Below are 72089 nucleotides of genomic sequence, written 5' to 3'. Positions count from 1 at the left end.
CTAGTGTTTCCTGCCTAGAGAAGTTCCTTTAGCATTTGTTGTAAAGCTGGTTTTGCTGAATTCTATTAACTTTTGCTTATCTGTAAAGATTTTTATTTCTCCATAGAATCTGAATGAGATCCTTGCTGCATAGAGTAATCTTGGTTGTAGGTTTTTCCCTCTCATCACTTTAAATATGTCCTGCCACACCCTTCTGGCTTGCAGAGTTTCTGCTGAAAAATCAGCTGTTAACCTTATGGGGATTCCCTTATATGTTATTTGTTGCTTTTCCCTTGCTGCTTGTAATATTTGTTCTTTGTATTTAATTTTTGATAGTTTGATTAATATATGTCTTGCTGTGTTTCTCTTTGGGTTTATCCTGTATGGGTCTCTGTGCTTCCTGGATTTGATTGACTATTTCCTTTCCCACGTTAGGGAAGTTTCAACTATAATCTCTTCAAACATTTTCTCAGACCCTTTCTTTTTCTCTTCTTTTTCTGGGACCCCTATAATTCGGTCTGTTTAATGTTGTCCCAGAGGTCTCTGAGACTGTCCTCAATTCTTTTCATTCTTTTTTCTTTATTCTGTTCTGTGGCAGTTATTTTCACCATTTTATCTTCCAGCTCACTTATCCATTCTTCTGCCTCAGTTATTCTGTTATTGATTCCTTCTAGAGTATTTGTAATTTCAGTAATTGTGTTGTTCATCAGTGTTTGTTTGCTCTTTAGTTCTTCTAGATCCTTGCTATATGTTTCTTGTATTTTCTCCATTCTGTTTCCCAGATTTTGGATCATCTTTACTATCATTACTCTGAATTCTTTTCAGGTAGGTTGCCTATTTCATCTTCATTTATTTGGTCTTGTAGGTTTTTACCTTGCTCCTTTGTCTGTGACATATTTTTTTGTCGTTTCTTGTGTGTGTGTGTGTGTGTGTGTGTGTGTGTGTGGTTTTGTATTCATGTCTTACAGGTTGTTTGTCCTGAGTCGTCCAGCACTGGAGTTTGCAGGTACTTGGATAGAGCTGGGTCTTGGTGCTGAGATGAGGACTTCTGGGAGGCCTCACTCCGATTGATATTCCCTGGGCTCTGAGGTTGTCTGTTAGTCCAGCAGTTTGGACTCGGAGCTCCCACCACTGGAGCTCGGGCCTGACCTCCAGCCTGGGAACCAAGATCCCCCAAGCTTTGTGGCACAGTAAAAAAAAAAAAGGAAGAAAGAAAGAAAAAAAGGAGCAGTACAATATAAAAGAATAAAAAACAAAATAAAATTAGAAAGATAAAAAATATATTAGGATAAATAAAACTATAATTGAAACAATTGCAACAAGGTAAAATAGATACACAACAGAAAAAGGAAAAAAAAAAATTGGGGGGGAACAAGCCAAAAGGAGAGATCACTAACAAAGTATAAAGAATAAAATAAAATTAGAAAAATAAAAGGTTTATTACGAAAAATAAAAATATAAAAGAATCAACAATAATGAATCAACAAGGTAAAACATAACCCCAATCTAATGGAGCAAAAAGGAAAAGAAAAAAATAAAAGAAAAACAGCCTTGGCTATGTGGGTGGAGTTTGGGGGGGAACTCTAGGAGGGGGCGGTGTTTAGTGTCGGGGGGGGTGACATTTGAGTGTGGGGTGGGACCTAGGTGGGGTGATGTCCAAGCATGGGGCAGGGCCTAGGCAGGCGGGGGGGTGACTTTCAAGTGTGGGGCGGGGCCTCTGCTTAGGACCTGAGCAGAAGGGGAGAGGCAGCATGTGGAAAGGAGGGCCTCTGGATTGTGGGCTTCCGGAGTTTGGAGGTAGGCCCCTGAATGAGGGTGTGTGGGTGGGGTTTAGGCCCAGCTCATTGGAGGAGGTCTCTGAGTGTAGAGGTATGGCCCTGGGTGGGGGTGTATGGGCGGGGCTTGGGCTCTGCGCCGCAGGAGGGAGGCTCCGAAGGCAGAGGATTAGGCCTGGGAGCCCAACAGGCTTCCTGGTGCTTAAGTGTACAGGGAAAGCACCAGCTGAGTTCCCTTCCCTTCCTTCGTGCCCCTTCCCCATTGTCTCCCCCAGGGTCTCCCCCCATCATTGCTGGACCCTTAACTGTGAGTGGGTCCCGCTGTGTGTAGGAACTCCTCCCCTCCCCCAGCCACCACTCAGGGGTGCCGGTCCCAGAGGTCTGGCCTTTACTTTTGCTCCCCCTTCCCTCCTTCCCACTACCTCAGGACCTGGAGGGGCCCAGGCGGTGGACAGGGGAAAACTGGCCATGCTCTCTTTTGATCTTCTTCCCTCCCAATGGTCCTCCAATGTCCCCCTTCGAGCATGGGATCCCTTCCCCTCCCCCAGCCACCCCTCAGGGGCGCCAGTCCTGACTCGCTTCCACTTCTCCTCCTCCCTCACTGCCCCCATGCCCCACATCCTACCCGGTCACTGGGGGTTCCTCCCATCCCCTTAGGTGTCCGTGGCCCCCACCGGTGCCTGGTAGGTGCCCTAGTTGTGAGGAGACGCGAATTTTGTGTCCTCCTAGTACACCATCTTGACTCCGCCCTTCTCTCATATCTACTTGATCAATCTGTCCTGCATGAAAAAAAATCACAACTCCATAAAAATCAAACTAACAGAAGAAGAAATTTATTAATATTGAATTAGAATAAAATGGCTGAAACACCAGCTCCAGTTCCAGGTGTCAGGGATCGCCAAGGCACGTGATGCTCTGGTGGGGAGACCACGTGTGCATTTACTTGACAACCAACAGCTTTCAAGATCTTTCTGAACATCCCTTCTGCACCGCTCACCCCTAAGTCTACCAAACAACCAATTCCACTGCCCTGCATGGGGCCAAAACTGTCTCTTCACACATTACATTTTAAGGCACAAATTATTCATCATAAACTGGAAGCCACTTTAAGAAATCTATCAAAAGATGGATTTTATGGTTGAAAATATGTCTGTGAATTTATATCAGGTCTCCAAAGTAATCAAAAAGAAAGAGGAGGTCAAATGAGTTCTCAAAGAAACAATTTTTCTTGTCATTCAAATTTTCAAAATTCATGTGTGTGTTCTTCTGAGCCAGTAAAATAGGTAAAATGAATTCTCCTGTTTCATTTGTGATATCTCTTCCTCAAATTTTGACATAATGAATTAATTTAATTCATCCTCAAGGCAATTTCAAGGTTTTCACTGTAAATTCCTTAAAGCAGAACTCAAATGTAAAAATTTCATGGATTTCTATAAAACAAGGACTTTTTTGGATCAAAATACTCCTAGAGCTATATACTAGTACAAAGCATTACACATTATTTGTTTATATACACCTTCTATACAGTGTCACTAAAGAACTTTGAAATCATGGTTTCCAGATTTCCCATTTTATTTAATTTTTCCACACAGTTTCACGTTTGATTTTTTCCTGAGTGTGAATTTTACATAAATTTTATTGAAAAGTTATATAAAAAGGAATTTAGAAAGAATTCATTCATGCATCTCCCACTCCCAATTGTACAGGAAAAAATTTTTTTCTCTTCATTTGATTCTAAGAAAGGGAATGATAATTTTAAACTTTTCCTTTCAAATCCAGTCCTTGTGCAAATTCAAGCTCAATATATTTACAACATGAAGCAAGATATGAACTAACTTCACATTTTCAAAACAGATACTCTTTTCTGCATGGTTTTTTTCTCTGTAAGGATTTAGAGTTAGTACCCATGATCATTAAAAATATATATATATGAAACTCAGCGTTCTTATTCAAAAAAAGTGTTCATACAAAAACCTGCCACTCAACTAGATGACAGTTTTATAAGTCGCTTCTTTATTTTTTTGACAACCTATTTATCCTACTATATAAAATCCTTGAATGAAGGCTTGCCATAAATGATAGTGTATTTCACAGGTCATGTAATTTGCAATTTGTCATTCTTCATTTTGCAGGAAATGGTTCATGATGTAAACAACACATGAACAATATATTAACATGTTTTGCTGTCTTTCAGTGTGAATAGATTTTTCTCTTAATTTTGATGACAGTCAAGGCAAACTATACATTGTTCTGGTCAACTATGGGTTGTAAAAAAAGAAGATATGTGTTAAATTGTATATGTTGTTACGCTGTGGTATCTCTAATTGTTGTGCCTTGCTTGTTTGGTAGAGGTAGATTCTAAACTTCTAGAAAGAAGCATACTCTTGATTATTCATTTATTCATTCATTTAAATACTCATCAATTCTGTCAAAGTGCTTATATTAAATGCCTAATAAATTCAAGAAAGAAATGATTTAGGTAACAGATGATGAAAACTGTGGAATAGTTTCCACTTTTGTGAAACTCATGGAGAAGCAAGAGAAGCAAATAAGCAATCATGTGAATGTGAGCTTTATTTTGTATGTGTGCTGTCAGGATGGCCTGCTTGTCAGACACTCCTCTATTACCCTGTTTGTGGTGCTGACAGAGGAGGATTCCCATGCCCATTATATATTTCTCACCTTAGTGCCTCATATGAAGTAGAGAGGGCAGCTCCTTCTTTGCGGGCTATGGTCAGACATGTGACTCAAGCTTAACCAATTGCACATTCACCCTTTCTATGTGGCTTTTCAAAGTGGGACATTTGGCTCAAGAATTGGGAGAGTTTTGTTTTGTTGTGTCATTACTATCATGACAGCAGTACTTGCCCTGGTAGCTCTAGCATGGCAGCTGTGATCTTGGCAGAGGGACTGCTGGTGACATTGAATAGTATAAAGCTGTTGTGTGTCCTTACCCTTAATTTCTGCTTTCCAGCATCCATGGACATTGTTATAATTCCAGTATTGCTGTCTCTCATTGATTCTATGAGGCTTTAATTTATATCTACTCCTAATGTACCTCCCTCTCCCACCTGCCAAAACACAAACAAACAAACAAACAAACACAACTAGGGTCAGAAAGAACAGCTCAAATGTCCTTCACAGGTTAAAATAAAACTTATTGAACAATAGTTTATGTCCCCAAAGAGTGAAATTAAGATAAAAAGAACAATTTCTGTCCATGTGGGTACAGCATAACAGTCCAATGCACTTTGATTTCATTTTTTTTTGACCTATTTTGTCTTTCATTAAAACATGTAAAACACTCAGAGTAGGGCTTGGTGAGTAGTAATCATATGTCAGTATGAGCTATTTTATTATAAAAAGGGGTGGAGCATAGAGGTTAAGAGCCCAGGTTAGGGTTCTACATTGACTTTATTCATAAACTAGCTCTTCCATTTAAACATCTGTGTGACCTTGGGCAATTTACTTAACATCTCTGTGCCTGAGTTTCTTCATAGGTGAAATGAGGCTCATAGTAGTATCATTAAAGACAGAGATTGATAATTCCAGCAATATTTATAGAAAAGCCTTGTCATATAATAAGCTCTCATGGAGTGTTATCTATTTCTAGCTTCATCTAATTTCATGTCCATTTTTCCAATAAATGCATTGAAATTTAATAATTATGTTATATATATATATATATATATACATATATACTCTCTCTTCTTAATAATGAAAGGATTTATAGCTTTTCATGTTCTCTTTGAGTAAAGGTTTAGTATATTTTATATACTTTGTTATGTTTGGTTCTGCAAGTCCTTAATTTCTAAATAGGCATTGTAATTTTGCTTTCTTTCAGAGTAATTAGAGCTATTTAGATGAGTTCTATATTATAATTTCCTACTTGTTATTGTGTTATTAAGCTTATTAATTTCTCAAGTTATTGCACTGAGGCCAGAAACTGTGGTTTTTTTCTATTTTTAATAACTGATTAAAGTTTATTTATTGCTTTGAGAACATAAATTTTGAACGTTTTTCAGATATTTGCGAGCTCTTTGCATGTCTATTTAGTCTAATTTTAAATTTCAGTATAAACCTGTTAACTCAGACTTGTACCTATATTCTTCAACCTCTATATCATTTTTTAAATTTTCCATGGACTTGCTTAAAATCATTTTGAGAGATGAGTCAAAGATTTCCTACATTATAAGACCAATATTAATCATCTTCTCATTATTCTAAAAGTGTTTGCTATTCACATTATTATATATTCTTTGTGGATCATGAATTTGTCCATTTTAATATTGATATTGCCCATCCTCCTTTTTTTTGGTTATTGATGGTATTTATTTGTTTGCTTTTATCAAGTAAAGAAGGGTCTCTTCACCATTTGCCAGTCAAAATCTCTTCAGCCCAGACAAGCTGTACTGGAAAGGAATAAAACCCAAGGTCATAGGCTTATTCCAAGTTTCAGAGAATAGTCATGTTCTCTCCAAGTATTCTTTTCTTTAATTGAAGTATATTTGATTTACAATATTGTGTTAGTTTCAGGTGTACAGCAAAGTGATTCGGTTATACATTTGTATGAGTAAATTAATATATATTCTTTTTTCTCAGTTCTTTTCCATTATAGGTTATTATATGATACTGAATATATTTCCCTGTGCTAGGCAGTAAATCCTTGTTGTTTATCTATTTTATATATGGTCTCTCCAAGTATTCATTTAAGCACATGCCTGGCAGCCATGCCCAGTCAGTCTCTCCTTGACCCAGATAGGAGTTTTCCAGATTGACATCACCAACAGGTTTGACTTTATTTATGGCTATGCATACTCAGTGCTAAATGAAAATGCAGTGCTCCTTATTCAAAAATTCTTCAGAATTTCAATATGGCAACAATAGAGCATTAAACCAAGTGTGTAGTCCTTCTGTCTGGGTCTGAGTGACTGCACTAGGTGCATGCCAATAAAGCTGGCTCTTCTTGTACCTTCTTTTTCAATGGTAATGTTTCCATCTCCTACTTCAGCCACTTTGGGAGAAACATGGGCAAAAAAAATGGGAATTAATGCTTTTCTTGCAATCACTGATTTTCAATTTTAACATACAATGGAGTAAAATCCATGGAGCTAAAGACACAGTTGAAGTTCAACAGTCATAATAAACCACTAAGGTATTATATACTTCTGATTTTATAGTGTATACAGGATTATTTTTTGTAACGCATCTCTAGATTAAGGAATTTAAATAATTTAATAGTCAAAATTATGTTTGGGATTTAAAGAATATATTTAAGAATGCATAAAATATGCCTTTTATCCTTATCTGTAATTTTATTCTATTTTTACTCTCAGTATTATCTTACAAGGTTTTTTCTTAGTTATATAATTTTTTACATTTTAGTAATGTGATATTCCTTATTGTTATTCATTTGAGTTTTATTCCAAAAACTCTGTTGTATCAATGACAATGATGATGATTGATGATGGGGGAATAAAATGTACATTATCCATGAATTATTTGTCTTAAGATTATCTATATGTAAACATCGATGACTCTAAGAGTTAGTTATGAAGTTCATAAATTAACCATTTACCATTTACTCATTATGTTATTTTTGTTGATAGAATTTTATTGATAAATGAATCTGTTGCAATTTCAAAGCTAGAAAAAATGTATTGCCACTTCTTCTCAATATAAGTGTATTACTTAATTTTTAAATCCAAATGCATCATAATTCAAAGTTAATTGCAGAGACTTTTTGTTAAATTATCCCATCTTATCTTGCTCTTTGTATTTATAAGCTCTTTAACGTTGCATGTATTCAAGATATCAAAGTAACCTTAAAAGCTTATTACAAATGATAGCTTTTTTACTTAGATTAATCTGCTACTATGATACAAAGAGTGTTTTATTAAATATTCATTTTCTTCTATCAGCACTGATATTAGTAATTTAAGTTTGGCCATAGAGTAATCAATTAAAGTAAAGCATGCTGTGTGAACACTAAACCTAACACATTAATTTAGTCTATTTTGACTACTCCTGCTGTCTTGCAAATCATCTCTATGGTTACAACACATTTATCAAAGTTTCTAATAGAAAAACATTCCACGATGGCAAGGCCTATACTAAATAAATATAAGATTTATAGATAATAAATATATTTAGATTTAATTTCCGTAAATTGACATTTTCCTAATATCACAGAACACATACAATAAAAATGAGCTAAATACACTAAAATTTTGTTTAAATTATTGTGGAAAAATGACTGTGTAAGGTTAATCATAGAAGGTGCACAAATGATTATACAAGAAGAGCATAAAATTTAATTAACTCTGTGATAAATTAAGGATAGTGAACAGGCAAGTGACATCTTAGAGCGGGCATATAAGTGAAATTGTGGCCAAGTGTCACCTTGGTTGGAGCTTTTTTCATATTCCTAGTAAGCAGGTGTCATTATTTCAACAGAATAAAACAAGAGACTTTACAAACAATGTTGTCTGAACTTTGGAATCACTATTGCAGATCCTTAAAATGATAGCATAAATGTGACTTTGGGAAATGTACTTGTATTGTAGGGAATTTAACTTTACCCTAAAGAGGTCTGGCCTTTGCCTTTGCTCTCAGGGAGATATATCCTTTGGAAGGTCATGCCTGACAGGAGCATCTTCGAATAGGGGTCTGACCACACCAGATTAAGGTAGGGGTTGACCAGGATAGAAAGGCCAACAATGTGATACAGAGTAGGACTTTGGATCATACAGTATCACTTGAAATGGAGACTGAGATCAACCAGGGGGCAAGTGGAACCCCAGTAGCTACTGAATACTGAAGCTGAATACTTCAGTGATCTTCAGGGGTAAGCTTCCCTGGTTCATAATGCTGAAACCTTAGGGTACTGTCGCACATGGATACCAGGAAAGCAACACCTCCTGATTCCACGGAACGAGGATTTTGGAAGCTCTGCATTTAGTACTTCTCCAGACGCTGCCCTATGTGATTTTTCCCTTGGCTGATTTTAATCTGTATCCATTCTTTGTGATAAACCATAAGTAGCCTCTAGTGAGTTCTGAGTCCTTCCAGGAAATCCTGAACTTGCAATTAGTGTCAGAAGGAAGTATAGTCTTGTTTTATTTAGGACTGTGTTTCCTCTAACTTAGTAGTTTGCCTAATACAAGAATTAATTTTTAAAATTGGTTAAAAAAAGGTATAATATGTTAGTTTTCTGACCCTTGACAAAAAAGAAACTTAAATCTATTAATATAAAATGGTCCATGAAAAATTGGACAAAGAATCATATGCATAAAAATAGGTGGTATATTAAATGTGACAGATATTTCAAGTGGTTTTAATCGTGTCATCTAAACCTATTTAAACCTGAATATTCACCTCTGGAAAACTAGGAGGTTGGGTTTTAAAACTCTTGTTATCTTATTAAAGAATTTAATGTCTCTATGTATAACAATTGTAATGCTCTCAGCTCCTAGTTCTTGGTTTCTTTTATATCTATATCATTAAATTTTTGTAACTTTAGCTGAACTCTCCATGGCCAAGTCATAAATCAGAATTTCTATTAATATTTCACTTTCAACTGTAGTCAAAGTCTTTCAATTGTACTGTACTTTCACTGGATTTTGAAAGAACTTAGTGTCTTTGAGCAGCTGACAGCAAGTTTTGTTTCCTGCCATGATTACCTTGTATATATAGTAAATAATTTAGTTCACCTTTTCATTAACATTCTTAATTCTCTCTCCCCTTCATCCTTTGCCCCAGCATAAAAATCTCTTATAACTAAATGTATATTTCCAGAAATCTCCTTCTGCTTTTTTAATTCAAGCCTATTGTTCTTTAAACTATAAAGCATAATTGTTCATGTCCTTTGGTTTGAGTGTTTTGGTGGGCACAATGCTAACCACAATGGACATAAACTCTGTCTTCTGCAGAAGTCTTTTTGGGGGAAAAATTAGCAAAAAATTAGAGGCTTGTAATAAGTTCTATGATGGGTTAAATAGAGAGAACATGTCAGGATGATCTAGCTAAATCAAGGACAATGGAAAGGTCAGTAACTACTTCCCAGAAAAAAATGCCATCTAAGCAACATTCATTGGCAGCCTGTAAAACAAGTTGTAAAACACAGCCCTAGTCAATTAGGTAAGCTTTGAGTAATATTTGCCTTTGATTTTACACCTATGGTTTCCTTATTCTATATTTCTATTCTAAGAGTTTCCATAATAGACTATATTCTTTTCTAACCCCCATTCACTTCCCAAACAATTACATCTTTATTTCCCTTTCTAGTTCACCACTAAAACTATTTTGACAAAGATAATTTTCTATTTTCAATATTCTGACTATATTAGTTCTTGGAAATATTTTAGGTATGCATTTATTCTTTCATGGTTTGCATATCTAGAGATAAATATATAGTCTTTCAATAAAAAGAATTTGAAGTTGACCCCTGAGTCCTACTATTCTTGAAAACATATTCATTATTACCTTTTTTTAAAATTGGGGTATAGTTGTTTTACAATGTTGTGTTAGTTTCTACTGTACAGTGAAGTAAACTTCTTAATAACACATTTAATATTGATTTCCACAATATCACTTTCCTAATTCTTCTATTTCTGTTGAAGAGTTTCTTATTTTTAATAATGGTAAAATACAAATAAAATTTACCATTTTAACCATTAAGTGTCCAGTTCAGTAGTGTTAGGTATATTCACATATGTCACCAATCTTCAGAATTCTTTCCATTTCAAAAAATTGAAACTCTGTAACCATTAAGCAACGACTCCCCATTCCAACCTCTCCCGGCCTCTGGCAACCACCATTCTTCCTTCTGTCTATATGAACTTGATTAGTCTAATTACTTCATGTAAGTGAAATAACACAGTATTTGTCTTTTAGGGACTGGCTTATTTCACTTATCATAATGTTTTCAATGATCATCCAAGCTGTACCATGAGTCAGAATTCCCTTCCTTTCTAAGGCTGAATAATATTCCATTATATGTACAACGTTTAGTTTATCCACTCATCAATTGTGGACAGTTGGGTTGTTTCTACTTTTTAGCAATTGTGAAGAATGCTGCTATGAACATGGTTATACATGCCTGAGTCCCTGCTTTCAATTACTTTGGATATATATCCAGAGTGGGATTGCTGAATTATATGGTAAAGCTATTTTCATTTTTTTGAGAAACCACCATACTATTTTCCATACCAGCTGCACCACTTTATATTCCCATCAGCAGCATAAAGGGGTTCCAGTTTCTACACATTCTCAATAACACTTGTTATTTTTTGTTTTTATGATAGTAGCAATCCTAATGGGTATGAGGTAACAACTCATTGTGTGTTTAGTTTGCATTTCCTTAATGATTAGTGATGTTGAGCACCTTTTCACCTGCTTCTTGGACACTTGTACATCTTATTTGGAGAAATATTTATTCAAGTCCTTTGCTCATTTTTTAACTGGATTGTTTTTTCATCTTTTAGTTTTAGTCTCAACTTTTTAGGAGTTCTTTACATATTCTTGATATTAACCTCTTATTATATATGATTTGAAAATATTTTCTCCCAGTCCATTGGCAGCCTTTTCATTCTGCTGATTGTATCCTTTGATGTGCAGTTTTAAATTTTGATATAGTTCAATTTATCTGTTATTATTTTTATTGCCAGTGCTTCTGGTGTCCAGTCCATGAAATCACTGCCAAATCCAATATCAAGAAACTTTCATCCATGTTTTCGTCTAAGGTTTTTGTAGTTTTAGCTTTTACATTTAGACGTTTGATCCATTTTGAATTAGTATTTTTTATATGGTTTAAAGTAAGGTTCCAACCTTTTTTTTTTTTTTTTTCATGTGGATATATAGTTTTCCCAACACTATTTGTTGAAAAGACTGTCCTTTTCCTTGTAAATGGTCTTGGTCAAAAATCACTTGGCCACGCATGTGAGGGTTTACTTCTGGGTTCTTTATTCTATTTCATTAGTCTATATGCTTGTCTTTATGCCAATACCACATTGTTTTGATTACTGTAGCTTTGTAATTACTTGAAATTAGGAAGTGTAAAACTTCCAACTTTGTTCTTCTTTTTCAAAGTTTTGATTCTTTGGGGTCCATTGAGATTCTATATAAATTTTAGGATTTTTTTCTATTTCTACAAAAAATGTCATTGGAATTTTGAGAAGGATTGTATTGAATCTGTAGATTGATTACTTTGGGTGATATTGATATCTAATAACATTAAGTTTTACAATCCATAAACATGGAATATTTGTCTATTAATTTGTCTTCTTTAATTTCTTTCAGCAAGGTTCTGTAGTTTTCAGTGCACAATTCTTCTGCCACCTTGGTTAAGTTTATTCTTAAGTATTTTATTCTCTTTTATGCTATTGTAAATGGAATTATTTTCTTCATTCCTTTTTCAGATTGTTCATTCTTAATGTATAGAAACACAACAATTCTATGTGTTAATTTTTTATCCTGCAACTTTGCTGAATTCATTTATTAGTTCTGACAGATTTTTTTGTGGAATTTTTAATGTTTTCTACAAATAAGACCATGCCATCTGTAAAGAGTTATAATTTTACTTCTTTCTTTCCAATTTGGATGCCTCCCTTAATTCTTTTAATTCACTGATCCATTTAGCTTACTTCCCTTTTCTTTTTTCAAGTATTGCTCTCCCTTACTTCCGACTTTAGTCTTCCATTGTTTTTATTCTAAATAAGCAGTGCTTTCAATTACTTATTTATGATATTGAATCCCTTATCAATGCCTTTAACCCTGACTTTGTTCCAGCAATACATTTCCAACTGACTGCTAGATCTCTCCAAATTGATGTTTACTAGAAATCATATATTTAGCATGATAAAAAATATATATATTGGCTATAGAAACCCTAAGCTCACCACTGGACAGTTAGCTGTGGTTCTAGAAATGTGGTATCTCTACAGATGTGATGTATTTCTATAGGTTTTTCCACAACCTTCCCTTCATCTCCCCACTTCAGCAGGGGGATGGACATGGTTTCCCAGATTCCCCTTCAATTTCTGACTTATCTACCTATACTCTTCTTTCAGGAGTCTTCTTATTGATTTTTTCCCTGATTCTCCACATTTCCCAGATTCTGAAACAGTTATATAAGGTTTTATATTAAATTCCATATCCCATAATACTCATATATGTTCTGCTTCCCTGAATGAACTTTATCTCATACAAAAATCTAAGAAATTTTACATTGCATTGCCTGTGAAGAAACAAAGGATGTTGGAAAGGCAATAAGAATATTGTTTTGGGAGGCTGAAAATAAGGTGGTTTATGTTATGTATGCAGGAATGTTGGCAAGACTATGTCTATTTATTGTGAATGGTAGAAAATGTATATAACCCAGTGTTTGTGATGTTGCAAAATAAAGCTATTTCTCACACTCAGCTTTGCTAGCAGGATAGGAAAATAATTTTCAAAGTAAAGCAAGGCCTTAGGGGGAAAAAAAGATCTAATCCAGGGCACTGCCAGCAAAATATCAAGGTAAAGTTAAGGGTGTTTTAATAAAGCATTTTATTAAAAAATAAAATTAAAGTCTTGCATTATAGACCCACTCAGCTATTTAAAAAGACTGCAAAGATTATAAACAACAAATAACACAGTGCCCTGACCCATAGCCCAAAGTGGCCTGTCTCAGGAGGATTTGTTGGCCTGGTTTTTGTCTAATGGAGAGAATGCCATTAAGATATCCCAGAGTTCTATTTTTAGTTTTTTAAGGAACCTCCATACTGTTCTCCATAGTGGTTGTATCAATTTACACTCCCACCAACAGTGCATGAGGGTTCCCTTTTCTCCACACTTTCTCCAGTATTTATTGTTTGTAGATTTTTTGATGATGGCCATTCTGACTTATGTGAGGTGATACCTCATTGTAGTTTTAATTTGCATTTCTCTAATAATTAGTGATGTTGAACATCTGTTCATATGTTTGTTGGCCATCTGTATGTCTTCTTTGGAGAAATGTCTATTTAGGACTTCCGCCCATTTTTTGATTGGGTTGTTTGTATTTTTGATATTGAGCTGCATGAGCTGCTTGTATATTTTAGAGATTAATCCTTTGTCAGTTGCTTCATTTGCAAATATTTTCTCCCATTCAGAGGGTTGTCTTTTCTACCATATGACTCAGCAATCCCACTGCTGGGCATATACCCAGAGAAAACCATAATTCAAAAAGATACATGCACTCCAATGTTCATAGCATCACTATTTACAATAGCCAGGACATGGAAGCAATCTAAATGCCCATTAACAGAGGAATGGATAAAGAAGATGTGGTACATATATACAATGGAATATTATTCAACGATAAAAAGAAACGAAATTGGGTCATTTGTAGAGACATGGATGGACCTAGAGACTGTCATACAGAGTGAAGTAAGTCAGAAAAAGAAAAACAAATATTGTATATTAATGCATGCATGTGAAATATAGAAAAATGGTATAGATGATCCTATTTGCAAAGCAGAAATAGAGACACAGACATAGAGAACAAATGTATGGATATCAAGGGGGAAAGAGAGGAATGGGAGGAATTGGGAGATTGGGATTGACACATATACACTACTGATACTATGTATAAAATAGATAACTAATGAGAACATACTGTATAGCACAGGGAACTCTACTTAATGCACTGTGGTTACCTGAATGGGAAGGAAGTCCAAAAGGGAGGTGATATATGTATATGTATGGCTGATTCATTTTGCTGTACAGTAGAAACTAACACAATATTGTAAAGTAACTATACTCCAATAAATATTAGTTAAAAAAAATTATAAAACATGCTGAACATATTTTTGAAATAATATATTTATTATAACTACAAAAAGAAAAAAAAAGATATCCATAGGGTTTTTAGGAGAATTGTGTAGACAGAAGTACCATCAGTTTATACTAAAAGAGATAGAGGCAATTTAAAATGAAAAGGAGCCTCAGGGTTTCCAGAGGATGCGAAAACTAATCAGCCCAAAGTATAGGACTTTCTTTGTGGAAAAAAAAATAATAAAAGCAAACAAGAATAGATAATAAGACAGAAGTAAGAGTCCAAGGTTGGTGCAAAGTACCTACAACAACTATTCTGAAGGATCAGAACAGCACCCTAAGCAATGTTCACTACCTTCCTTCAGAGCAGGGGGAATTGGTAGCATGTGCCAGGCTCAATTTCAAAGTTACTATGAAACAATGCCAGTTATATGCCTTCTGTTCCAATTTTTTTTTTTTTTAAATAAGAGTGTTTGCTGCAGCTCTCCTTTTCCTATATGTAGTGGGATGAATGGTCTCCCCCACCCCAAAGATATATCCACATACTAATCCCCAGATTGTGAACATCATCTTATATGGCAAAAGGTAATATTTGTCTTTTTGGGCAAAGGTTTTGAATAAGTTTGGGATCTTGAGAGGGGAAGCTTGTCCTGGGTTATCTGGGTATGCTGTAAATGTCATCACAGGTATTCCCATAAGACAGAGACAGAGGGAGATGAGGGAGAGAGACACATGGAAGGGGGAGGTGATGAAAAAAGTTAGGCAGAAAGAGATATAGACCAAGGCAAGGAATGTCAGCATCCACAAAAAGCTGGGAGAAACAGAGAACAAATTCTCCCTGAGAGACCATAGAAGGACCACAGCCCTGCCAAAATTCAGATTTCCAACATCCACAACTATGAAAGAAAAAATCTCCATTGTTTTAAGCCCCCAAGTTTGTGGAATTTAGGGGTTTTTTTGTTTGTTTTTTTGGTTTTTTAAATTTTTAAATTTAATTATTTATTTTTTATATAGCAGGTTCTTATTAGTTATTTTATACATATTAGTGTATACATGTCAATCTCAAGTGGAATTTGTTACAGCAGCCACAGGATACTGATTTACTATCTCACATTGTATATTGTGTGGGGATGGTTTCAAGATCACTTGGTTTTTTAGGTCACAGATCTCTATTTCTGAAGATTTGTATCAAAAGACCCATTCACGAAGTCTTAATTAGATGATTTGACTTGGTGCCTAAATCCTGAGCTTGTGCCATGGCTGGATGAGATTTTTGAGGTTTAGGTTATAATTTGCACTTGGATTACGTAAGCTTTAGGCAGAGGCCATTCCACAGTGAAATATAGATAGCCCCGAATCTCCGCCACTCCTCCAATCTAGAGTCGGAGTCTATTTCCTCTTGACATTCAACGTTGTCATTGTAATTGCTGGTCTCCCATAAAATTATTCCATTCTGTGCTCCCCAATTTCATGCTGTTTAGGATTGTTTTCTTTGTCACTGTCCCTCCTATTCAACTTCTCTGTTAGGGAAACCACATTAAGGAAAATCAAGTAAAGATCCTGAATTTGCAGTTCAGTTAGGGGACAGTAAGTACATGATCACACACACACACAAACACACACACAGTGAAATGACATATGTGATATGTGAAAGAAGGTATCTGATACTACAAAACCATGAGGAAGATTAAACCTGGTTATGGAGATCAGAAAGGTTTTGTTTGTTTGTTTGTTTGTTTTTTTAACTAATAATGTGACCCTTTGGCTAATGATTCAATTTTATCTTGGTAGAAATAAGAGTAAAGAATTGTCTGAAGAGGGAGCATTATGTAGAAAGGCCAGGGGGTGAATGGATCTAAGAATCTGAAAGAGGACCACTGGAGCTACAATTAAGAAAGCAAGAGGGGCTTCCCTGGTGGCACAGTGGTTGAGAATCTGCCTGCTAATGCAGGGGACACGGGTTCGAGCCCTGGTCTGGGTAGATCCCACATGCCGCGGAGCAACTAGGCCCGTGAGCCACAACTACTGAGCCTGCGCGTCTGGAGCCTGTGCTCCGCAAGAGGAGAGGCCGCGATAGTGAAGAGGCCCGCGCACCGCGACGAAGAGTGGCCCCCACTTGCCGCAACTAGAGAAAGCCCTCGCATAGAAACGAAGACCCAACACAGCCAAAAAAAAATAAATATAAAAATAAATAAATAAATAAATAAGATTACTATTAAAAAAAAAAAATAAGAAAGCAAGAGATAACTTGTTAGAGGAGGAGAAAGAAGTAAGTAGGGCCCAGACACAGGGGTCTTCGGAGAACACGTTAAGATTTTTTTTAAAGCCTAAGAGCAATGAGAAACCGTGAAAGGATTTTAAATTAAAAGTGAAGCACAGGGAGATCAGCTCCGTGCTTTGTGACCAGCTAGAAGGGTGGGATAGGGAGGGTGGGAGGGAGGGGGACGCAAGAGGGAAGAGATATGGGGATATATGTATATGTATAACTGATTCACTTTGTTATAAAGCAGAAACTAACACACTATTGTAAAGCAATTATACTCCAATAAAAATGTTTAAAAAAAAAAGTGAAGCACAGAATATGATTTGTTTTATGGAATGATTTTATTTTTAATTTTGGTAAAAAATTATGTTTAAAACCAACCAAAGTCTGTTGGTTTAGAAAGTTCCTTCTATTAGCTTAGATGAAAGCTGAAGGTAGTTTAGGCTAAAGTGTTGGATACAGTGAGAAGTCCATATTCTAGAAATATTTAAATATTAAGAGGGAATGCTCTATCCATATAATTTTAATAGTTTCAGGAAGATTAAGATCACAGGAATAGTTCTCTCAGTTGGCATGGTTAGTATTGTGACAAAATCAATCCCCCTTAATTGAAATGGCCATAATATATTGCCACAAGTTATGATTTGAATTCCTCTTTTAACTTAGTCAACTCTTAAAGGTGTATCTCCCAAGACACATGCACACGCACACACACACACACCCCCCTAAAATGTAATATTTTAAAAAAAGAAATAATCTAATGATTTGAAAATACACATTAAACATTAAACATTTATTCCAGGGGTAAACAGAAAAATATAACTTATTAAACTGAAAATATTCTTGAATTTGGCTAATATAATGTTATTCCACCAGTAATCAGAATGATTTTAAATAACTAAAATTTTGGAAAATTTTACTGCCTATCTTAACACGAGTATTTGAAAAATGAATGCATTCATGATTACACTATAAAGTCTAGTGATATTTTAAGCATTTTTATCATAATAAGTGATTCAGGCTCAATTTTCTCTTATTTTAGAGGGGATGTAAATTTAGTCTCCTAGGTTTTCTAAGGACAAAATTATTAGAAACACAGAGACACTATTTATATGCCATGTTTACAAATTCTAACCTTTGTAAATTTTGCATATAAAAGACACTTTTCTCTAGTTGTTCAGACATTGAGCTCAAACATTACACATTTTAAAGTTTTTGAAATCTTTCAAAATGACTGAATAGTGATGCCCACATGGAATTGTGTAAATGTTCCTAGAGGTTAAGTTCTGTCTCCATATTGTTGTTTTAGACAAATTACTGAAGAAAAGATTGTGTGACTAAACTTTTTATATTATTAAAAATTGGAAAGCTTAAAAAAAAAACTAGTAATTTGTGCTCTTTTTTAAAGTTTCAACAAATGAGCCCACATAATTGTTGAACTTTAAATAGGACTTTCCTTGAGACTATTTTCAGGCATACCATTTGTGAATCTTATATGAGTGAAAAAGTAATGCCATTTTTTACCACATGAAGAATGAGGGCAAGATTTAGCAAAGATTCATTTATGCCTTTCTTAATATTTAAAAATCAGTAAATGTTTATATTAAACACTAACCATTTACTTTATTCGCAGAGACACAATCACCACAACACATGGACACACATCCGAAACAAACTACTTTTAGGTGGAAGATTTGCTTTTCACATTAAAATATCAATTATTTGACCTGCTTACACACGAGAAAATAGATAATTATGAATTGAGGCATGGAAGATATTAAACATATTAAGTTTAATATGTCTAAAAGGATCATTTATATATAACATATAATTTATAATAATATAAATTGTATAATATATGCAAATTTATTTCATACAGTTATAATATTAATATAAATTAGATATACAATATTTATTATATATATAATTTGGTTGATCAAAATTGTTTTAAATAAAAATGTTAGGATATAATTATGATATCAATTTGACAGCAAAAATAATTCAAATAGTTTTTCCTCTCAAATTATTTTGTATAATAAGAATGTTTTTTGATTGTTAGGTTATGTTTATCAACTATGAGTGAAAAGTTTGAGAAGTTCTTCACAGTATTTTTGTTTCTGCAACATTAAAAAATAAAAAAAACTGATACTATACCATGTTTTAAAATTTAGCCATTGTCATAATAACAAATTCAAAATGTACTGTCACATTCTCCGTAAAAATCAAGTAACTTAAATTTTATGTTAAACAAAATGAAATACTTATATAATGGGCATGTGGCTGTAGCACATTCATGAAAAAATAAACAATAATTATTAAAACATTTATATATAAATACTATATTTTTAGATTGTATTTGTAGAACATTTCAACACGTTTGGTTTTTAATTTCATAAGATATTGCACCAATTTTTAATGAAGGAAATGCAACTCCCTTGGCTTTCCCTTATTTGTGTGTATTAGCATCAACATAAGTCAGATCATTGCAATCAACCTAATTTACCCACAGAAGCAAGCTTCCCACTGGTAGTTATTTCTTCACTGGAAATGTAGCCAGGCATACAGATTGGGTGGCCTATACTTGTCCCCAGTTATGTCCTCTCACTTATTTATCCCACTATTAGAAATTTGGGAGAAAAAAAGGAAATCTTGATAATCTCTTTACTTTCCTGGGAAAATATATATACACTTTATTTAGTCTCAAATAATGCTTTTGCCCTCTTTTCTTGAAATTATGAGTTAATTCTAATTCAGAACAAAAGGAAAGGACTCTCTGGAAGAATTTTAATTATTTCCAAATGCCTCTGTAGCATATAAATGCTAAACTGTGTGACTTTTCCATTTATGGGCTGTGAGAAATAAACAGCTGGGATAAACAGCAGGCATTTCAAGATATTTTATTTATTTCTCAGCAGAAGTTTAAGCATATGTCATAATGATGGCATTTACATCATAATATATGTTGCTTCATACAGCTCTGCAAACCCATTAAAATCTGCACAAATGACTGTGGAATGGTAGAATAAGAAGAGTCTATCAAACATACTTCCATCTGCTTCAATTCCAAAATTTCAACTTTTATTATAAACTAAGCAACCAAAAAGCAAAGTTCTGAAACTTAATTGCTTTCCTTAAATCTTAGTTTTAGTTTAACTTTTAGAATGATCTAATATGCCATTACATAGGCATTTACATTTTCTGTGTATTTTTCCTTTCTTCAAAATCCTGTTACATTGGCTTCCTAATAGTTAATCAATGACGTGTATCAGTTTATGGGAAAAAAAATACTTATGTTTAAGATCAGTCAATACCCTGTTAACTCCATAATAAAATCGTCCTTTTGAGATTTATTAAGAAAAGGAAGAAGAGATTTTTGAATAAATGTAGCTCTTGTTAGCATATGGAGGACAGGTCATATGGATAACTGATCATGTAATAATATTTTATTAGACCATAAGCCAGGGACAACTTAGGGTAGAATGTGACTGTAATCATACTTTGCTAAAGAGGAAGAGAAAATGCAAAGTCTGTTCCTTCCAGTTCAGAGAATTATAGGAAGGAAGAAATTGATAATGATTTTTACAGATATTTGGGTTCTGTGTGACCTGAGTGCCTCATTCCCAAAAAAAATTTAGTAAGGGTTAAGGTAAGATGCTAGGTAGATATGGCTCTAAAAGCAGAGGGGCTTTGCCATGTTCTCTTTGGACCCCTAGAATACTGCCATTTGGGATAGGATGGTCCTGAGACATCATTCAGCCTGCCATGTTAACATTATTTCCATGAATTCTCATGAGAATCTTTTTATAGACTAAACATTTCCCTTTGTCCACAAAGCGGCTACAAGATACAGATGTCAGTTCCAATGCTATAGCACAGGTGATCCTGGAGTAGAGGCGGGTTTGCTACTTGTATATCTTAAATAATCCATAATGTTACAATATTTTTTAGGTAAACTTATCTGCTCAACACTTAAGGGAATTACCTCAGTAGGGCATATTTTTTGCAATTTGTTTTTAATATCATAATGTTCACTGTATGATAGAACAGAGCTTCTCAACTGTGCTGGGCTTAGGAATTCCTTGTTAAAATGAAGAGTCTGATTAAGTGTATCTGCCTGGTTGGAAGCTGAGATTCTGCATTTTTAATAAGATACTAGGTGATACTGAGACTGTTCTGAAGACCACACTTTAAGTGGCAAGATGTAAAACATTATACTAAATACTGAGAAGCTACCATATTTGATAAGACCTGTTGTCCAATTTCAGAAAATTCATAAGCTAGAAGTAAATTATACATAATTAGTCATGGTAATTTCTCTGAAATAAAAGTCACCTGCATATTAAATGTAAAACAATCTCAATGATGAGAAATGCAATCAAAGGCTACTGAAATTAATTCAATTTCTTCACAGCTTAAGAACATGTGCCTTTTCAAATCTCAAAATAATTGTTTAAATAATCTATCTCTATCTGTTTAAATAAAATACCTGCTTATACATCTAACAAGAAACAACAACAAGGACAAAACCCATTCCTTCTTATGGGAGGTAATGGGGAGTGGTAGTGGTTTCATTCATGCAGACGAGGGTCTGCAATCTAGGATCTGCTGGCCAAATCCAGGCAACCATAGTTTTTGAAAGGACTTCAAGCTAAGAATGGTTTTTACATTTTTTAATGATTGAACGCAGTTAAATTTTCCTGACGAGTTGAAATTATATGAAATTCAAAATTAAGTGTCATAAATGTATTATTAGCATACAGCCACACTCATTCATATAGGCACTGTCCCTGGCTACCTTCACGCTCCTGAGGCAGAATTGAATAGTAAAGACAGAAACTATGTGGTCCACAAAACATAAAAGTCGTATCATCTGTAAATTTCATAAAAGTATGGAGAACAACCAGTGAAACAATTTGTGCCTGCATTTATTTTTTTCTAGTGTGGTGTCATGTAAATGTACATCTTCTGTTTCCTAAAAGAAGGTACCTTTGAGTTAGGAAAAGCCAACCGGACTTGGAGCTAGAAGTCATGTCTTTAAGGTCCCAAAGAATCCATCCAGCTTCTCTAGACCAGTGGCTCCAACTCTGTTAAATGAGAAGTTCATATCACATGCTGCTGTGCTCTTTTCCTGGCCAAGCATACATTTACATATTAAGTTTTTATTTCTCTTTCTGCTAATTTGCCAACTCTGTGGTGTTTCCATAAAAAAAGAATACTAGTACTATTTAAACTGCTTTAACATAACTTTCCTTTCTACCAACCTTGAATTTTTTTCCTGTTTAGAAGTGTTTTATTATCTTGGCATTATGAGCTTGCTTCTTTTGCATACTTTGTAAGTTTCAGATAGGTTATTTGTATAGTCATCTGATCAAAGCTAATGAAGTTTTATTGCTATAATAAAATAACATTTAACACAAACTCCAAATTTTAATAAAAACCCCATCTATACACAGATATAAAATGCAGTGTGAAGCTGAGTTATAATTTTTCCCTAAAATATGTGCTAAAGATTCATGAAGGGAACCTAAATAAATGAAGTATTTAAATAGCCACATTAGAGAGAGAATTACTTATGCTTAAGGACATTCTTTCTCTAGGAAAAGTAAAGTAAATGAAAATGTTTAGCAGTTTTGAAAACTGCATTTGGCATTTAATATGAAGAAAGCAAAACAATGTGAATTCAAAGAACAGTAAAAAGGATCCATGTGTTATTGGAAAATTTGTTATATAGAAAGGAATCCACAGTGTATTCCATAATGTATTAAATAAATAATCCAATGAAAAAAGTTCTCCAACAATTCCTAGTCTTTAGGCAAGTGTTGTATACTTTTTCTTAAGTTATAATTCCCAGCACTTACTGGCTGGAAGATTTAGCCTGAAGAATTTATGTCTTTAAGCCTCAGTCTCCATATATATATATTTTTTGGTTAATTATCAAAATATTTTTGTGTGTATTTAATGAAATAATTTATAAAATGTAGTTATGCTTATATCATCAATAATAAATATTTGATAAACATTAACAATTATTATCAATTTTGCAGGCAGGTACTTTCCAGGGAAGGAAGGGATCAGATTTAGGAAAGATTTTCTAATGTATATTTTTAATGAAATTTATAAACATATTTTAGCCATTATAATGCTTGATATTATTTGATAATTTATAAAATGTACCCAAGCATACAGAAATTAACCATCCTGAAAAGAAATAGTCCTGCAAAGGATGTTTCCTATTTTTTACATTTTATTGATATATAATTGTATACCAAAAAATGCACGTTTATTGTATAAAATTTGATGTTTGGATATATATATTTACACACACTTTTAAACCATCACCACAATCAAGGTAATAGATATATCTAACACCTCTCAGAGTTTCCTCGTGCCCCTTTGTATTTATTTTATTTTATTATTTTGTATGAAAATAGTAAGAACAATTAACATGAGATCTACCTTCAAAAAACTTTGAGTGAACAGTATCACACTATTAAGGACAGGCATTGTGCTGTACAATTGATCTCCCGAACTCATTTGTCTTTCATAACTGAAACTTTATTCCCATGGAACAACAAATCCAATCCATTCCAAGGGCCAGGTCTTTACTCAAATAGCCATGTATGTATTCCCATTTATTTAGCTAAAACACATTTATTCTATAAGTACTTTTCCAGGCAACAAAGGACTTCTCAAGTTTTATTTATACCTTTATTTGTTTAACAAAAATTTTCAGAGCTATTGATATGTGACAGTCACTTTTCTAGAAGCTAGTAAATTAGTAGTAATAAAGCAGAAATGTCCCTGCTTTCATGGAACTCATATTCTAGTGGGGGGGAATTAGGAAAATAAACAGGAAATGACAAACTGAGATCATTTTTCACAGTTATAGGTTCTATTAACCTAAAAGAGAGGAAGAGAGTAACTGGAGGAAAGGAAATGATATGAGAACATTGTTTACATGTAGTTGTGTACATGAATTTGGAGGGCAGAAGGAATATCTGACTCCAAGATATCAATGGGAGTATAATTAATACATAAATGATGAAAGCATTAGACTAGTGGACAGAAGAGATCATGGAGAGAGGAGAGAATTAACCATATGAACTTCATGAGTGTTGGAGAAGAAAAACCTGAAAAGGAGACTTGAGGAGGCATAGCCTGTAAGGTAGGAGGAAAACTATTAGTAAGATTTCTAGAAGAAGACATGGTCACTGAGTTACCATTTCTGAGAAGTGGAGAAAGATTTCAAAGGCATGAAAGTTCTGGAGATTTTGTATATGGCAGTTTGAGCAAAGAGGTGGAGTCAGAATCTGAATGTTTTGAGAAGAGAATTAGAAATGAGGATATGAGACAACAAACCTAAAGAACTCTCAAGAAGTTTTACTGTGAAAAGGATAAAGATACGGGCATTGCTGTGAAGAAATGTAGTTTAAGGAGGATACCTTATGATAAGGAAGAAATACCATATTCATCCATATTAATATATTAATGGAGTTGTTGACTAGCAATTGATGATCCAGTAAAAAGACATACTTCCAGTAACAAAGTTCCTGAGAAACTACGAAGAATGAGGTGTTGAATACAAGTTGAGAGATTGACTTTTGGTACAATGTAATAAGACAGAAAATGAGTACGGATTGATATATACTTGGATATATTTGTTTGAGGAAATAATTCCTGTCTGAGTGCTTCTATTTATTTTTATTATTTAAAAAAATTTTCAGACTTATGAGGCAAGAGAGGTAAGAGCAAACACTAGGGTATATTGAAGTATATGAAGAACACCTGATGACAGATACCAGAAAAATGAGAAAACAGTTTTAGGACAGTTGTGAGTATGCATCTGAGATTTTTCATCATGAATTTAATGTTAACCCACCACTGTGCACAGTTGTATGCTCCTCTAGTAAGATTCAGGCAAATGAAATCGGTGAGGATCATACAGCAAAAGTTATATAAAGGTTTTAACTGACACTTTCTGGCACTTCTCTTGTGTTTAAACAGGAGTTAACTCCTGAGTGTAACAATGTTCACATCTTAAAGATGTTCACAGTGTGTGCTTAATTGCTTCTTCTAAAATAAGGGAAAAGTGAAAACCACAATACCAAGTATAATTGTTGACCTCTCGTGAGAAAGTTGAGCACTTATTCCAGGACCTCTTTCACCTTCAAATGAAGCAGCCCTTCAGGAGGAAGTCCATAGCAGAGACTGGGCTTCCTGACCTACAACTGTGTCGATTCAGTAGCGACAATAATGCATCTTGAGTCAATATGGACGCTTTCCTCACCATGACAAAGAAGGATATTATCCTGGTAACAATCTTCTGTCTTTATCTTTCATTGTCATATTGTCTGTGCTTGAAATGTCCTCATGCTGACTCAGTAGCAATTATAATTTAATGAAAAAAAACAGGGTTTGTAGAAAGATTCCAATAAAACTGAGAGAAAACTTATAGGAGTAAATGATTCCACACATATTCTTAGGGAAATTATGCAGTTAGATGTTCTATAATATATTCTTTACTGGAAGTTAAAATGACCTATTATTAATTGTATGAACATACATTCATATATTTGGCTTAAAAAAAGCATATTGATGTGGGAGATTCTGACATTTCTGGTTATGTAAAAACAAAACAAAATGAAATATATTTTCCAGAGAAGGTGGAATAAAAAGCAATTGCTGGGACTTCCCTGGTGGCACAAGGGTTAAGAATCCGCCTGCCACTGCAGGGGACATGGGTTCGAGCCCTTGTCCAGGAAGATCCCACATGCCGTGGAGCAACTAAGCCAGTGCGCCACAACTACGGAGCCCATGTGCCACAACTACTGAGCCCATGCACCACAACTACTGAGCCCATGTGCCACAACTACTGAAGCCCTCATGCCTAGAGCCCGTGCTCTGCAGCAAGAGAAGCCACTGCAATGAGACGCCTGTGCACCATGACGAAGAGTAGCCCCTGCTCTCTGCATCTAGAGAAAGCCCGCGTGCAGCAGCGAAGACCCAATGCAGTCAAAAATAAATAAATAAATAAATTAATTATTAAAAAAAAAAAAAAAAAGCAATTGCCAGGGAACAAATATGCATTAACCAAAATGATAAAAAGACAGGTCATGGATTTATAACACCTAACCAGGAAGAGGTTTAAAAAACAAAACTTTGAATTTTCTATTTGCTCCAGTCATATAATAATATTAGAATGATAAACCAATTTTGTGTCCTCAGATGGTTAGACACTAAGTTGGAATAAGCCCTCTAAAAGAGCTGAATATATGTAAAATTTATTGCAACATTTTATCAATCTGAATTCATTATCTTGTCATATGTTCTCCCAATTTCTTTTACTTGGGTGTCCTAGAATTTATGAATTACTCCACTTTATAAACTAATTCAAACTCAAGTTAAACAGTATTTAAACAGGTTCAGATTTAACTCAGTCAGGATTGCATCATCCTATTTTTTATTCTAAATGCTTTGGAAATAAACAGTTCTAGGAAGTAAACACTAATTTGTACCACTTTTTTTTTAAAATTAATTAATTAATTTATTTATGGCTGTGTTGGGTCTTCGTTTCTGCGTGAGGGCTTTCTCTAGTTGTGCCAAGCGGGGGCCACTCGTCATCGCGGTGCGCGGGCCTCTCACTATCGCGGCCTCTCTTGTTGCGGAGCACAGACTCCAGACGCGCAGGCTCAGTAATTGTGGCTCAGGGGCCTAGTTGCTCCGCGGCATGTGGGATCTTCCCAGACCAGGGCTCGAACCCGTGTCCCCTGCATTGGCAGGCAGATTCTCAACCACTGCGCCACCAGGGAAGCCCTGTACCACTTCTTAATGCAATAATTGCATTGCATCATTGCATAACGTATGTTATGCTTGGTACCGCAATCCAAAGAATGGGATAGATCATTTAATCTGCATTTGGAATCTCAAAACCAACAAATCCTCAGGCAGTTATCCAAGTTACTTTTCCACTTATTGAACTCCCAAATATGACAATTTTTAATTACATGCTTCCTTATTCTACATATCTGCTGACAGAATCCTCTCCTGTTTTGGGTCCCACTACTTTTTATTAAAACATATATTTTACTTGTCAAACGAAACTTTCTTTTCTTCCTTGCTGGGTGGCTTATGCGAGGTCCTGAACCCCTTCCCCTTAATTACTGCATGTCATTATGAGTAGATGACAAGCCTTAGACATATAATGCAGCATTCAGTAATTTCAACAGGTAAGTCCTCTGAACTATCACTCAGGAGAAATGTGCCTTCCTTTAACAATATGCTCTGCATACTAGAGTTATATAAAAATTAGCGAATCATTTTTTTTTTCTAGAAAAGATTAAATTCATTCTAAGTTGCATATCATTCCAAACTATAAGATCTCCCCATACTGTCATCAGCAAAATTGAAATTTGAACGATGATGTGCTTTGACATATTAAAAGCAGAAGTTTGGAAGAAATAAAGTTAAAACAAAACATCATGATGACAATGACATTCTTTCAAAACAAAGATAACAACTTGATTTTTATTCAGCCTCTCACCTGGTCAAGGTCATATGGGACAGGTACCCACAAGTTGGCATTATCTTGGTGAAATTACCTTTAAGGCTGAAAATCCAAGCCTTCAGCTAAAAGTTTGATCTCATCAGGGGCCCAGGATTGAGCAGATTCAGGGTATGCACTTACGTTATTTGGAGAAAATAATTTATAAAATTACAAAAAACAAAACAGTTTGCAATAAAAATATGTGTCCGGCACAGTCAGCATATTGGTGTCTGGCACAGTCAGCAGTTGGTGAATGGGCAATCAAAATATTGACAGTTGCTTCAAGCAAATGTGTGATGGCATCAAGTTGCCATGGTGTTTGTTATCTACCACAAGTTAAGCAACATACCTGCCAGGTGGGCCAACACTGCCCTATCTACTTTGGGTGGTGCTCGGGTAGATACTGCCAAACACCCATCCCTCCCCACTTTTTTTCATACCGATTTGAACCTCTCTCTGGCTATTCACCACTATCCCTCATGTTTAAACCATAAACTCCTTTGTAGTGATATTAACTATTTTTCCTCTGACAAAGGATCTTCTGCCCTGCCTCATTTTCTTCTCAGATTTATTCATATTTATATTTCCAGTTTTTCATGGGCAATTCTCTACATTTGTATCCCCAAAGCAATATTTGGATTAGCCACTGATACAGTTCTGTGACTTGTACATAGCTCATCACGTGGCTTCCAGCTAACTTTTAGAATCTCTCAGTATATATTTTTTATCACATTTAAAGTGTGTTTAAATTTATTTTGCTTTCTCAGCTTTGATGCATTGTTTTCACTTTCAAATAGCACTCCTTTTTTTTCTTCTTTTAAAGTTGTTATAATTTCTCCATGGGCTACTTACAAAATAAAACTTCAATTATTCTAAACTCTACATCTAAGAATTTTCTAACTCTAAATACTAGCTATTATTAATGTATTATGTACAGTCTGATTTTTTTTAATGTATTTTATACTCAGCTTTAAATATGTAGATGTAATGCTTTACTCAGATATATCATGAATGTTTTGGTTGAATCATTTGTTAACTGTGAAATAATTAATACCTATCATTTCATGAACTTCTATATCATTGATACTTTACATATTCAACACAATCATTTGTGATATAAAAATATAAACCTCCAATAATTTTATATTCAACATGCAGAGTTTTAGAAAAGTTTACTTTGGGTTTTTAAAATTCTTTTCAATCCTTCTCTTTTTTATGTTTTAAATACTCAAGAGATTAAATCTGTTAAAATGAAGCTCATCTTCAATTAGCAAGAAGAACATATGTATGCTCTTCATTAAAATCCCCAGGTATCACGAGTAACAGTTCATTTCGTGTTTTCAGATAATTAGAACCTCATACACATTTTCTGATATTCCATCTGGCTTTAGAGTGTATTCAACTATAGACCACTTGAGTTACCAGATAGCTGAAAAGCTTAATAATAAACATTAATATTGGGAACACCTCCTTTTTGATCTTGTACAGATAAGTGCATTATTATAACCTCAAATATCCTCAAACAAGAAAAAAATAAAAGATGGTGGATCTTATCTTCTTTGATAACCTTGCTAGACAGAAACAGAAGTCTCTTGAAAGTTTCAGTTTAAATAGATCTTATATGGCTGCTAAAATGGAAATGCAGATACGAAATAAGGTTTGAATATTTATTTTAATAAATACTGTTTCTATTCCACCCTCCAACTAAAATGCCCCTCACCTTCATAGCCATTGAAATATGTATGTCATAAAAGTAGTGATCTTGTGACACTTGTTCACTGAGTAAAATCTAGTACACAATTTGTGCCCAATAAATATTGGTGAAATATTGTCTATTCTTAAACATTGTGAAATGTAGGACCTTTAGATTATGTGACTCATGTGCTACCCACTGTGCTAAGGAAATTGAAGGTAATTTTGTTTGTTACTTGACCCATTTTCTAATTTGTATTATTAAATACATTATAAAATGTTCCCTATAATTAAAATTGTATTTTATAATTACAAAGTATCCCAGGAAATAGGAATCTTGATTTTCAAGCTGAGTCAGAATTTCCCTTGACGATCAGGTTATTTTCATATAATGGATATCTGTTATCTATTTAAAAAAACAGTAACTTTAAAAAAAAAATCACCTAACATTGAATAATCTTTCATCCAGTGTTATGTACCAAAATCTGATGAATCATCAGAAACCTATGGCTAAAATATCCTTCTCTTTAAGTGGAAGATGAAGAACTTAATAGTAATGAATGTCCAGATAAAGCCTCAAGGGAAAAAATGATAAACTTTTAATGTGCACTTGTCTTAAGACAACAGTCATTTTACTGGATATATTTACATGAGTTAGCTGCATTCACCTCAAAGATTTAGAGGTTCATTCTAGAGCCTGTTTTTGCACTGCAATCAGCAGGTTTCACTGGCTCACTACTGCTCAGCAAGGGTAGGGTTTCAGGGTGGACCTCTTGATATTCTTTCTCCTCCATCATTTTAGTTGGGAAATGTGCACTTGCCATGGGAAATTGAGAAGATCTGAATTACAGAGGGAGAGAGTTAACTGGTTCAATAGTGAAGTGTGACCTAATATGTCAAATGTAATTGCATAAACTGAAGTTTCTACCTGGATCAAAGTCAATACAGTTATTGTAGTTACTATAAGGGTCTGCTGTATTGCTGGTGTTTTGGAAATCAGTGTTTTGAAATATGGAGAAATGAAGGATGTAAACTAACTTCCATGGAAAGTTAGAGTTGGCATTGACCACTGTCATAAAGATGATTAATACTCTGTGGTCCAAAATAGCAGCTCCTACAAATATCATGAATGCAAGTGATGTTTGTTTGTCTATTTAAAAGTGGCTAGATGGTATGTCAGTACAGGGATGTGTGGAGGAGTAAGACAGAATGAGAATAAGATAAAAGTGGAATGATGAAATAAATAGATAACTTGTTTCTTTTTCTACCAGAGTGAACAGGCAAATTGGAAACAGGCAAATACTGGATAACATAGGTGATGTCCAAATATGGTATCAAGGAGTTAATGCAATTGCTACATCAAATTTTCAGGTTAGTCAAGGCAACCTGATCAATGGTATCAATGGGAATAAACAGAATTTAGAATGAAGACTGGAAGGGTAAAATTATCCTCAGGCTCTGTTACAGGTTGAAAGAAATATCAAGAGAGGAGAGATGATTTTGTTCTTAAGAATATGCGTAAGAAATTTAGGGTGATTTTCTTTTCTTTTGGATAATTTTTACTTAAAGTACCAAACAAAATACTACTTCTCTTAACATTAAGCCACTCTTAATTCACAGAGATAAATGTATATGAACATTTTTCATTACTATTGATAATGTATTTTGGTACTACATTTTTCTTGGAAAAGTTGAGACATTTTATATTTCAGAGGAATTTTCAAATTAAACTAGCATTAAAATAAGCAACTGTATATGGAAAGGTTTATACTTAATGCAAAATAAAATTCATGTTTAAAATTTTTATCTGCAAAAAACAACTGCATGGAGTAAAATTAGTTCTGAGTTCTGATTTTTAAGAAGGGTACTTAAAAATTTCAAGTAATGAACTTATGAAAAATTGGTAACAGGAAGAGATCATAACACTATTTAAAATAATCTTTATTTTCTAATAAAGTAGAGACAAATATCTCTTTAAAATATGTAACAAAATATGTGTTTCAATCAGGGATGTTGAATTGAGGTAAAGATGAGATCTGTTCAGTTTTAGTTTAGCTTAAGTGAATTTGTATATTGGGACCCACCAAATGCAGGCTGCTATAGTGGTCTGGCCCAAGTCACAGATCTAAACGTATATCAGCCTGCACTTATGGGAAACAGCACATTGTCAAGGAAACCTAAGAGCAATCACAATCTTTCAACTCAGCTTTAGCTAGTCTACCTTAACCTAGAAAATAGGACCTGTTAGCCTTATAAGAAAATCCCTGACCTCCTAACCAATCATGTCCTGTTTCAGCATTACCTTTTCTAATGCTCTCTATATACTCGCTCTTACCAAAGTCCTTTTGGAAGAGTGCTCCAGTCCTGTAAGGCACTGTGCTCCCTCATCTATGGATTGTTTTCTCTTGAATAAAGGACATCAAACTCTTTCCTAAATTGTATTATTTTTGTCATTTGACAAGCTATATTTGCGTAAGAATACTGATGACATTGATCATTTACCAAATACTTCCAATGAACGAAACACTAACTTAAAAACTATATATTCTATTTCATTATAATTTCACAATCTGTCAAGAAATATGTCATCGTCTTCACTTTTTAGATTAAGGCATAAAGGCTGTGAACTTTTAAAGTGGCAATGGACTGAATAAGGATTTAAACAAAGTTATTTCTGACATTAATGGATGTACATTTAACTACCACTGATACACAGAAGAGAATAGAAAAGGTAGTGTGTGTGTGTGTGTGTGTGTGTGTGTGTGTGTGTGTGTGTGTGTTTTCTGCTGTGCTCCTGGGCTTTTTGATCAGTATGCTTTGCCCAGAAATGTATCACTTATGACATTTTGCTCCTGGAATGAATCAGGCCATGCCTAGCATGCTATAATCCATTTTATCAGCTTCATGTAGACAGGTTTAGAGTGTAATTCTTGTTCTTCCCTCTTTCCCATATGTCTTTAGAACCTCAAGGTCTCCAGCAGTGGAATTTACCTTTCTCTTCTGAAGCAAACCCTGAGGGTTGGTGAAAAATTGGTTCTTTTCCTGTTGCCTGATTGAAAGGGGTATGAATTCAAATCACTTCCAAGTTTAAATTGGCTTTTCATTGATGAAGTTCTTCCTCACATATCTGTCCTGGCTGATGGCTGAGATTTTTCACTGCTAAAGGCTTTGGCTTTCTTCAGAGGAAAAGCACTACCTAAGTGCAAAATGTTACAATTAATATTAAAATGAGATTCCACTGGGTTTAAAAAGACTCAATTTAAAAGAAGCACAAGAAATTGCAGAAGAAAAGCAGCATATGGCTCTTTGTATTTTATAGATAGGCTTTTTTTCACAAAGTGGACATGGTTTTTCAACATATGTAATTTTTAGAAGAGAACTATAAAAAACTACATATGCAAACAGACACAATATTAAACATTCTGAAATATTAAAAAGGAACTCTGTAGTTAAGATATTTTTCATATTACTACTTACATTTAACTTTAAACTGACACAGAAATTTCACTTTGCTCTCTTTTATAGCTTTTATAACTGATCATACATACACTTGACTATAACTATTGCATTAACAGTTTTGAATAGTAAGCAAGTGTCTCATTGTTTCTTTCTTTTTTTTTTTTTAACATCTTTATTGAAGTATAATTGCCTTACAATAGTGTGTTAGCTTCTGCTTTATAACAAAGTGAATCAGTTATACATATACAATATGTTCCCATTTCTCTTCCCTCTTGCATCTCCCTCCCTCCCACCCTCCACATCCCACCCCTCTAGGTGGTCACAAAGCACCGAGCTGATCTCCCTGTGCTGTGCGGCTGCTTCCCACTAGTTATCTATTTTACATTTGGTAGTGTATATATGTCCATGACACTCTCTTACCCTGTCACATCTCACCCCACCCCCTCCCCATATCCTCAAGTCCATTCTCTAGTAGGTCTGTGTCTTTATTCCCGTTTGCCACTAGGTTCTTCATGGCCTTTTTTTTTTTTTTTTTTTTTTCCCTTAGATTCCGTATATATGTGTTAGCATACTGTATTTGTTTTTCTCTTTCTGACTTACTTCACTCTGTATGACAGACTCTAACTCCATCCACCTCATTACAAATACCTCCATTTCATTTCTTTTTATGGCTGAGTAATATTCCATTGTATATATGTGCCACATCTTCTTCATCCATTCATCTGTCGATGGACATTTAGGTTGCTTCCATGTCCTGGCTATTGTAAATAGAGCTGCAATGAACATTTTGGTACATGACTCTTTTTGACCTATGGTTTTCTCAGGGTATATGCCCAGTAGTGGGATTGCTGGGTCATATGGTAGTTCTATTTGTAGTTTTTTAAGGAACCTCCATACTGTTCTCCATAGTGGCTGTATCAATTTACATTCCCACCAACAGTGCAAGAGTGTTCCCTTTCCTCCACACCCTCTCCAGCATTTATTGTTTCTAGATTTTTTGATGATGGCCATTCTGACCGGTGTGAGATGATATCTCATTGTAGTTTTGATTTGCATTTCTCTAATGATTAATGATGTTGAGCATTCTTTCATGTGTCTGTAGGCCATCTGTATATCTTCTTTGGAGAAATGTCTATTTAGATCTTCTGCCCATTTTTGGATTGGGTTGTTCGTTTTTTTGTTATTGAGCTGCATGAGCTGCTTGTAAATCTTGGAGATTAATCCTTTGTCAGTTGCTTCATTTGCAAATATTTTCTCCCATTCTGAGGGTTGTCTTTTGGTCTTGTTTATGGTTTCCTTTGCTGTGCAAAAGCTTTTAAGTTTCATTAGGTCCCATTTGTTTATTTGTGTTCTTATTTCCATTTCTCTGGGAGCTGGGTCAAAAAGAATCTTGCTGTGATGTATGTCATAGAGTGTTCTGCCTATGTTTTCCTCTAAGAGTTTGATAGTGTCTGCCCTTACACTTAGGTCTTTAATCCATTTTGAGTTTATTTTTGAGCATGGTGTCAGGGAGTGTTCTAATTTCATACTTTTACATGTTCCTGTCCAATTTTCCCAGCACCACTTATTGAAGAGGCTGTCTTTTCTCCACTGTATATGCTTGCCTCCTTTATCAAAGATAAGTTGACCATATGTGTGTGGGTTTATCTCTGGGCTTTCTATCCTGTTCCATTGATCTATATTTCTGTTTTTGTGCCAGTACCAAACTGTCTTGATTACTGAAGCTTTGTAATATAGTCTGAAGTCAGGGAGCCTGATTCCCCCAGCTCCATTTTTCGTTCTCAAGATGGCTTTGGCTATTCGGGGTCTTTTGTGTTTCCATACAAATTGTGAAATTTTTTGTTCTAGTTCTGTGAAAAATGCCAGTGGTAGTTTGATAGGGATTGCATTGAATCTGTAGATTGCTTTGGGAAGTAGAGTCATTTTCACAATGTTGATTCTTCCAATCCAGGAACATGGTATATCTGTCCATCTATTTGTATCATCTTTAATTTCTTTCATCAGTGTCTTATAATTTTCTGCATACAGGTCTTTTGTCTCCTTAGGTAGGTTTATTCCTAGATATTTTATTCTTTTTGTTGCAATGGTAAATGGGAGTGTTTTCTTAATTTCACTTTCAGATTTTTCGTCATTAGTGTATAGAAATGCAAGAGATTTCTGTGCATTAATTTTGTATCCTGCTACTTTACCAAATTCATTGATTAGCTCTAGGAGTTTTCTGGTAGCATCTTTAGGATTCTCTATGTATAGTATCATGTCATCTGCAAATAGTGACAGCTTTACTTCTTCTTTTCCGATTTGGATTCCTTTTATTTCTTTGTCTTCTCTGATTGCTGTGGCTAGGACTTCCAGAACTATGTTGAATAATAGTGGTGAGAGTGGGCAACCTTGTCTTGTTCCTGATCTTAGTGGAAATGGTTTCAGTTTTTCACCATTGAGGACAATGTTGGCTGTGGGTTTGTCATATATGGCCTTTATTATGTTGAGGAAAGTTCCCTCTATGCCTACTTTCTGCAGGGCTTTTATCATAAATGGGTGTTGAATTTTGTCGAAAGCTTTCTCTGCATCTATTGAGATGATCATATGGTTTTTCTCCTTCAATTTGTTAATATGGTGTATCACATTGATTGATTTGCGTATATTGAAGAATCCTTGCATTCCTGGGATAAACCCCACTTGATCATGGTGTATGATCCTTTTAATGTGCTGTTGGATTCTGTTTGCTAGTATTTTGTTGAGGATTTTTGCATCTATGTTCATCAGTGATATTGGCCTGTAGTTTTCTTTCTTTGTGACATCTTTGTCTGGTTTTGGTATCAGGGTGATGGTGGCCTCGTAGAATGAGTTTGGGAGTGTTCCTCCTTCTGCAATATTTTGGAAGAGTTTGAGAAGGATAGGTGTTAGCTCTTCTCTAAATGTTTGATAGAATTCACCTGTGAAGCCATCTGGTCCTGGGCTTTTGTTTGTTGGAAGGTTTTTAATCACAGTTTCAATTTCAGTGCTTGTGATTGGTCTGTTCATATTTTCTATTTCTTCCTGGTTCAGTCTTGGCAGTTTGTGCATTTCTAAGAATCTGTCCATTTCTTCCAGGTTGTCCATTTTATTGGCATAGAGTTGCTTGTAGTAATCTCTCATGATCTTTTGTATTTCTGCAGTGTCAGTGGTTACTTCTCCTTTTTCATTTCTAATTCTATTGATCTGGGTCTTCTCCCTTTTTTTCTTGATGAGTCTGGCTAATGGTTTATCAATTTTGTTTATCTTTTCAAAGAACCAGCTTTTAGTTTCATTGATTTTTGCTATTGTTTCCTTCATTTCTTTTTCATTTATTTCTGACCTGATCTTTATAATTTCTTTCCTTCTGCTGGCTTTGGGGTGTTTTTGTTCTTCTTTCTCTAATTGCTTTAGGTGCAAGGTTAGGTTGTTTATTCGAGATGTTTCCTGTTTCTTGAGGTAGGCTTGTATTGCTATAAACTTCCCTCTTAGCACTGCTTTTGCTGCGTCCCATAGGTTTTGGGTCGTCGTGTCTCCGTTGTCATTTGTTTCTAGGTATTTTTTGATTTCCCCTTTGATTTCTTCAGTAATCACTTCGTTATTAAGTAATGTATTGTGTAGCCTCCATGTGTTTGTATTTTTTACAGATCTTTTCCTGTAATTGATATCTAGTCTCATAGCGTTGTGGTCGGAAAAGATACTTGATACGATTTCAATTTTCTTAAATTTACCAAGGCTTGATTTGTGACCCAAGATATGATCTATCCTGGAGAATGTTCCATGAGCACTTGAGAAAAATGTGTATTCTGTTGTTTTTGGGTGGAATGTCCTATAAATATCAATTAAGTCCATATTGTTTAATGTATCATTTAAAGCTTGTGTTTCCTTATTTATTTTCATTTTGGATGATCTGTCCATTGGTGAAAGTGGGGTGTTAAAGTCCCCTACTATGATTGTGTTGCTGTCAATTTCCCCTTTTATGGCTGTTAGTATTTGCCTTATGTATTGAGGTGCTCCTATGTTGGGTGCATAAATATTTACAATTGTTATACCTTCCTCTTGGATCGATCCCTTGATCATTATATAGTGTCCTTCTTTGTCTCTTGTAATAGTCTTTATTTTAAAGTCTATTTTGTCTGATATGAGAATTGCTACTCCAGCTTTCTTTTGATTTCCATTTGCATGGAATATCTTTTTCCATCCCCTCACTTTCAATCTGTATGTGTCTCTAGGTCTGAAGTGGGTCTCTTGTAGACAGCATATATATGGGTCTTGTTTTTGTATCCATTCAGCCAGCCTGTGTCTTTTGGTGGCAGCATTTAATCCATTTACATTCAAGGTAATTATCGATATGTATGTTCCTATTCCCATTTTCTTAAATGTATTGGGTTTGTTATTGTAGGTGTTTTCCTTCTCTTGTGTTTCTTGCCTAGAGAAGTTCCTTTAGCATTTGTTGTAAAGCTGGTTTGGTGGTGCTGAACTCTCTCAGCTTTTGCTTGTCTGTAAAGGTTTTAATTTCTCCATCAAATCTGAATGAGATCCTTGCTGGGTAGAGTAATCTTGGTTGTAGGTTTTTCTCCTTCATCACTTTAAGTATATCCTGCCACTCCCTTCTGGCTTGCAGAGTTTCTGCTGAGAGATCAGATGTTAACCTTATGGGGATTCCCTTGTGTGTTATTTGTTTTTTTTCCCTTGCTGCCTTTAATATGTTTTCCTTATATTTAATTTTTGACAGTTTGATTAATATGTGTCTTGGCGTGTTCCTCCTTGGGTTTATCCTGTATGGGACTCTCTGTGCTTCCAGGACTTGATTAACTATTTCCTTTCCCATATTAGGGAAGTTTTCAACTATAATCTCTTCAAAAATTTTCTCAGTCCCTTTCTTTTTCTCTTCTTCTTCTGGTACCCCTATAATTCGAATGTTGGAGCGTTTAATGTTGTCCCAGAGGTCCCTGAGACTGTCCTCAGTTCTTTTCATTCTTTTTTCTTTATCCTGCTCTGTAGTAGTTATTTCCACCATTTTATCTTCCAGGTCACTTATCCTTTCTTCTGCCTCAGTTATTCTACTATTGATCCCATCTAGAGTATTTTTAATTTCATTTATTGTGTTCTTCATCATTGCTTGGTTCCTCTTTAGTTCTTCTACATCCTTGTTAAATGTTTCTTGCATTTTGTCTATTCTATTTCCAAGATTTTGGATCATCCTTACTATCATTATTCTGAATTCTTTTTCAGGTAGACTACCTATTTCCTCTTCATTTGTTAAGTCCAGTGTGTTTTGAGCCTGCTCCTTCATCTGCTGTGTGTTTTTCTGTCGTCTCATTTTGCCTATCTTACTGTGTTTGGGGTCTCCTTTTCACAGGCTGCAGGTTCGTAGTTCCCGTTGTTTTTGGTATCTGTCCCCAGCGGCTAAGGTTGGTTCAGTGGGTTGTGTAGGCTTCCTGGTGGAGGGAACTAGTGCCTGAGTTCTGGTGGATGAGGCTAGATCTTGTCTTTCTGGTGGGCACGTCCACGTCTGGTGGTGTATTTTGGTGTGTCTGTGGCCTTATTATGATTTTAGGCAGCCTCTCTGCCAATGGATGGGGTTGTGTTCCTGTCTAGCTAGTTGTTTGGCATAGGGTGTCCAGCACTGTAGCTTGCTGGTCGTTGGGTGAAGCTGGGTCTTGATGTTGAGATGGAGATCTCTGGGAGATTTTTGCCGTTTGGTATTACGTGGAGCTGGGAGGTCTCTTGTGGACCAGTGTTCTAAAGTTGGCTCTCCCACCTCCAAGGCACGGCCCTGATGCCTGGCTGGAGCACCAAGAGCCTTTCGTCCACACGGCTCAGAGTAAAAAGGAGAAAAAATAGAAAGAAAGAAAGAAAGAAAGAGGCTATAATATAGTGAAGTAAAATAAAGCTATTGTAAAGCAAAGCTATACAGACAAAATCTCACCCAGAAGCATATACATATACACTCACAAAAAAAAGGAAAAGGGGAAAAATTAATATCTCCTGCTCCCAGAGTCCACCTCCTGAACTTGGGATGATTCGTTGTCTACTCAGGTATTCAGCAGATGCAGGCACGTCAAGTTGTTTGTGGAGTTTTAATCCGCTGCTTCTGAGGCTGCTGGGAGAGATTTCCCCTTCTCTTCCCTGTTCGCACAGCTCCTGGGGTTCAGCTTTGGGTTTGGACCCTCCTCTGCGTGTAGGTCGCCTGAGGGCGTCTGTTCCCCGCCCAGACAGGGCGGGGTTAAAGCTGCTTCGGGGGCTCTGGCTCACCCAGGCCGCGGGGAGGGAGCGGTACGGAGGAGGCGGGGCGAGCCTGCGGCGGCCGAGGCCGGCGTGACGTTGCACCAGCTCGAGGCGCGCAGTGCGTTCTCCCGGGGATGTTGTCCCCGGATCCCGGGACCCTGGCAGTGGCGGGCTGCACAGGCTCCCGGGAGGGTTGGTGTGGAGAGTGACCTGTGCTCACACACAGGCTTTTTGGAGGCGGCAGCAGCAGCCCCAGCGTCTCACGCCCGTCTCTGGGGTCTGCGCTGATCGCCGCGGCTCGCGCCCTTCTCTGGAGCTCGTTTAGGCGGCGCTCTGAATCCCCTCTCCTTGCGCGCAGCGAAACAAAGAGGCAAGAAAAAGTCTCTTGCCTCTTCGGCAGCTGCAGACCTTTTCCCGGTCTCCCTCCCGGCTAGCTGTGGTGCGCCAACCCCTTCAGGCTGTGTTCACGCCGCCAGCCCCAGTCCTCTCCCTGCGATCCGACCGAAGCCCGAGCCTCAGCTCCCAGCCCCGCCCGCCCCGGCGGGTGAGCAGACAAGCCTCTCGGGCTGCTGAGTGCTACTGGGCGCCGAGCCTCTGTGCGGGAGTCTCTCCGATTTTCCCTCTGCGCCCCTGTTGCTGTGGGGTCCGTGCTGATAGCTGCGGCTCGCGCCAGTCTCTGGAGTTCGTTTAGGCGGTGCTCTGAATCCCCTCTCCTTGCGCACCAGGAAACACAGAGGGAAGAAAAAGTCTCTTGCCTCTTCGGCAGCTGCAGACTTTTTCCCCGGACTCCCTCCCGGCCAGCTGTGGTGCTCTAACCCCTTCAGGCTGTGTTCACGCCGCCAGCCCCAGTCCTCTCCCTGCGATCCGACCGAAGCCCGAGCCTCAGCTCCCAGCCCCGCCCGCCCCGGCGGGGGAGCAGACAAGCCTCTCGGGCTGGTGAGTGCTGCTCGGCGCCGAGCCTCTGTGCGGGAGTCTCTCCGCTTTGCCCTCCACACCCCTGGGGCTGCGCTCTCCTCCGTGGCTCCGAAGCTTCCCCCCTCTGCCACCCGCAGTCTCCGCCCGCGAAGGGGCTCCTAGTGCGTGGAAACCTTTCCTCCTTCACGGCTCCCTCCCTCTGGTGCAGGTGCCGTCCCTATTCTTTTGTCTCTGTTATTTCTTTTTTCTTTTGCTCTACCCAAGTACGGGGGGAGTTTCTTGCCTTTTTGGAGGTCGGACGTTTTCTGCCAGCGTTCAGTGGGTGTTCTGTAGGAGCAGTTCCACGTGTAGATGTATTTCTACTGTATCTGTGGGAAGGAAGGTGATCTCCGCGTCTTACTCTTCCGCCATCTTCTCCCTCCTCCCTCATTGTTTCTTAAATACAGTAATGATACTGAATGAGGCAGTGAGAAAAACATCCACATGACAGCAACTGTTTTCATAATCCTCTAAGAATAGTAAAAATGTGCTCATCTAATTCTGAGTTCCGTCTTTGTTCAATATAAAAATAAAGTCCCACTTGATGAATACAAAAGACATGTGTTTTGAGTAATTCAATGTCTATATAATGAAATTATTTTTATTCCAACTTATATGTGTAGATTTTTAATTTTGTCAACTCGCACAATAATAACATGGTTCTTTAGAAGAAGACATGAATAAACCATGCCCAGTACAATGTGTTTTCCTAAAGGAATTATAGTTTATGATTTCGTGATATAAATATTGGTAAAATGTATCTTACTTTAAAATATAATGTAAATAGAGTTTCAATACACATCTTTCTTTCCTTATCTATTTATGTATCTTTCCACCTGTGTATAAATAAGTATTGCTATTACATTTATCTGTTCCTTCAAACAACATAGATTTCGAACCACTGAATCACATGATATGGCATCTGACAACCAATTGTATCTTTTCATAGAGAAAATGCCAAACAAAACTATAGGTACTATAACATAACAATTTAGTGTGGTAGTTTAAATTTTAATTTTAATCAAACCATGTTCATAAGCACTATAATAAGCATTAAAAAATTAGAGAATTTAAATGAAATTCCACCCATTGGATTGATGTAATTTAGTAATAGATTTTATTTATTCAAGAATATTTTATTATTTTGATGTAGTATGAATTTCATTATTAAAAAAGAAAAACTCCTAAAACACAAGAGTTTTGGAGTGCATTTATTATCCACAAAATGTAAATGTATGAATCAACACAGAAAATTAATGGAAGACAAGGATTTGAAACTGGATCTATTTCCTCTTCCTGGATTGAATATTTATGAGGTTATGGAGATGGATCTCCAGAAGCAGATTTTCAACAGGAAATTCAACTTAAAATACTATTAACACATTTGACAGGTGACGGAAATCACTTACCGTCATTATGCTTCCCTTAAATGTCGTTAAAAGAAATAAAAACTGCTAAGAGAAAGAAGAAAAGCCTTTGATAGTTTTAAATGGTAAAAAGTAAGAATAATTATAAAACATGATCTTCAGTATTTGGGGCTAGCTGGTTTTTGAAAAGGAAGCATGACTGTTTCTTTTACTTTATTGATCCCTTCAGCTCTCAGTGTTGTATGACTAATTGATGATCAGAGTAGCTCAATTGTTATCTCCATTGATTTGAGAGAGAGAGTGAGAGCAGGTAGCTCACTTTTCAATTAGATGATCTGATTTTTCATTAGTTTTATCTGGTTTCTGTTCCCCTGCAGAAGCATATGTCTAAAAGTACATCTTCCCAATATCAGTGAAGGTAGTTCATCCACAGGTTAAAAAAGTGATGTTTCATATATACACATATATGTTACATATATATATATATAATATTAATTCAGAATAAAATAATTCCCTACATTCTGTTTTCATGCAAAGTTTTCAGGAATGAGTTGTATCATTTTTATGAAAAATGACTACTTAATAAAACTGATTATTTTTGAATATTTTATTTTGAGAATGTTACACATGTGTGTACACATACACATTCATAGAAGAAAATTTAGCACAAATTACTGTTTGTGATGCTTTTGTTTTTTGCTTTGTGTGATATATTTCAAATATGTAATAAGTATTTAAAATTTTATTATAAAAAGGTGATTTGAACAGCCATCCCCCCATTTTGAGAAGTATATATTCACTATTTTTCATCCATGTTTTAATATCCAAGATCTCCCTTAAATTTAGCATTTATTTTTCAAGTCAATGTCAACATTTTGATTGCTTAAACAATATGCAGAAAATCTTTTTGACAGCTGTATAATCTATTAAAAATGTTGCTATATTATGTATGTATGCATCTACATTTATTTACTTATTAATGGATACACAAAACTTTTTTGTTCCAGTAATGTTATCCACATGAAGGAAGAGGAATAGAGAACCAGAACACGTTTCCATATTGTAGCTCATAAACGTTAGTTACAGTGGAGACTCTATGTCATAAAATTCTAATGTCTTTCTCTTGTAAATTTGCCAGATGTTAAGTCATATCGTTTGGAAGGTTTGGAAATAATTATTTAAGTCATTTCTCTGTTATTATATTCTGTGGTGTGATACAAAGTTGAAGTTGATAAATACAAAGTTATAACCATCTCATTCTGAATATAAACTTAAGAACTTTGTTTTAATGAGAAGGAAAAATGAAAAAAACAATATGTGTGCTCTAAAGAATTTATTCAGACAGTATTCTTATATCCTGTATAATATTTATCAACGGTAAGTAACAACTATTTATAAGCTCTTAAACTCACTTCTATGTGTCACAATACAATTAATTATGGTAACAGGCCAGGAAAATAACAGAACTATTTGTGTCACATTTAGATGGCAGTGTTAATTTGACTTAGAATTATTATATAATATTATAGCCTAAACAGTCATTGACATTAATTTCAGATTATACTTCAAATTAAGAATAGAAAAATTAAATAGTTATAAAATAATAATTAGAAAACAGCTTAGCACATCATTTAAGACATGTTTTTTCCAGTTTTACATATGCCACATAAAAGTACTCAGATGAAGATTTTTAAGTAACTTATCTCCTATATGTATTTTTTTCTTACTTTGAATTTCTATCATATTGTTTTAACATTCATGTGTAATTGTTATACAAATTAAAATGAGTCCATAGTTGTCCTTCTTCACATATCACTTCACTTAAAACTCTCTATCTCACTGTTTCTCTCCTCTTACATATAAATCAAAGAGAGGTAACTAACCTGACTTCATCTGATTCATTCATTTTCTTAAGTGCATAAAGTGTTGAGTAGTTCTTCAATGAGTGAGAGATGCAGCAGATGTCAAACTTGGCAGACTGAAGAGGTACTAACTATCAAAATATGGGTGATTGAAAATAAATGCTAGAATTACTTATGCTTGAAAAGCATTGGCAGAGCGGTCACTGACTGAGTCTACATGAACGTAACTCCAGGTATGTCCTATGAAACATACTTCACGTCAAGGCAAGATCATACATTGAACTAGCACTTAAAAAATTAAGGTTAGGATGAAACAGATATTCTCATCTAGTCTATAGGCAATTATTTGTGGGTACAAAAAAGTGCTGGCAAATATTAAATTTCAGCACATTTTGAGGCTACAGTTGTGATAATGGAAGATTGGTATTTTAACACCAGAAAGATTAAGGCCACTTCCTTTAGTAAGAGCTTTATTTATCTGCAGAATAAATGTTACTAAGATGTCATTTGTTACTCTAATTATAGCAATATGTCTTCCATTTGGCTAGAGTAAAAAGTTTACTTTAATTAATAACTCAGTCTTATGATTAAAACATCAAACACTACATATGCTAAATTCTCACACCACTTACAGCACACACACATGGATTGCTTGAAAATTTTAGCTACAGATGCTGCTGTGGTCATCAGGTTTATTGAAAATCTCTTGAAAAAGAATTGTTTAGTCTCTTATGTGCAAATGTTCAGCTGTCATTTATAGTTGATAGTATTTGAAAATAATATGTTAAAAATTTTGGGATTTAGCATTAACATACTTTGAAATCCCACCGTGTTAAATGGTTATTTCAAAAGAATAACTCCTGCATAAAATATAGTTAGCATAAAATGTAGATTATTTTATTATTTTTAGTAAACTATTTGCAGTTTGTCTGAGGATTACACCATTAGTATTTACATTACAGTCATGAGAAAAGAGAGTTAGATAAAATCTAAATCATCAGCCTAGTTTTGAATTTCAAGACAATCAACAAGAATTGTATGAATAATTAAAGATAGCAGAATTCTGAGGGCATGCTTATAATATTTTTCCTGTTTCGCCCAAATGCACCAAGGATGAACAATTGAAGGAATTTAGCAAAGGGAGCAGAGAAGATGGGAATCTTGTTGACCATTTGTAAAAATGTTTCCCTAAAAATTATAGGTGTCATTAAGTCAGGGATAATGTTGGGAGAATAGACAGATAATTAATATGCTAGGCTTCTTTTCTTCCTGAAGCTTCAATATTTACTGTTACCTAAGAGAAAAATCATCAGACTTAAATGAAACTCTATATATTTATAGGTGATATTTGTGATATTCTCCTCTCTCTCTTTCTTTCTCTCTCTTTCGTTCTTCTAATTTTTTTCTAGAGTTATTTATAATATCATCATCATCTTTTGACAGCATCTACAGAACTGGATGAGATCTCTTTATTTCTCTATCTCTATTATGAGTAGCAAAATTTTATATTTCAGTTAATATATTACCAAAGTCATGAAAAAGCTATCAAGATTTCAGTAATGGTTAATATCAAAACAATCATTTTAGTTCAAGCAATATAACTATTAGGCATTTTGTATGGGTCTAAAGCAGTAGTTCAGTGGTCTTAGTAGCTTCTTCATGGATTTATATTTTTAATGATATAAGAAGACATAACTTTAGTGAGACACATAGGTCTTGACTGTACACTGACAGTACTTAAAATAACACTATCTTTTATGATATTATGACTGCTTCTGGTCCCCTAATCACTTCCAAAATCCATACAGAAAAAAGGAAAAGAAGTATTAATGATATTAAATACATTGACAATGTTGTCAACCATTACCAACATCCATCTCCATAACTCTTTTTATTTTGTGAAACTGAAGCTCTACAGCCATTACACATTAACACCCCATTTTCCTCCTCCCCCAGCTCTTGGCAACCACCGTTATATTTTCTGTATCTGTGATTTAGACTATTCTAAGTACCTCACAGAGGTGGAATCATACAGTATTTGTCTTTTTGTGACTGGCTTATTTCACTTAGCATAATGTCCTCAAGGTCATACATGTTGTGGCGTATGTCAGAACTTTCTTCCTTTTTAAGACTGATTAATACTCATAAAACTCAACAACAAAAAATAAATAACCCAACTCAAAAATGGGCAAAGGACTTAAGTAGATATTTCTCCAAAGAAGATATACAAATGCCTAGTAAGCACATTAAAAGATGCTCAATATCACTAATCACTAAGGAAATGTAAATCAAAACTACAATGAGATATTACGTCACACCCCTTAAGACAGCTACCATAAAAAACAGAAAATAAAAAAAGTCAGTGAAGGTGTGGAGAAACTGGGGACTCTAGTGCACTGCTGAAAGCAGTGTATAATGCTACAACCTTGTGGAAAATAGTTTGGTGATTCTTTAAAAATTGAAAATAGACTTACCATGTAATCCAGCAATTCTACTTATAGACATATACCCAAAGAATTGAACGCAATATCTCAAGAAATATTTGTACACCTGTGTTCATAGCAGCATTATTCTCGGTAGCTAAAAGGTAGAGGCAACCACAGTGTTCATTGATGAATGAATGGATAAGCTAAATGTGGTTTAGACTATATTTTAAACAAATTCAACAAATATATGAATTTCATTCAACTAAAATAGCTGCTCTTTTGCCTCCTGAAAATTCTCCATTTCATTGAGACTGATTTTTCTCTATTAATCCAACCTTGTGTTTTTTTCTATACTGAATTGAAAATATTCTTAAAATTGAAAAATAATGTAGAAAACACACTATAATAAAAAATAATATAAAACAACTATGTAATCATCATACACAGTTAACAACATTGACATTTTATAACATCCTGCCACATTTTTTAATGAATAAAATCATTAGTAATAACACGATTTCTTAATAGTGATATATTTCACTTTTTGTAACTACTTTGAATATATTTAAATTTTAATACAAATAAATTCATACCATCTATAAGAATTACTGTTTCCCTAATATTTTGACAACTCAACCAAGACCTGAAAATAATATTTTATTGTTGTTTGAATTTGTTTAATATTTTATTGTTCTTTTAAATTTTCTTTGTAAGAAAGTAAGCACCTTTGCATATATTTATCAGCCCACTATAGCTCCCTCTCTATAGTCAGTTCACGCCCATTGTTTGTTAGATTGTTGGTCTTATTCTAATTCACTTATAGCATTCATACTTGTTAGAATTAATTCTTTATCCATGTTCTCTACTACAAATATTTCCATCCATTTTGCCATGTGATATTTAGCCAAGGTTTTCTTTTTGGTGTGTGTGCAGGCATCTTTGATTTTTGTGTGTAATCAAAATGTTCAGTCTCATATGACTATTTGGTTTTCTGTCATGATAAGAGTAAATACATGTATAGCTATTATTCTAATATTCTAATTGATTCACTTTTGTATTTTATCTTCAACACAGTAGAATTTTTGTCAGGGAAGAAATAATTATACCTGACAGATGACAGCTGGTAGCTGGCCAACTTATCCCAGATAGGTTCCCCTACTGACATTAGTAATTTCACAGAAAATAAATATCTGACTAGAACTCTCTGTGACATGGATACAACAATAGAAATGATAATTCATAATTAGAGACTAGAAACAAAGGTACTATACAAACACAAAAATGACCAGACATTCCCTTGGTTTCTTAAATGGGGTGGTGTCCTTTACTTCAGCAAGTGATAAACCCAACCTCATTTGTGTGTTCCTGTGTGTTCATGTGTGTCCCTGGGGTCTTTGGCTTGTAGACATCAACTGGAGTAAAATATGAATCTAAAGTTATTTTTTCCAGATGGCTACCTATTTTATCGACATCTTATTATAATTTCTTTGCCAACCTCAGAAGACAAACTGATATATATGTGAACATTGACATATTAAAGGTAAATGGAGTTAGGAAATTAACATAAATATCCTATTTAAACATAAAACTGAGTAATTGATAAATAATCTATAAATAGTTGGATGCTTTTAAAAGGAAAAACAAACTGTGGTAATAATACAGAGTTTTAATACACCCTTATTCTTTAGCATTATAATATAGTTATAAAATAACAAAATGTCCAAATGTCTTTGAAAATGGTGTTGTATATTTATTTTGCCACTTTAAATTTTATAAATGACCTAAGATGTCCCTTTATATTATAAAAGGAAGGATAAAAGAAATAATTATGTTTGTCTTGACATTCTTCAAAAAGTATTTAACTCAAAACTATTTTAAGAGCTGTATTGTTAATTACATTTACAATCAAAAGAGAAATTCAGTCTTCTTTAAATTGAATGCATTAAATTAAAGCGTATATGTTGTAATGATTTTATAATTTTCAGAATTAATAGCAAACTTACTCAAGATCAATCACAAAGATTAGTAGAATAGTTACCCCCTCTTTCTTCCTTCCTCCCTTCTTTTCTTCCTTCCTTCCTCCTTTTCTCCCTTTCTCTCTTTCTTTCTTTCTCTCTTTTTCTCCTTCTCTCCTTCTCTCTTTCTCCCTTTCTTTCTTCTAGTTCAGCATCCTCATCAATCAGGGACAATATGGTGAAATTTTGTGACAATTTTCTGAGGATGTATTATGTCAAGAGGTAATGCCCTTATTGTTCATAATCTGTTTTTGATCCAGGAACGTACCTAAGTGCATAACTACTTATTATGTGTTAAAACTCAATTGGGAATTTTACTGTCTTCCATTTTTGCTTATGGTCATGAACATAATTTATTAGCCAGAGTCATTTAGTTTTTTTACCACAAAAAATACAAATTGGCCACTGTTTTCAATTAATATTTATGTGGAAATGTTACTGAAATTTTAGGAAGTACAGATTTTATCTGTCACTTTCGTAATTCTGATAAAACTGTAAAAGCAAGACATTGTCAAGAACCAAACATAGGGGTCCCTTTGAACATCTTCTACTGGATTTCATGCAGCTAACTTGCAATATATTTTATTTATTTACTCTTTTCCATTATGTTTTATTACAAGATATTGAATACAGTTCCATGTGCTGTACAGTAGGACCTTGTTGTTTATCTATTTTATATAAAATAGTTTGTATTTGCTAATCCCAACTCCTGATTTATCCTTCCCTGCCCCTTTCTTCTTTGGTAACCATAAGTTTATTTTTTAAATATGTTCCTCTCATTGTGTGCTTATTCTTGGGATGAGCTGGAGTTTTTCTTTGCTGGAACACTATGGCTCTAACAGTAACAAACTACTGGATTTTGTCTTCTCAACCTGGGAAATTCCACAATAACTCTAATGACAGAAACACAGGGACTATTATAAATATCTTTGTAAAGATATTAATTGCCTTAGCAATTAAAAAGACATCTAACTGCCCCTATCATCTCCAATCTTTGGAAGAGGTAGAAATGGAAATGGAATTCTGGAACTAAAATCAGCAAACTTTTCAGAGACTCTTATGGCCTAAGGTATTGCTACTGACTTTAATGACAGTGAGGTCGACACTTTCTGGGTTCATCGCTCCCCTTAAAAATTACTGGAAGGCTGTCCTATGTTTCTGAAAATAGCACCTCCAGTTCTAATTTTCATATTCTGTCAAACAGACATGAACATGTATCACATGGGACTCATGTTTTTCCAGCAGGTGTGGACAGCCTTTCCTCAACATCCTCCTAAACAACCTCTGCATGAACAGAATCTACAGAACTGATCTCTGAAGCAACATCAGAGAAAGACATAATTTGAACCCTGATAGAAAGGACCTTATGAGATAACTGTTAACAACTATCACATCAGTGAAGAGCACAAATTTCATTCTTTTATCAGTGTTTGCCTTGTAGAGACACAGTAATTCTCAAATCACTTGAAGATTGGCGAACTGAAGTCTCTTAGAAATCTTCTAGAGCAAATAGTTTTCAGGAGGTAGATAGGTTCCACATAAGATCCAAATAGGGAGAGCCACATGTTGACAGGCTTAAATATGCAAGCACACTTTTTTTCCTAGCTACTTTCTTTTCTTTTTAGTGGTTTAAAATTTTGGACAATTAATAGACATCTATTACCCATAAGTCACACATTTTAAAAATTGCATTCTGCCTTCTTATTCATTTCCTGGCACGAGTCAATAACTGCTTGCAATTTTTTCGTGATTTGGCCCAAGTGAATGATGAAACTCACTTGTTGGATTTGTGCACCTTTTGCTTTTGGAGTCACCAAGCTTCCCTTGTTACTATATTCTTTTAACAATCAGTTGATTTCCTGTATAATTTGAAAACTGCTCAGCCACTAAGTGATTTTTTCCATGGCAAACACCATAGTGTGCCAGACATCCAGGAATCTTAAATGCTAATAATTTAAGGTGAACTCTAGATTTTTTCCCTCAAGCTTCTTGAAATGATGCATTAGAAGAGGCCTGCACAGTAGGGAGAATACTCCTTGCCACAGTACAGAGAATAGCAAGAAAAGTAGATAAAGCTGCCAAGGCTACAGAACTCCTTGCCCAAGGGGTTCATTAAATTGAACATTAGTGAGTTTGGAATAGGTCTCCATAGATAATATTGGCTTCTCAAGAAGGTATTTAGTATGTATGGATTTTTTTAAAGTATGTAAAATATTTAATAAGGGCTGTGCCTACGGAATCACAACATAAAAAGAGTAAGTCCTCCTGAAATGTAATTAGTATACACATCAACCTGGCGGTAATTTGTGGTGGAAAATGCAGGAGCACCACCTGAGAGTGGGTTCGGACCTCTGAACTTGTGCAAGGGCGAAGGCTCTGCTCCAGGGGCAATACCCGTGCTTATGCCACCTTCTCTGGAAAGTCTGTTAGGCAAATGTGAAAGTGCAAGTAGGATGTGTTCAAGGAACAACTACCTGAGGCAGGGGCGCTTAATCCACCCCCTCAAAACCTTGGGCATTTCCCACAGACTTGAGACACTCTTCTTATAAACAATATTCTAAAAAAAAAAAAATCTAAGAAGCACGCAAATATCATAAATGTAGATATTTTAGATAGTAATGCTGTATGTGTCGGCGGGCTTTTCCAGTTGGAGTTAAGATCCTGTTCTTTTGACAATGTAGGCACTCCTGAGCTTTGGCTTAAAAACTGATTCACAGGCTCTGACCTCAATCCTTCTCTTAGTATTTTCTGTGTTGCAATGTTCAAGTGTGTGATCACCAGAAATTAAATGTTCCTGTGCAGCTGCTGTCCTGTGCAGCAAGTGACCCTCCAAGTAAAAGAACAGGGAAATCTGACTTTCATGGAGGTTGAAACAAACACTCTCTAATACCTAATATATGATTACAACACTTCACGAGAAATGAAGAAATGGATTGCCCACTTCTCCAGATGCCGATGTTCTATTCTTTAGCTTAAGCTGAAGAATGACAATTAAAGGTGATACTGAGAATCAAATCTATCTACACCCACACACCTTGATGTCTTTATTAACACAACTTACTATGCAATTATTCACATTAATTAACATGGCCTTATTATTCCAGAAAACATTTGTTCAGGAAGATGAAAGTGTACATAATATTTATTATTTGTTTCAAAAACTTTTGGAAAGTATTCAGCTACTAAAAAATGAATAGCTCAAATAGGCTTAATGACTTCAAAAGTTGCCTCTAAGCCCCATCCTTGACACTTGATCCTCTGTGTCCACCAACCCTAAATTATTACATCATGAATTTTTCCCCATTCTAATCAAGACCTCATATTGAAAGACTCATCTTAAATCAGACTCCACAACGAACCTCTAATATATTTCACCTATGCCCATGTCCTTCTGATATGCTACTAAAATTCTGTCAAGAAAAGACCTCCACTATTGTGGTAAACAATAAACTGCACTTTGCTTTATCAACAGATTGTTCTGGGTAACATTTGACATTTTGAATGCTTTTCTGGGAGAAAAATAGAGGCAAGGAGACCAATTAGGACTCTGATATCAGAAGTTTGCTTTGATAAATGTGGGGCAAGGTTAGTAAATTGAAAAAATACACTTTCCTTTGGCAGGTGAGACTTTTACCTGATCAGAAATTACCTATATATTAGAAAAGAAATGCCTTTTCAAATGCTGTAATTTAGAATGTATACAGTGTATTGATATAAATCATATACATATACTCAATACATATATTTATTTTTATAGATACAATATATCTTCATGAGATTCAAAGTGCCTGACTGAACAATCTAAGGGGGAGGAATGGCTTGATTGAACTGCCTATGCAAATTTTGTTACATTATCACTACTCACTTCTATCTACCTTTAAAAGCAAAAAATGATAGAGTATTTCATGGTTGCATTAATAAAATACTTTGAAAGTCTGCATATATTCTGTTTAGTTCTTCACTTTCATTCCCAGGGCAATAAAATCCAGAAGGATAAATGTTCCATCCAAATCAAATGAAGAATCGTTTACAATTTTCTTTTATTTTTTGCATCATATCTTAAAAAACAGAGCACTTGTGAAGACAGGCATACCTTTGATTAAGCTTTGGGGAAATTTGAAATGAAGTGCAATATATCTAACAGAATTTTTAGTAGAAAAGCATAAGTAAACTCAGTGTCTGAAATTTTAGAAGACAGATCTTTTACTATGATTTTTAGGCTTGCAAACTTATAATTCATATATAATTTTTTATTGGAATGGATTATGAAATTCCTACAATTTGTAAAAATTCTTCATGATGTACTCTTGAATTTTGGATTTTTATGCATTATGCTGCAATGTAAATGATAAAAGAAAATGTTAGCTGAATATGAAAAACAAACTTTTTCCCATTTTGCAAATTAACTTGATTTCTTTCAGAATCCTGTAACGAGAGATACCTTATACTAGGAGGTTTTGCCTGATTTATTATATATCTTCTTAGATGTCCCAGCAAGGTGAAAGAGCAGGAAAAGCAGATGGAAAACAGCAGGTACACACTTTTTGATGCGAGAAACTCATCTGTGATGATGACACTATTACTGTTCAAGATGGAAACAATGAAATGTAATTTAAGGTGAATAAGCAATAGAAGGGCAATACATCAAAGAAGATGAATACTAGCTCTGTCTGAAGAATAAAAATAGTGGTGGTATATTTCATTCAGATATAACTACCCTCTCAAAACTAAAATGAAACTCAATAACCTCTTTAATAATAATTACATATGTTTCCTTACTAATAGGAGTTTCTCCATTACCATCTTAAAGATGCAAGCAAAGAAAAGAATTCCACTCAAAAAGCAATATCACACTTCAAAAGTTTTAGAATCATGGCTTTGAAAAAGCTGTTGAATTGTGTTATTCTTAATCTAAAAGCAACATTGAGCAACATTCTGATATCAACATTGAGATATCAGGAAAAAAATTCTGTTCTTACCTAACCAATTCTCCTAACCAAGATATTTGCTATGTTTCACTGTATTTCATTTGGATATGTAAATAGTATTTATATCTTTGTAACTTCATTCTGTGTGACCATAGATCTATTATTTCCTCTTATCTTTCCTTAGAGTAAATGAAGAGCACTTCTTCACTGTCTTGCTGTCATGTTCCTTAATGTATTTGTGCCCCCAAAGGGTGTTAAGTCACTTCCTTTCACCTTACTTACTTCATTTGGATTTCCAGTGTTTTAATTACAGCTCTATCATCTGAATTCCATTTCTCTTCAATTTGAGAGCACGAAATTTTCCATAATGCCTTAGTCGAGTTTACTCTTTGTTGAGTACAAGCAAAAAAATTGTCTGATTCATTCTGCCATATGTCCCATTAAATTTCAACATATTTATTTTTTAACAAAATAATACCTGCTCAAAGTTTTGAAACTTTGTTCTCTAATTCTTAACCACATGTGGCAAATTCTTTCTACCTAGAATGTTAAGATACTGAGTGAAGGCAAATGGCAGTACCAAATAAAGATAAATCAAACAGGAAAAAAAGTCTTTTTTTTGAATAGAGAGAGAGATCAGCATGGCTAGCAGGAACTTTTATTGGTGAGTGGTGGAATTGAGCAGACATGATCAAGACAGTTTAACAGGAAATATTTATTTCTACAGTCAGAATGAGCCATTAAAGGAAGATGTTTTCTTGATTAAGCTTAAGGATTGAGGCGCAGTTCAGGGAACTTTGGGGAGGAGAGAAGCCTGACTAACTCTTGGTCAAGACAAGTAACAGGCAATTCTGAGCACTTGGTGAGCAGAAATACACTGCTTAAATTTAAGCCCAGTAATTATAGAATCTATATAAGAAATTAGGGTATGAGAATTTTTAAGATAGTTAAATTAGACTTCACAGAATTAAGTCACAGCTGCGTGTATAGATGACATCCATCTATATTTTTTATTTATGATACATGAAACACTTCATATACTCAATATAATATTTTATTTTGGGGGCATTTTATTACTGTCTTAGTCAGCTCAGCAAAGTACCATAAACAGGGTGGCTTAAGCAACAAATATTTATTTCTCACAGTGCTGGAGGCTGGAAGTTGGAGATGAGGTGCAACACAGTCCGGTTCTGGTGAGGACCCTCTTCTAACGTTGCAGACTGCCTACTTTTCACTTTATCCTTACAAGGTGGAAAGAGAGAGTACCCTGGTCCCTTCATTGCCTAAAAAGAACACCAATCCCATTTATGAGGGCTCCACACAACTGACCGAATTATCTCCCCAAAGCCCTACTTCCAAATACCATCACATTGGATATTAAGTTTCAATGTAAAAATTTGGGGAAGACAAACATTCAGATCATAATTACCATTTTATATTATCTATATATTATACTATTTTGGTAATATCCTGTCAGAAAACTTATGAAACAAAACATGGATAATGAAAAGACACAAATATGTAGAGTTTTTACTAAGCTCTTTTCACATATTAACTCTATTTTTAGAAAGAATGCACACTTTGAAAAAGTTACATTTTAACTTAGAATAAAATATAGATGATTTTTACATAAAGAGGACATCATAGTGAAAAACTGGTCTATCCTCACTTTAGTAATTTCTTAGGTGTGCATTTTGACTAGTAGAAATCTTTCTCTTTGAGATAGAATAATATGCAATAGTCTATAAAATAGACTGCTCTTACAAAATAACAGACCTATTAGTTTACTACTGCTATAATAATTAAAATATGCTATGTTTATATTTGTCATTAAATTATTAAATTTCAAAAGGTAGAATAAATCAGTAACAAATCAGCCATTTCAGTTTCTTGGCTTGAGGTCAGTTAAAGAAAATTTCAAGACAATTAAGGAGAAATATATGCCTCTAATAAAAATTGTGTATAAGATAAATGCTTAAAGAGTCAGAGATTTTGGACTGTGTCATTTTAATAAAATAATTTTAATACTTGCTCACTATGTTGAAAGATCTGTCAGAAACCATCACATTTTGTTGAGTACTTGAAGAGTATGAAGCATGTTTAAATTGTTATATTTAGAAACATTATTTAGTTTTATTTAAATAATGATTATTTTATATCAAATCAAAACGATTTGTCTGCATGATAGTTTGAAGATGGACAAAGAATGTAATGTTTGCAATATTAAATATCCCCAAAATAACAGTTAATGCCAACTCATCATAAAACATGATGTTCATAATTAAAAGTTCATATAATGACAAATATTCCTTTATTACTCCATGATAGCACTATATCATCATGTTATTTCTCACTATACATCTAATATAGTTTGATTTTCTAAAAGCTGTCAAACAGAAAAATATAACTCCCCAGAATATTTGAACATGGAATTACCTTCAGAGATTCATTTTATTTATTTTAAAGTACTCTTTCCATTTCTCTTACTCTCTTTCCAACTATGCACACACACGATTCACATTGTTATATCATGTTATTGGCCTATGATAAAATATCACTGTTTAATATTTAAATTATCTTCTCTTGTGCCTATAGCCAATAATAATGTACACTTTAAAACGTGTTATAGTGTAGAACTCATGTTACGTGTTCTAACTGAAATAAGATAAAATAAAAAGGAAAAACAAAACACATACAACAATTAAATAAAATAGGATTTTATTTCTTTTTATAGATTTGGAAAAGATGTAGTACTAAAATAAATATATGTGAAGCCCTGATAAAAGCCTTTTTCATTTTTTTCCCAAGCATGTTTTATTTTTAAAATACCATTTAAATATATTTTCTTTTCCTATGACAAAGATCAAATACTATGTGCTTTCACCAGTGACTTTCTTTCCCATCCCTTTGTTCTTACGCCAAGTTGTTACCTAATGAGCTATGAAGAGAAGAATATAAAGAGTAGCATGAATTAGGTTTATCTATAAAATTTTGTCATAGTTTTCCTTTATCCTTTAATTTATAGTGGCTTAGCATAGCTCTTTACTGGTCAGGAAGGGGAAATATAAAGCAGGCAGGAGGTGGGTGTGCATTCCTACGTGCTCGTGAAAATACGTCTTTGGGTCAGCCTTATAAAAAATAATGTCCAACCTTCAAGGAGCAACAAGTGATCGTTCCAGATGAATAACAATACCTCACCTAAGTGAGCTGCTGTCACTCTCCCCATGATTCTTATTCACAACATCTATAACAGTATGAGAAGAAAGCAAGGCAGTATTGTAGCCACTGGAATGCAGCAAAATCTCAACTATCTAAAATCAAAAGAATTATTTTAATATCTAGGGGAGGAATAAAGGAAATGCAATCTTTGTCTAGTATAAATATACTTGCTTGGGAGTTCTTCAATCAGGGATAGTATGAAAACTTGTCAAGTATCATTAAGGACTGACAAAGGGCCAGGGTAAGAAATGAACACTCAAATCCTTCAATTTTAACCACATGTGCTGTTGTAAAAGCCAACTTTTTAGTAACATACTTTTGTTACATAGAGGATGCATAGACTCTTCTGAACTTTTCTTCCTTTTAAAAGGATATCCATTAGCTGACATGTGCCTTAAAAAATAAGATGAGATGAAGTGATACAATAGAATGACTCCTTGACAGGAATTCAGGAATCATAGAATCATAGAATGGTCCCTGTCACTAATGAATTGAGGGACCTTGATCAATAGTTGTTCATAGGTCAAAGCGATTAGTATAAATCAAGATCAGGATCACATTCTCGATATTTGGAAAACAAAGCCTCGACCAATCAAGAAAGGCAGTATCTCTTATGCAGTGCTAACCATTTCTCAGTATAAAAGTGTTCAGCGAGTGGGGTAACTTTATACCTCCACATCTCCATAGGATGTGGTTTCAAGGTCACAATTGTCACCTTATTTTTGTGTCTGGGCCAATCAATAAAGTTAGAATAAATCAAACATTGTATCAAAGAGTAGTGTGAAATTACAAAGTAAATTATTTTTAAAGGATCACAGTCATTAAGTTTAACCTCAAAAACTATTTGATATTAACTTTCTGATTATCTCATTTCATCCCTTTTATGATCTCATTCTAAATCATTGCCTCTCAAAAAAGAGCATTATGTACTTGCATAAAAGTCAAATGAATGTGTCAATAATACTATAAGTGATGCAATGGATAAGTGTGTCATAATGACTTAATTTTATTTTTACAAACATAATATGAAATGTTTTCTAAATAGTGGTTTTATTAATAATACCAAGAAAGTTTACTAAAAAAAGGATAAAAGATTTAATAAATTTTAGTAGTCAATTTGACTTAATACTTAAATTTGGATAATCTTGAAAAGCTTAATATTAAGATCTAGTAAAAATAGCATGTTTAGGAAATTTCTGTTTTTCAGATGCTTAGCAAATGTTTTGTAGTGACATGTTCACCTCAATGTTTGTATTTAATTTGTATTATATCAGATTTTGGTAATTTTATAAGATCTCTAAGGGTTTTACATACCTAAGAGTAGCAAATCAATTGGATTCCTTTACTTCTCCAAAAGTGGCTATACATTTGTAGAAATAAAGTAAACTAAACTAATTCCAGGAGAACAATTACCATTGTCTATATCATATGTGTAATCACAACTAGATGAATTTGAAAACTGATTCAAAAGTAATTTGTGAAGATTCTCTCATTCTATGATATTTTATAAGACAGATACTTTAAAAGTATAATTTAAACAAGACAAACTTCAAGGGATTGACACTCAGAAGACTGCTAATTCTTGGAAATTGATGTAAACTTATATGAGAGCAGGATTTGTATCTCAATTCGTAATGGATATAGTCACCTGACACAAATACTTTCTCATGTATTTGTAATAATTAATGAAATTAATAAAGCTATTGTCTCCACTTATTCAACAAAGAATCTATTTAGGAAAAATTGTCTGATATGTTAAGTAGGAAACCACACTGATGACCCTTTTCTTTGTAAAGCCTACTGTTCATGGGGATGAAGAAGCAAAGGAGTGAGTACCCACAAATTGTTACGTTATCAGATTAGTAGATTGTCAAACAAGCAGGGAAAGCAAAAGTACATGAGATGGTGAAGATCATAGGGTATAACAAGAAAGGAGCAGAAGACTATACAAAACAGAACATAAAACATCTTTCCAAATAACTTAGAGGACTGTTGTAGATCACCTCTAAACCAACTTTCAGTCTATGTTTCCAAGAGCCTTCTATCCAGGAAATTCCTAGAGAATGTTATTACATATTGTGACTCTTGTGATTTATGGGAGCTATACTCTATAATATAGCTTAAGTAGAGCAGTAAATTGTTTTTGGCAATTTCAATTTAGGTCACCATACTATTTCTGCTATATTTAAAAAATTAATTGCTTTATTATCTATTTCTTTACATGCATGCTAGAAGGAAAAATAGCATCCTAAAATGGACCCTAGAAGGAAAATATAATCTAAGAAAATTACCAAATCCACATGAAGAATGCAAAAAAACCTAAATAAATAAACAAAATGGTATCATTTCAATATAAGTAAATCATATTTAATATTTTCTTATATATAATGACAGGATTATTCATATTCTGAATAGGATAATATGTATGTTATAAAGATTATTTAATCTATCAAGTGACAGGAAAGCAATACAGACAATTTTCATTTCTGTATCTTTATTTTATTTTTACTTTAGGGCCTTGGATAAAAGTATCTATATTCACCAGTCTTTACAAAGAATTTTATTTACCAATATATAAACAAAAGAGAAGGAAACCTTTGATTCTTATGAAGATTTCTTTAAGAAAGCTTGTTATAGCACTGAAAGTATTTCAATATATCAATATTGAAGAAATAAGCTGAAACTAAGTCAATAAGTTTTACAATAACAATTTGTTTGCAAACAAACTCCAAATCAGTGAAAAGTGCATGCAAATGACTCCATTAAGCTTAATCTAGATCGAAAAGAAAGTATGCTTAAGGATGTAATGAAAATTGAAGCACTTCTTTAATTATCTGCATAAATTACTTAGCCATCAGTATAAAAAAAACACAGAGTAATTTTTTTGGTTAATAATCAAGTATTTAAGCAAGGCAACATGACTAAGCGTCAACAAAAAGTCTAAGAAAAAAATATTACCATTTCAAAATTTGATGAGGCAATTACATAGAAGATAAATTGCAATGATATTTCACTCTTGATAACTAGTTGAAGATGATCAAATATTGAATACCAGTAAGAGTTTAATGTTACTGTAATATATTTTACTATAAATTCTCAAAACAGTATTTAAAATCCAATGTAAATACAATTTTCAATGTTCTGAAAATTCTACACATAATTGAATAATTTACAATATTATACATTTTCTCAAGTCAAAAGTAATATAATACAAGTCCATCCTTATATTTTGCATCAGGTCTTTCAAGATCATCGAGACTCAAGGATTATTAAATTAATTATATTATGGGATATAAGAAAAAAAATAATTTCAGTGAAAACACTTGATTCTTTCAAATTTAAATTAATTCAAATTACTGTAACTTATGCTTTCATAAATATGCTTTCAGTGAGTTTATATACACTGACAGCATTAAATAATTTTATAACATTTTAAAATGGTATTCTCCTGGCAGTTGAATTGAGGGGGAGAAAGTAACTAACCTCAGAGGAAATTCAGGGTCTTTGAAGTGTTTGAAATATTTATATATAATTTTTTTAAAAAGATCAAATAAAGTTTGAGAACTTTTTGGAAGTGAGAAAGGAATAGATAGTAGCAAGGGAAATAACTTTATTTTGTCTTACCACCTTTTTATATAAATTAAAATCATTCAATTAAATCTATTTAAATAGTTTAATAAAGGAATTTATGACAAGGTGAAAGTGTTAAAAGGATGCCTACATTCAAGAGAATTCAGATAATTTCTGAATATAAGATCTGACTAGGTAGCTTTTAACCTTAAGTTAATTCAAATCCAAACTCTTTTTCTGTATTTTACTCCCCAAAACCTAAAGACCAAAGTGACCACTAAGGTGTGTGGCCCCTGTCACCTGATAATTCTCATTTATGCATTTCATGTACCAGCTAATTTTGAAAAGATGGAGCCTCTTGTTTTGAGGAAAACATGATTTCTTTCCATTTTATTTGTAAAATCTATGCTTCATAGAATAATAGAACTTTTTAAAAATAAGCAACAGGGTCAGATACTTTAATTCAATCCACTTCCTGAGGAAACCAAATTCCCAAGTAGGTGACAAAGACATACAAGAGAAAATCATAGCCTTCCCACAAGAGCATTCATAGATTTGAAATAAAGCTCTCCTACCAACCACCTCTACGTTTCCTTGTATGCGTCTCAACTTCTTTTTTACTTAATTACCAGATGAGTATAATTAAAATCATAATGCATATATCTCGTAAACCGTAGCACAGTGCTAATCAATGTTAAATCTCAATAAATTACTATGTTATTTTCATTTGGAAATCCTTCCTATGTGTAGCCAAGGTTGTTTTCCAAAAGCAATAAGGCAGGCTGGAATCCCGGAGGTTCCTCTCTTTTCCTGCTGTGGTAATGACAAAAGCTCAAGACCCACAGTTGTGAAGATGGCTAGGGGAACAGATTTTGACATGAATGAAAGATTCAAGGGTGGCCAGTATTGGGGTGGAAAGAAAGTGAGTAGCATATGAATTGAGATTGCCTATTCTGAAAAAGCACAGAGTAGAGTTAGATAAATTTAATTGGCTTTGGCAGCAGAGAGCCCTGAAAAGGAAAAAGGAGAATAAATGACAAGGAAAACTAGTGAGACACCTGGAAAGATGAAGCACTATGGAAAAAAAACAGCAGATACAAAAAAACTGTCATAGATAAGCAGAATTAATGGGAAAAAAGTGCCAAAATTTAAGCAATATCTTCAGACTGATAAAAAGATATTAGAAATATATAAAATATAATTGTTGAGCTAAAGAATCCAGTGTTAGAAGTGAATGACAGAATAATATAGCAGCAGGATTGTGAGTGTGCTGGAAATCAGGATCAAAAAATTCACCCAGGAGGTATAAATAAGATGGATAAGATGAGGGAGAAAATAAGAAAAACATATTAGAATTACCAACAACCATTAAGGAACCTTGAAGATAAGAATGATATAAATAGAAAGCGATTAATATCCGTACAAATAACAAGCAATAATTTCTTAGAATTATTAAAAACAGATTGAAAGGGCTCATAAAGCTCTGAACAAGATAGGATAGATGAACAATAAACACAAACTGGAAGAGCCATATCAAGAATTCGAGACACACACTGTGAAATTTGAGATGATTTTTTTAAAAGAAGAAAAATCTAAGATTTCTTGGAGAAAAGAGGATATCACTCATAGAAAAACAATAGATAAAATAAAATTTGTTTCTCAAATACATCACCAGGTGAAGAAAGACAATGTAGTAACATGCATTTAGAACAACAAGAAAAGTAAACCCAGCATTTTATATACATCCAAGGCAATAGTCATAAACTATGGCCTTCAGGGCAAATCCAGCCTGCTACCTGTTTTGTACATACAGGTGTATTATTGGAATACAGCCTTGCCCATTCATTTATATTTTGTCTATGGATGCTCTCCAGATACTTGAGAGCATCCATAGGCAAAATATAAATGAATGGGCAAGGATGTGTTCCAATAATACAATACTTGAGAGAAAAACCACATAGTCTGCAAGGCCTCAAATATCTCACATTTTACAGAAAAACATTTATTGACCTCTGATCTAAGCTATCATTTAAATGTCAGAGTGAATTACAGATGTTCTCAGGCATACATAATCTCAGGAATAGTGCCACAAAAAGACAGTCTTTGAAATAACTTTGGGGATATTCCCAGCAAGAGGAGTAAATAATCCAGTTGGAAGCAATAAGACATGAAAAATTAGATAAATAAAATCTTAATAAAAATCTACTGGTGGCTGAATTTTTTTAAATGACCAAATAATAAAAGTATAAATGTTGATATCAACATATCTTATACCAAGTGAAACCAATATTGGACTAACGTAAGGAGGGCAGGAATAGCATGAGAGACCAGAGGGGTTGACAACTTTCCTTTCAAGGAAAGATACAGGTGTTGGTAAATTTCAACATGATAGGAAAATTGAGTTTAAGTCTTAATAAGCTAGTATTACCCATCAAATGAACAAAAACAAAATGGGCACATTTCAAAGCCACAGAATAAGATGGCATGCAAATAAGTTTAAAAAGGAGAAGAGGAAATACGGTTTTAGTTTAAAAGAAAGTAAGTAGCATTTTAAGAAAAATGTTAATTAGTTATACTTAATGATTGAAAGATAAATTATTTCAGATTAGACAATGGAGCAAACAAAGAAAGTCAAGTAATATATTGTCTATAAAAGATACATTGCAATCAAAAGTATAGAATATTTTTGGAAATAAATACATAAGAAATATGCATACTTAAAAAACAAACTTGGGAGGCATGTTATATGAGGTTTCATAAAATTTAAGGAAAAACCATTAGAGAATATTTATTTATGTAAATAGATTAACATCTCAAGAAAATATAGTCATATATTTAATCAATAGTATACAGTGCTGTAGATATGTTAATAATTATAATTTGATATTTTATAATAGTCTTTATTATATTAATGTAGAAAAATACAAGAAAATTTATAAAAGACTAGAATTATTAGGCTTTATATGTATGCAGCCCTCTTTAAAAGAACTCTGGGTAAAAGAGCCAGTTTAAAGAAAACTGTATACGGGCTTATATACTTGTATCATGTGAAAATAAACCTAAATTACATGCATTTAAAAGAAAAATGTTATGGTAATTAACAGGAACAAAAATTAGTTTCAAGCAGATGTGGACTATTGGTACAATTGACAGCTTACCAGCCAACAAAATCTGAGTACATTTTAATAAATGAATATTGTTAAATATGTCTAATTAAACAGTAGCAGAAATCTTGCTAAACACCACCTAAAGATCTAGGAAAAAAGAGAAAAAAGTTTTAAAAACTCATGAGATTACATAATTTAAAATGTATTGAAAAATTTCATCATATGATAAAACTGGCAAGATGCAGGTGAAGTACTATTTAGAGGGAAATTTTAGTTCTTAATAAATCTGTCAGAAAACAAGAAATTAAGTGTTCAGGTAAAGAAAGCATTTAAACATCACAGATAAATACAAAATTGATTTTATGATATCCATAAAGTCACTCCTTCACCAGAAGTAAATACTGATTCTTTTATGTATGTTTTAAAATTATCAAGCAAAAAATCTTTTTTTACTAGATTTTTTAAAAGTATGTATTAGCAAACCAAAATAGATTAATACTAGACATGAAAAGAAAATTTTTTTAAAAACATTATGAATTAGAATCCATGGCCTGGATTTCCCTTCATGTGGATTCTATCAGCCATTCAATAAATGTATATTTTCTGAACTAGTTAATGGTTCAAAACATAGAAAAAGATGGAAGATTTCCTAAATTCATTTATACAGCTAAATTAACTCTGGAAAAAAAAAAGAAACTACAAAATGCAACTGTATAGCCACTATTGATGTGAAAGTTATGAATAATCAGTGGGAATAATCCAGATACTACGTGTTAAAAACTGAAAGTTCATAGGTAGGTGTTACCTAAGGAATAAAAATATGGATAAATATTACAAACTATAATACAGAAATGTCAAATATATGAACTAAATTGGAAAACGAACATCAAAATATGTGCACCTTGATGGTTGCCAAAGATCATTTCATAAAATTAACCTATATTCCTAAGTAAAAAATGTAAAAATATCTTACATGTTTATATTTCCCCTCCACCTGTATCTAGTGGGAGTTAATAAGGAAAAACCAAAAGCTGTAGAGGGAAACAAGAAATTCTTTTTTCGTTCAACATCCTGATGTAGTGTGAGTAATTCTGTGACTGTCACAAAATTATGAAACTATCCTCCAATTCACCCATTTTTCACTAATGTGTTGTTAAAATATCATTACACTTATCTGTTTTCTTCCATATGAAAGAAAAAAAGAAATAACCCTTTTACTCTGAATTATTTATTTCTATAATAAAATCTATTCAAGCAACTTAAAACACTCACGAAGTTATGTCATATTCATGCAGAACTTTTAAATTATAAATGTGTGAAAACATTAATGTAGAATAAGAGAAAATGCAAAATAGTCATATTTGAACATGTTTTGTCAGAATTTAATAGTTACGTGTCCTTGAATTACATCAGCTTTCTTAAGATTTTATCTGTTAGTATGACATATATTCGGAAAGTACCCTTGAAGAATAGAAAATAGAGAATATCTTTGCTTTTAGAAATAAATTATTATTTATTGATTAAATATTTCTTTTCAATTAATTAGTCAGCAAATATTCAAAGAATTTCAAATTGTTCTTACTCCTTAAGGAATGTTTTTGGGTGTGCAAATTAAGAGATCAAAACTGAACAATCTCTTTTGTATAAATACTAATTTGTAAAATTTTCCAAGTTATGAAGTGTTTCATATTATTCTCATAACAATCCTGAGAGGGGGTCATTATAATATTTCTCCTTTTAAAATGAGGAAAGTGACGTTCAGAAATTAAGTCATACAATGAAGTTGAGTAGAGAAAATTTGCTTTAGGTATACAAATACAAATCTCTCAAATATTTCTTTAACAAATGATATAATGAAAGAGATTATTGCCTTAATTTCATCTTGGTTGTATTGCTTGGCTGATATGTATATGCTGCTCTGGAGTAGAGCTGATCTGTATTTTGCTAACTTATTTCAAGTAGTAATCTAACACGTATTACACAGTCATAAGATTAATGACTATGCAACTGGTCAAAGGAAAATTCAGAGAGCTTTACTTGATGGGAATATTTTATTGAACAAAAACAAACTGTTCTCAAGCCAGGAAACTTCAAACTCCAAACTAGTATGAAGTTCCCAAGCATGACATTATAGGATGGCTTATAAAGTGAAAATGAGGAAGTTGTTTAACCTTTATAATTACTGGCTATTAAATGGGGGTTTCCAGAAAGCAAAGGGATTGGCTAAAAGTGATTATCTTATACCATTTTAGAAAGATGATTTAAGTTTTGCTTATGATTATTGGAGGCATTTAAAAGTTAAGTTAAATTTCATTTACTTTCACGAAATAAATTAAATTGTCTTGCTTACTGGTTTAACTGGATTTTGTCTGCTCCAGGGATCTTTAAGTGTGGTCTTCACTTTATTTTGACAGACTGCAACAAAGTGTTGTTTAAAACTGTTACCAGATCTAGATTTTGGTTGTGAACAGAGGACATGTGGGCCACTACTAAAACATATAAATTAAATAAAACTAAAAAGAAAATACCTTAATGATATGAGTTCAGTAGGATGATTCCTGCTTAAGTAATTGAACAATGAACTGAAGACCATGACGCTTCTTTACAGCTCTGCAGGCTAATAGAGTGTTTCCATATATAACAACTCCTCAATAGATTTTGTTGAATGAATGAATGAATGAATGACACTAGAACACTACATGTTACTAATATTACTGATATATCAGTATTTATTATACATTATAGAGTATTTTTGACATGTCACTAGTCTGTGTCAGTTCATTAGTGGCTGATTCAACTCTACCTATTAAACGAAGGGCTGGGTGGGACGGTACTAACTAGAGAGATGGAAGATGTTTATATTTGTTATTAACTATTTTAGATTCAGGAATCCTGATAAAGCAAAAGAAAAACAATACTCTAAAATATCTGAAGTTAAAAGACTGAAATTTCAATCATGTTTCCATTATTTATTGGACAACCTGGCAAGGATCTTTTGTTTCCTTAATCTTACTGAGATATATTCAGGATAAACAAAGGTTTGAAAATCAGTCTGTCAAGGATTAGTTATCACTATCGGCTAAAACACCTCACCATTGACTCAGAATTCTGATACTGAGGTTTATTTTTTATATCATTGGAATTTGCATCTGAAACTGGAGCTGAAATTCTGCTTCTGTGAGTCCCACACCAACTGAACATTGCATGTGATGATCCACGTGTAGCCCCCACGAGAGAGAGTGAGAGATAATATTTACACACACACACACAGAGTATTTCTAAAGAGGAGGATATAAAATTTACTTGCTCACTTATTCGAGTGTCAGTGGCATTTGGAAATTAGATCTTTGATGCTTAAGCCATGGTAAATTTATAAAAATATCTCATATTGAAAGTTAGCTTTATGCAGACTTAAAAATTGCATATCATTGTACAACTGCAGAGTTACATTTTCTTTCAATTTCATTTTGTTGCTTTTTAAAATGTTTTATAGAGGAAAGAACACATTAAGCATATTACTCTATAAAGAACATTCGTGCTGCCTCTTTTTACAGTTAAAGTCATCTCTTACTATGCATCATTGCTCAAAAAAGGCAAACAAAACTTATACTTCTGCTGATTCTACAACATAATGAATTATGGTTGAAGCTCAGATATATGTATATAAACATACATATATTAATTGAAAATACAAATTTTTATCATTTATTTAAATTTAAGTACAGATCAGAGATGTTTTCCTGTGATATATTTGGCAACCATTTTCTCATTTAATAGCTTCATTGTTATGGTGTTCCATATAATAAATCCTACTCTATTCTAACGAGTTTTCCAGTAATATTAGAAGAAACATCATCCACAAAGTTCCTTCTTTATTCAAAAAAGGACATATATATGTGCTAGTTTTATAAATTAATTTTATTTCTATGAATGATGAAGATTACAATTATTTTAAAGTGCATTGCTATTTGTTTGACTCAGTTTATATAAGTTACAAATACTTTTATATTTTCTAATTTGCCCTTGTTTGTTTGCCCAAGTAGTTATAGTATTATCTACCACAACATGCAGAATGATTTTTAAGATAAAGTTAGAACTATGTTATAAAGATTATTTTTAAAGCATTGCAATAATTTAATAGACTAAATTTCTATTGTTAGGTTGTTTAAAATGTTGAAAGGTATATGGACTAGAATGACAATAACATTTTAAAGAGAAGTATGTAATAAATTCAAATAAGTTCTAAGACTCAAGTGATTGAAAATTATTCACATCCACTTACCTTAAAAAATAATCTTTAAGTTTTATATTCCTCATAGAAAAGGAAAAGTGTAGGAGATATTGAATTTTATTCGTATGCAGAACATTTTTTAAATTGTAATTCTGGGATTTAGTCTAGCATTATACATGGTAGTCATTAATGGATATTCTTCTCTCAAAATGTAGGTTTTTCCTGAAAGAAAATTATATAATAAATGATCTTTGAGTAAATAAATTTGGCTTCTGGGTTTTAAAAATAAAACTGTGAAGCTTCACTTTCCCCAAGCAGCCCAAGCAAAGATTTTATACAGAATTAAAGTCATAGATTGCCGTTGAAAGTTACACTGATTAAAAAAAAAGAAGAAAATGAGATTCAACATGGGAAAATTGTGCAATCATTAATATATTGAACATTCTTTAAATTAACATGTTTGAGGTATCGATTTTAGTCTGTGAAATATGCACTTATTATCTGATCTGAGACTTTATTTTTAACTTGTTTCTTTCCATTATTTCCAGTTTACATAATTTATTACATTCTGTTGATTTTATCTTGATTGTATTTTATATAATATTTCTTAGTGTCATTCTAATCATCTTACCATTGTACTATTTTCATAGAAAACCTCCTCCATTCTGTAAAATTATAGAACGGTGGTTCCCTATTCTTTATCTCTATTTTAACTCTAATATTTTATTTTAACATCTGTTTATAGATACATCTGGCTCATCACAAAATAAGTTTCTGAGCATGAAATATTGAGTTATATTGTAGAGCGAGCACTTGAAGTAAACTCATGTATAGTCAACATTATCTTGGAAAATGGCTTCAAACACTCAGAAGCAACAAAATAAATATGGTTAGGTTTAACACAGTGAGTTTTTCATGTGTGATGAAAGATAGCCTTTACTAGGAATCAGATTAAATAGTTATCTCACATTTAAGGCTAATGATGTATAAAACCTATATGTTATATCTTAATACATTCTCAGTTAATGTTGGATTAGTACAGTTGACTGTATATAAATTAAATGTTTATCTGATTTGTCTCTACTGCCCTTATTTTTCAATTCATTAGTGTATTTTGATTGAATGTTAATTCTTATAGTGTGATAAATCCTGTTACCCTGTATACTCCAAAGAATGTTCAAACATGAAACTTCAACATACTGTGTATAAATGTATCCAAAATTTCTCTCTATGCTGTAAAATAAAAAACATTTATTGAATGCTTACTATGTGAGAAACAGGTTTCTATGTGCTCTAAGTGCTTTATCTTATTTAATTCTATCAGCAAGTCCATGGGATAGGCACCACTCAGACCCTATTTTACAGATAAGGGAATTGAAGATTTAAAAGATTCAGTAACCACAGGGCACTTCATTTGGGGAGCAGAAGTCTGACACCCGTATATTCTGATTCCAGAGCCTTTACTCAACCACTGCCTTATAGTTATTCATGAGTCCCCAAACAAACTCACAATCAATGCACATGCATGCACTTTTTCACTTGTTTGTGAAGTATATTTTTACTCCACAGCTGTGTCTTTTGAAATCTTATCACCATACTTGAATGCAATTCAGAAATTCTAAAACTCATGTAGACCAGCAAATATTCTTTTTGCAACTGTGACTTTAATATATTTGTCCAAATTTCATGAATATTGCCGGACTAAAATGGAACCCAAATTCTATGATGTAAAAATCACTGCATTTTGTCATCAACTTTATTCCTTATCATATCATTGAATAAAATATAGTATATTTATTAAATTTATTTTTATGTTGGTATTGGTAATATCTATAGTAAACAAAAGGATAACAAAATTAGTGATCATTCAATTATGTTTCCTTGCATACCAGTACCATACTGCTTTAATGACTATAGTTTACAGTATAGCTTGAAATCACTAAGTCTGATGCCTCCTGCTTTGTTCTTCTTTCTCACATTTTCTTTGGCTATAAGGGGTCTTTTGCAGTTTCATATAAATTTTAAGAGTGTTTTTTCTACTTTTGTAAAAAATTCCATTGGAATCATGATAGGAATTGCACTGAATCTACAGATAGCGTTTGGTAGTATTGAAATTTTAACAACATTAATTCTTTCAATTCATAAATATGGGATACATTTCCATCTATTTATGTCTCCCTCAATTTCTTTCATCAATGTCTTGTAGTTTTCAGGGACTTTCCTGGCGGTCCAGTGCTTAAGACTCCTCGCTTCCGCTGCAGGGGGTGTGAGTTTGATCCCTGGTCAGGGAATTAAGATCCCACATGCCGCGTGGCAGGGCCAAAAAAAAAAAAAAGATGTCTTGTAGTTTTCAGAGCAGAGATTTTTCACCTACTTGGTTAAACTTATTCTGAAGTATCCTAAGTATTTTATTGTTTGCGATCTCTATATGAGATACTGAATGATAACTGAACCTACAGCAGTAATCATTTCACAATACAGATGGCTCTTGAGCAACAAGGTGGCTAAGGTCACAAAACACTGCACAGTTGAAAATTCCATACTGCTATCTCTGCCTCAAAAACAAAGGAACTGATAAATGACTCACCTAAGGGCAGGTAGTGGAAACAGTTTGGATAGAATCAGGACTCAAATCCTAGTTCTATTGATTCCACAAACTTTTCCCCACTCCAGTTAACTTAAAGATATGTAAAATGAAAATACAGGTATTATATTTATTGGAGAAAATCTGCATATAAGTGGACCTGCTCAGTTCAAACCCATGTTGTTCAAGTGTCAACTGTATATGTAAATCAAACCATCATGCTGTACATCTTAAACTTATACAGTGATATATGGCAATTATTTCTTAATAAAACTAGAAAAATTGATCGAGTTTTCAAAACAAGAAAAATACAATTTGGATAAAAATTTGAAAGAGGTAATTGTGCTACCTATGGAAATATCTGGGAGAAGACTATTTTAGTCATAAGAATGACTAGAACAAGAGAGGTAAGAAGGCAGCATAACTAGTATATTCAGGGAACAATAAAGATACCAGTGTGATTGGAGTAGGGAAAGTAAGAGAGTGAGCAGTAGGAAATAGGAAGGCAATAGACGGCCAGGATTATGTGGGGTCTTACAAGCCAATTTGAGAACTGTGGCTTTTATGCTGAATGAAATGTAAGCCACTGGTAAACTTTGAGTCACAAACTGACTTGTGTTTTAAAAGGATCATGGCAGTCCTATTTTGTTGAGGATAGACTTTAGAAGTTAAGGAAGAACAATTAAGTAGAAGTAGGGAGAACAATTAAGAATCTATTGCCATCATCCAGGAAATAAATTGTTGTGGCTTGGATAAAGATGGAAGCTGTGAAGGTATGGGAAGGGACCATTTCTGCATAAATTTTGAAACAGTATTTCCTGGTATTTGGTTATACCATAGGAGGAAAGACAGGAGTCAAGATGAGTTTAAGCTATTTGACCTGACATTGGAAGTATGGAGCTTCCATGAACTGACATAAGGAAAAATGTAAGTGGAGTATGTTTTGGGGAGAGAATCAGCAGTTTTGTTCATGTTTCATTTGAGGTGTCCATTAGATATTCAAGTAGCAGTAAAGAGTAGACATGTGTGTGAAATTTGTGAGAGTTAGGGGCTAAAGATGTGAATTTCAAAGTCCTTGGCCTAAAGATAATATTTTAAAGCCATTAGACTGGATGAGATCACAAAGAAGACAGAAAAGACAGAACATATAAGAAGAACAAAGATGGATCTTGGGGCATTTCTATATCAAAAAGTCAAAAAAAAAAAAAAAAAAGGAGACTGAAATAGTAAGAAATGAGGGAGAACAAAGGGAGAGTGTGATCACATGGAACCCAAATGAAAACTGTGTATCAAGCAGGAAGGAATAATGAAATATTTCAAATGCTACCAAGAGGTGAAGATTAGGACTAGCAAGTGATGGTAACAGCATGGAGGCTTAACTGCTGGGGGTCCGTTAATAGTGTGAAAACCTGACAAACATCAGTTTAAGACAGAGTGGAAGAAAGCATTAAAAAAAAAATTGTTAAGGCTATTGCTTACAGAAACTGGTAAAAAATGGAAATATAAAAGTGTAATTGGAAGAAGAAATGGGTTAAGAATGTAAATTTGAATATGAAAGATTTATCAGAAAATGGGATGTTTAATATAAACAAAATGTGAGAATGTGTAGTTGTAAATTCTTCAGTTTGTTTTGATTTAAATAAACTGAATTGACTTAATAGTGTTTAAAGCTTTTCAGTACAAAGGTCTGTTTCAAATACTTTCATATTAATAAGCCATGAAATAAAGTTGATCTCTGCTTAAATTTTCAAATGCAACTCTAATTTACTTATAAAGAACTACTGAAAAGTTAGGAAGGTGACAAAGACAGTACTGTTGAGGTGAAAAACACAAAAGATACAGACGTGAAGAAAGGAAGATGTAAGTCATTGATGAAAAGATGAATGTCTTGATCAGGGTTCTCAGGGTACAAAAATGAGATATATCAATGCTGTTATAAAAGGAAATTTCATGAACAAATTGGAAATAAAAAGAAGACATATTGAGTGTACTTTTCTCTTTTAGTTTCAAGTTGAAAAAAAAAAAGGCTTCCTAACATTCATAGCTAACAAGAAGAAACACCTCTTTACATAGCACTTAAAAATGGAATAACAGTACATCTCCCATGGAGAAGCAATGTGATAGGAACTTTATTCATGGCACCATTTAATTAGAAAAGTGAAAAATATTCCATATTTGAGATAGTCTACTTCCCATATACTTTGCCGAATGTATTCTCATTTCAGCATCACTGTGCATGAGTCCAAATACCTAATACTTATTAAAGAAATAAATTATTTCCACATTTATGTGGATATTTAAAAACAGCAAATGTGTAAACATAGAGTATCTGTCTAGAATATCTATGGAAAACTCTCCCTCTCAACAATTATCTGTCCCCACTCCCTCCTCAATTCTCTGGGAAGGTAAAACAAGTCAAGTGCATTAGAACAACCAACTTCCCTTGACACAGAGATAGACTTAGAAGCATTTGGAACAAATGAGCCTGATCACAGTGTCATAGTGATCCCCAGAAATATTCCTAGAGCTATTACTAAAAGGTTAATTCTCTCTTTCTCTCTCTCTCCCCTCTTTCTGTGTTTGTTTCTCTCTCTCTGTCTCTGAGTCATTTCATCACCTCTGAAGGCCATCTAGCTATAATTGTACAAAAAAGATTCTGCAGAGCCCACCTGAAAATAAAGTAGATCGCCACAGAATGGATGACAAAAAAATCTGTTCTTAAGATAATTTGACATATCTTCCCCTCAAATGGAAGGGCTATAGGATATATAAAGGGGTAAGAAGCTTCAACTAATATTCAACATTCTCTAGAAGCACATATAAAATATTTCCCTCAAAATTACCATGTACTAGAACATAAAGAAAACCTCAAAAGTATAAATTATAATTACCAGATCGTAATTATAATAAAACATAAATTAATAACAAAAACATGGATTAAATATTCCCACATGTGAAATTTAAAACATACACACACACACACACACACACACACACACTGATTTGTGAGATATTTTGCTTGCAATGGCAAATTTACTTGATTCAAATCAAACTTCCTGCCAAGAATAACTAGGAAAATTGAGGAATGTATTATAAAT

The sequence above is a fragment of the Balaenoptera acutorostrata genome, chromosome 2 (assembly GCF_949987535.1).
Source record: "Balaenoptera acutorostrata chromosome 2, mBalAcu1.1, whole genome shotgun sequence".
Lineage (NCBI taxonomy): Eukaryota > Metazoa > Chordata > Mammalia > Artiodactyla > Balaenopteridae > Balaenoptera > Balaenoptera acutorostrata.
The sequence above is the reverse complement of the archived record's forward strand: the minus strand, read 5'-3'. Positions refer to the sequence as shown.